A 72,089-nucleotide genomic window follows, 5' to 3' on the forward strand; every position below is an offset into this window, starting at 1 on the left:
TCCCCATGAACTATTCGGATTAGATGTATAATTTCTGAAATCCATCCCTCTTCCATATTTATTTAAAAGAATTTTATCCCATAGAGAACCATTCTGTTTTTTCAATTTCCAAGCAAGTTTTATAAGAAAAGCATGATTTGTTAATAAAGTGTCCTTAATACCTAAACCTCCATACTTCCTTGGTTTAATTATAGATTTCCATACAACATGATGTTTACTCACCCTTCTTTGAGCCCTCTAAAGAAAATCTTTTTTAATCTCTATCAATTTCATCTTTAACTTCCTTTGCGATTTTAAAATTCTGAAAACAATAATTTGGAATTTATAAATACAAGTATACAGCAGAGATGTATTTATAAGGGAAAATTCCTGAACAATATCCTGAATTTTGGGGGTTGTGTTAAGTCAGTCTCTAAACTTCAAAAGGTGTCTCTAAAGTATCCTAAACTTTCAAATTGTGTCTAATAGATTTCTACTATTAATTAACCGTTAGTCAACACTGTTATGTGACAACAGCTATGCATTAAATAATTTTAAAATGACAAAACTACCCTTTATGATATCCTTCTGACCATTTTACCCATTTTGTTTGAGTGTTAAAAGAAGGAAAGGGAAAGAAGGGTTATGAAATCTATCCATAGGTCTAAACCGCCCCCACTTCGCAATGTGGCCTTGAGGGACATCACCCTAAGACGTGGCAAGGATCCCATAGCCTATCCATGCCGGGAGAGCCTAGTGCGCCAAATGTGACCAACTCTCCAAATTCCCCTCGAGAGGCCGTTAGACTAGGCAGAACGATGAGTTGGTCGCCAAGTTCCGACAATAGCACCGACACTCACCTAAGAGCTATCCCTCTGTCCTCCGGCCCAACAAACTCTAAACGGTCTTACCCAACAGAGCGAAATGGAGGTTTTACATATCCGGAGATCTAAACCGTCCTCGTTTCGCCCGGCTTATCTAGGCCTAAAGAACCCAATGTGCCACACGTGACCAAATCTCCAAATTCCCCCTAGTTACATTTGGCATAGGGGTGATTTGGGCACAAAACCCCAGCGGTAGAGTTGGCACTTGCCTAAGAGAAATCCCCAGGACCTTCGGCCCAGCAAACTTCGAATGGTCTTGTCTGACGAGGCCTATTTGTAGGTCTAAACCATGATCGCTTCGCACCGTGGCATTGAGGGATGTTGTGATGGTCCCATGGCTTATTCACGCTTGGAGAGCCCAATGCGCCACACGTGACCAAATTTCCAAATTCCCCTTGGGAGGCACTTGGCCCATACAGACGGGTGAGTTAGTTGCCAAACCCTGATGTAGCATCGGCACTTGACTAAGAGAAATCTCCAGGTCCTCGGCCCTACAAACTACGAATGGTTTTGTCCGACGGAGTGAAACCGAGGTTTTGTACAGACTTCCATTTTGCTCTGTCGAGTTTATCCTGTCTGATCTGCCCTTGCTTTGTGTCGTGACATCGGATGACATCACCCTACGACTTGGCATTGGTATTACGACCTATCCCCACTTAGAGAGCCTAGCACGCCACATACTCCCAAGAGTCACCTAGACCGAGTGGAGGGGTGAGTTGATCGCCAAACCCTAATTGGGAGCGAGGTCATTCATTTAGTTCATATGCCCATGCCAACCGTTACTAGATTATTCAAATGGTCTTGCTCGACATCACTCTTAGACAGGGGAACATGACCCATCCATCGAGTAATAGATATATAAATGTCTTATGTAATAACACGATTACTCCGTATAAGAAGGAAGGGCCGATATTAGTGTGTCATTAAAGAAACGGAAATGGAATGACCACTTAGAACCACACTAGCAAAACAACCCTATTAATGGCAAAATGCTTGCACATTAATTAAAAAAAACAATACACTTACACCCCCCAACAAACCACAAAATAAAATCAAACATAACGTCACTTAATCCAACAAAAGGGGGAGGGGGAGGAGCACAACAATCAATCGTAGATTGAATCAAACTAGTCTACAACTACGATTAAAACACATATGAAAGGAGAACAAGCAATAAAAAAATAATATGTTGTCAAACTATAGACACCCTTCAACAGCCAACTCCTGTGTTTATCTCACACTCAATCTACCTCCAAAAATCATCTACTGCACGTTGCAGGTTTCATACGTGGTCCAAAATATCACTGTTACTATCTAGGGATGTAATTTCCTACAAGTATTCATAAGGAACTGTCCACTCAAAGAATTTGCATCCTCCGTGGCTACTAAACTGGTTGGTAGTTACTTCGTTTTCATTAATTGTATTGTCCTACAAGTGTGTAATTACAAGTAAGTTGCAATGAAACTGACTAATGGGACTTTTTAAAACAATGCCATTCCATTGAAAAATTACCTCAAATTTCCCGTGACAGCTACAGAATAACTTTTGCAGGTTATGACGCATTGTAGATATATGAATAATACACTTTCGCAGTAGCAATATTTCGTTTTATACCTCAAATGGGAAGGAGAGGGATTCCCTCCACTCCATTGATTGTTCATATCTAGTGTTGTTCAATGAAATATCCATATCAGAATATCTGCTTCTCAACAACGAAGTGCCAAAACCACCAAAAAAAAATTGCAATTGCGATGTGGAAAAACCACAATGCAAAAATAATTAAAACAAAAAATATTTCTTTTCCCCTCTTAGAGAATTCTTTTGTCTATAATTGGTCATGCCCACCTCAATCTGCCAGCCATTGTTGTCACACCCATTTGATATTGCAAAACTATACATTATTAATTTTCCTGATCACCAAGAATTTAAATTTTTTCCTCGACAGGAAAATAAGAATGAACAAGAACAAAGTAAACAAGAACTTGATTCAAATAATGAATTCACCTCTTTAGGAGTAGTAGTGGATAAAGGTCATAGATAGATGTAAAACACAATTTTCAGACAAAAACAATAATGAAATTAACAACCAGAAAATTGGGGCTGTAATATTCATCCGATGTGGTTGAACACAATAACATTTGATAATTGACTAGGCATTAATATCCTGTCTTCCAGAATCCAGAAAATTGGCATTTGGCATTTGTATTTCTTCACATCAGATAATTAAGACTGCAGACCATCAGATAAGTGGACTAAGGTCACAAAGTTGCAATGACCAAACCAGCATTCCGGCAAAGGGGATGGCGAGAGAATGACAGCTTGAAGCGGGAGCACTGTTGGGGCGCAATGGACACCTTGGCATAGGGCAAAGACGATATGCGAGTTTGAGGAAAAACCTATACCTCTCCAGCGCGCTGTATCACCAACAACTACACACCGCAGGGAGCTACAAAACTAACAGGGTCAACTTATTCATCATCGAGCAAAAGATGATGCTGAGATTAATATACATGTATAAAATACTAAATAGGTTGCGACAGGGATTTAATAGGAGGGGTAAGAGGAGGGGGCTGTAATTTTCAGCTTTCTGAGTTAGAGTGCATTTATTGTTTTTCATTCATATTTGAAGAATCGATTTTTGGGTGATGGCCAATTTTTTGTACTAAGTATCTCGTCATTTGGTTTGCTTCCAAGTGGCCGATGACTCAGAGGCCGAAGTGGATCTACCTAGGTGCCGAGCTGCCTGTGAGGTGTTGGGCTGACCAGGTGGTGAGCTGCCTTTGAGGCGCCGGGCTGCTTGTGAGGTGAGCAGACTGTGAGTTGCTGAGCTGACCAGGTGGTGAGTTGCCTGTGAGGCGCCGGGCTAACCAGGTGCAGGGTTGCCTGTGAAGAGCCGAGCTGACCAGGTGGCAAGCTGAATTGATGAGCTTCATTGCTCTTTAGAGACCTGCAAGGAACTAAATGTCAGATGACCCGGGGTGGCTAACCCGGGGAGGTCGCTCCGATGCTTAAGTCAGTACTCTCATAGTAGACTACGTGGTAAAAATCACAAAGTCTGAGAGCTAGGACTTGCTTACTTGCTTGCTTGCCCCCTTTGCTACTGGGATTGGTGCCTTTATATAGGCCTTGCTCACGTACCGCCCCTGAGATCTCCAGGAGGTCGTGCCTAACTGGTCCGATATCCTCGGAGGTAACTGCCATGCACGTTGACTATATTTCGGAATGAGGGCCAACCTCCAAGGATCGTGGGGTATGCATGCCGAATTTGTTGGCGAGCACGTCTCGTAGGTCACCAGGTTGGCGCCTGTGCTAGGCCGCCAGGCCGCCAGGCTGCGCCAAGCCGGGCTTGGGCCATGTGTTGGGCTAGGCCGCCAGGTTGGACACCATCAACTTGGAAAGTTGTTGCCTGAGTGGTTACGGGTGTCACCTAGTTGTTATGAGGTGCCATGTGTCACAATGTCATTGGAGGGCCAAATCCACCCTCATCATTTGCCCCCCACTCCCGAGCTGAAAGTAACTCGGCGAAGGGAGTTGATTTCTCCTTTTGGCCCAGAATGAATAATTCGATGAGCTCGTAAACATCGATTCAATTCCTTAGGCTCTGGGAGCGACTCGCAGTCCACTCCTTGATTTTGCCCATGCCAAAGAGGCGACTGGGACTTATGTAGTGAGGAGGTCTTCACTGGTTCGGTATTTTGGCCCTTAGGCTCTGGGAGCGACTCGTAGTCCACTCTCCTTGATCTTGCCCAAGACGAAGAGGCGACAAGGTCTTATGTGGTATTTTAGCCCTTAGGCTGTGGGAGCGACTCATAGTCCACTCTCCTTGATCTTGCCCATGCCAAAGAGGTGATTGGGTCTTGTATGCCCATGCCTAGGAGGGGACTAGGACTTGTATGCCCATGCCGAGGAGGCGACTGGGACTTATCGTAGTGCTGAGGTCTTTTATTAGTTTGCCAGTTCGCACCTAGGCCAGGCCGCCAGGTCGCGCCAGGGCTAGGCCACCAGGTCACGCCTATGCCAGGTCACGCCAGGTCAGCTCCTTAGAGCTATGGCTGTGCTACATCAGCCTCGTTAGTGACGTCGGTTACCCACTCCTACATGAAGCTACTAGGAACTCGACCTATGGGGGCAGCACTACTGACTTTAGGTCACCAGCTCGCACGGGAGCCTTAGAAGGCTCGACCAACAGGGCCGTCCATGCCTTCTGTTGGCTGCCTACTCCCACGGAAGCCATGAAGAGCTCATCTTTGTAGATGGTACCTCACGAAGAGGATTGATGAGGCTTTATCCGAGTTGAAATAAAGTTGGTAGACCTGTTTAGTCTGTTAGCCATCAACTTCCTGCATAGTCTTTGAGTTCATAAAAAATGAAAACTAGAAAGCGAGAGGTTTAGTTTCTAAAAAGTGAGGACTTAGGTCTCTAGAATAAGAGGACTTAGCCTTTTAGAGGTTGAGAACTTAGCTTTTTGTAGTGATTCCCACAGATGGTGCCAATTGAAGAATCAATTTTTTGTCATGTATCAATCTTTTGGCTAAGTACCTCGTCATTTGGTCTACTTCCAAGTGGCTGATGACTCAGAGGCCGAAGTGGAGCTGCCTAGGTGTCGAGTTGCCTGTGAGGTGCTGGGCTAACCAGGTGGCGAGTTGCCTGTGAGGTGTCGGGCTAACCAGGTGTAGGGTTGCCTGTGAGGTGCCGAGCTGACCAGGTGGTGAGCTGCCTGGTGGTGAGCTGAATTGATGAGCTTCATTGCTCTTTAGAGACCTGCAATGAACCAAATGTCAGAGGACTCAGGGTGGCTAACCCGGTGAGGTCGCTCTAATGCTTAAGTCAGTACTCTCATAGTAAACCGCGAACTAAAAATCACAAAGTCTGAGAAATAGGACATGCTTACTTGCTTGCTTGCCCCCTTTGCTACTGGGGTTGGTGCATTTATATAGGCCTTGCTCACGTACCACCCCCGAGATCTCAGGGAGGTCGTGTCTAACTGGTCCGAGATCCTCGGAGGTAACTGCCATGCATGTTGACCATCTTCCGGAACGAGGGCCAACCTCCAAGGATCGTGGGGTATGCATGCAGAATTTGTTGGCGAGCACATCTCGCAGGTCGCTAGGTTGGCGCCTGTGCTAGGCTGCCAGGCCGTGCTTGGGCCATGTGCTAGGCCAGGCCACTAGATTGAACACCATCAAGTTGACAAGTTGTTGCCTGGGTGGTTCCGGGGGTCACCTAGTTGTTCTGAGGTGCCATGTGTCACAATGTCATAGGAGGGCCAAATCCACCCTCATCATTTGCCCCCCACTCCCGAGCTAAAAGTAACTCGACGAAGGGAGTAGATTTCTCCTTTTGGCCCGGAATGAATAATTCACTGAGCTCGTAAGCATCGATTCAATTCCTTAGGCTCTGGGAGTGACTCGCAGTCCGCTCCTTGATTTTGCCCATGCTGAAGAGGCGATTGAGACTTATGTGGTGAGGAGGTCTTTGCTACTTCGGTATTTTGGCCCTTAGGCTCTAGGAACGACTCGTAGTCCACTCTCCTTGGTCTTGCCCATGCCGAAGAGGCGACTGGGTCTTATGTGGTATTTGTTCACAGTTTTGCATGCCCTTAGCTTCAATCAGAATGATGTACATTATGAGTTTATTGTAAATGAATAAAAGTACATATTTGATTCATGTTCCCTTGGTGTGTTTTTGTGTAATACCCTTAAACTGGACACGTAATGAGACTCATGTTAGTTTAGAATGTTCACAGCCAGTGGGTTAGTCTGGGGAGACCTATCCTGATAAGGCTGACACTAATGTGCCACCAAGTCGGTTGGGGTGGCCTGTCTCAGCTGCCAGGGTGAGACCCTAGGCACATGCAGTGTAGGATCAATTGAATCTTTGAACTGGACCAGATTTCGAGTATTGCCCTGGACCTTGGAGATAAATGGGAAAAACTAGAAAGTTAGACCCGACCCCTAGACTCGATTATGATACTACACTAGGTGCCAAATTGGGCTGTCTTTGATTTACCAATCAGTGAGATCCTTAGTGGGGGTCAAAACCGGGGTATGTTGGGGCAGTTTGAGAATTCATTTAAGTGGGTGATCATAGTGACAGGATCAGCCCCTTTGTCGGACAAAGGTAATGATTGGGGATGCACTCTCTCTAATGGAAACCAAGACTGCAGGCAACCGATTTCAATCATTGAGATTTGTTTGCAAAATATATTTTATATGAGATATAAAAGTATATATATTATGGTTTCTAAAATGTTTGCAAAAGGTTTTAATTCCCAGGATCCATATGAGTAGAGAGTGCAACACTGTTCCTTGCAGCCGAGGGAGAGGTCCTCTCTTGTCGGGCACTGTATGATCATTATGGGCTAAGAGGTTAACTGTAAGACCATTGAGGATAAATACCTGATGGGCTAATCTTGCATCTGCCCACAGTCCCTAGGTGTTACAAGGTGGTTTGGCCCAGGGACCACTTAGGGTAAGTGTTGGGCCCATAGATCCCATTTGATGGGTTTTAGGGGTGCACTATCCATAACAGTGTATTGGACCAGGCCTTGTGACAAAGGCTGGGCTGAACCCATGTGGCTAATGTGTAGATCAATGCTTGGGTCTCATGCCATACAAGGAAGCCCAACTGGGTAGCAGATAGGAAGGCTAAGTGAGCACTTGACCTTAATGGGCCTAAAGCCCATTTCGAACTAGGTTATTTAATTAGTTAAATATGGGGCAAATTCTGTGATGGATTAGTAGATAGAATAGGGTCTTAACCTTATCCACTCAGAAAGTCCAGATCAGAATGTGATTTAGATCTGGAAACCTCTTAATGTGATTAGGAGAAGGCTGATCTAATTTGCAAATAAGATAAGGGTTTATCCTTATCACCTAAAGGGATGTCTGATCCAAATAAGATTTGGATCAGCAACTCCTAATTGGATTGGGAGCTGATCCTTTAGGGAAACAAATGAAGGAAGGGGCGGCAACTTTTAAAAGATTGATATTCACATCATCTTGAGTGATGAAATCACAAAAGAAAGAACCAAGCAACCCTGCAGAATTCTTTCCTGCCACCTACCTTGCCAGTTCGATCTCCAGTTCAGTGGGAGAAGTCAAGAATCATTCTTGATACCAATTCCTTGTGAAGGGACTGATAGGAAGCTGTGCTCATGTGCCATTCTGCTATTTCTTGCGAAGGAATAGGTTCTTGGAGAAGAACTCTGTTGATTCTGCTCCATCCTACACTGCGTCATCTTCAGTGGGAGCAGTCTTTGGATCCTTCCTTTGGCGTGAACACCTCCATTGGGAGATATTACTTTTCCGTATCAGGTATAATTCTCTCCTACTACTTTTGTTCAGATCTGGTTCAGTTTATGGTTCAAGATTGATCATTGAAAATATGATTTTCTAAATAGGGAATTCGATTCTTAGTTGAAAGGGAGAGAAAAATTTTTGAAATCCGCCCACCTTATTCCACAAGATTTGGTTATCCAAACGATGGATCTCTCATCCCTTTAGTGGTATCAGAGCCTTGGTTCAAATCTTGAACCAATTTGTTTCAGATCTGAACCTGCGCAAATGAGCAGAAGGTGTTCTACCCGATTTGCGCAGATAAAGGATTTTGGGAAATTGTCCCAAAATTTGTGGGCAAATAATCTGAAATTAATTTTTACATAAATCTGATTATTGTTTAGAATTGTTCTTTATGATTTTGTTGATTTATGGGTTGTTCGTACAAGAGGAGATCGAATTCTTGATTTGCGCAGGGAACCAGCTATTTTGCAGTTTATGGATTATTTTATTACATTTCTGTAAAATAATTTTTTTTAGACTGAATTTTTAGGCATTCGATCTGATGTAATTATTAATATAAATTAGGATTTCTATTTATTTTAATTTTGGATCGAAGATGGCAGCGCAGAGAAGGAGATCTCATAGAGAAGGAGATTTCGCAGATGGGAGAATTGCAATCTGCGATTTGCAGTTTATGAAACTGCAAACTGTGATCTAACCTTTGTTTTGTAGGAATGATTGTGAGAACAGCCCTGTTTGACTGATTCTTGTTTATCTCTTATCAGCATTTAATTTTAGATTATTTTCTTGAATTAAAGATTTAATTAAAGATCAAACCCTAGACCCATTTGAACCAAGATTGGTTCAAATTGTTTGGACCAAATCTAGGGTTTGATCAAGGCTGAATGTTAACCATATTTTTTCCCACAAATGGGCCTGAGGATTGATGATTAATTAAATGCTTAATTCGGCCCAACCTGTAGCCCAGTTTTAAGTTGTTAAAACTGCTAAAAACCCACTCTGTGGATAAAGCTATATGAGTCGAACGCATCAACCCTAATTCGGCCCATATACCTGGATAATATTAATGGTTAATATTATGGATTAGAAAATGGAATTCAAATGGGCTTTACAGATAATTAATTGATTGGATCAATTTATCCTTGCATGTGATGTATGGATGTGTGATGTGCTTTGTACATGGGCCATAAGTGCTTGGCCCATGCTGAATCGACAGTGGCTCTTGCGCACACCATGGCAAAATGCACATCATTGCCATGGTGTCCCTTTTGGTCATTGGATGACTTGCCTCAATGGTGGGCCCCACACCTCATGGAGAGGTTACGTACTGGACCCTAACCAATTTGGGCCCACCGAAATCTGGCTTTATGAAAGTTAGTGGGAGCCACTTTAGTTTGACTAGATTAAACTAGGGCGTAATTTACTGTTCCCTCCAGCTAATATGAGTGCATGTGATAGGGAGATTCATATGATGAACTCTCTAAAGGCCTTCCATCATTAGTATGAGGATGGGTCCTTCAGTAATGAGGAAATGCACCAGAAAATGAGCTATCCATTTGCTGTTGGGCTTGTCTGAGTGTTTCATAAGATGATAGAGGCGTCATAGACCGATGTGGGAGGGGCTTCACTAGAAAATGGGAACTCTCTCACAGTACCTTGGCGTTCACGAATATGATGGATAAGCATTCACTGGATAGAAAGGTTTACCTAAAAATGGCTCTGAACCTTGTCTGATAGAGGATAAAGGGAAAACTCATATGATGAGTGGATATGATCCTACACAGAAAGATGGTGGGGTTATGCAGCTGAAACAATTGGCTCCATGCACCCTATGTGATTTCCCACATTTTCTGAGACAACCGTAGTCTCCGTCACTGAGAAAGGAGGGAAATCTCAGAGATGAATAAATGGGAATGGAACATAGATTAAAATCCATATCTATGTAATGAACATGAATCAAATTAGGTTGTAGACTGATGTTTGCTCTTTTATCAGAAAATGGAAAACAAACAATTTGCAAAGCTGCTTGATGACAACAAGCTAAAGGCCCAAACTATGCCGACTGGTATAGGAACCTTATGTTGGTCTTAACCTCTAAAAAGTTGGATAAGGTAGCTAAGAATCCTGCCCCGGATCGTCCGGGAGATAGGGCTTCTAAGGCCCGAAGAAAAGAATACCAAGATTGGGAGGAGAAAAACTCCCTTGCCCCCTGCTATATCATTGCCTCTTTGGAACTTGCCAAGGACATATTGGAAAGTCTCAAGACGATGTACGAAGAGCAGAATTGTTCTACTTGGAAGAAGGTCTTGAAACAATTCATGATCGCGTAGATGTCCAAGGGCCAATAAGTTCACGACCATTATCTTCGGATGATGGGAAATATCAATGAACTGGAGGCTCTTGGATCCGGGCTAGATCTGGTAACACAGATCGATGCTATTCTTAACTCTTTGCCTCTATCCTTTAATCCATTCATCATGAATTACTACATGAACAAGCTGAACGTCAGCTTGCAGGAACTCAGCAATATGTTGCAGAGGGCCGAAGATTTGATTAAAAATGATGAGCCCATTACCATGCTTGTTGAAGCTGGGAAACCGGGCAAGAAAAGGAAGGCAAAGAGAAAGCCCTAGAAGAAGGCTGCCAAACCCAAGAAGTAGAAGAAAGACAAAGCATCGGATGTGTGTCACTTCTGCAAGAAGACCGGCCACTGGAAAAGGAACTGTCCTGCCTACCTGGAATCCAAGAAAGGCAATTTCGAAACTTGTGTTATATTGACTCCGGGGCTTCAACTCATGCATGTAACTCACTGCAGGGGTTCAAGGTAAGCAGAAGGCTAAGTGAAGGAGTTACACTCTACTTGGGGACTTCTACAACTATTGCAGCCACGGTCATAGGAACCGTGGAGTTAATTTTTAGAGAATGAATTATTATACTGAAAGATTGTCTCTATGTACAAAATTTAAGGAGAAATTTGATTTCTGTCTCAAAACTGTGTGCAGATGGTTATTCTGTCTTCTTTAGAATACGATTACTATTAAAAGAAATAACAGATTTATCGCATACGGGGAACTGGAGAACGGTCTCTATGTTCTACATCCTTCTCTAGAAACTAACATAACTAAAACTACGTCGGCTGAAATCCCCAAGAAAAGAGTACGTGATACAGGTAATCCCACGTGCCTGTGGCATTACCGACTTGGCCACATCGGTGTTGACCGAATCACAAGGTTGGTAAAGGATGGTCCTTTGGATTTTCTAACAGTAGAAGATCTTCCCACATGTGACCTTTGCCTACAAGGTAAGATGACCAAACGACCATTTAACGGTAAGCCTGAAAAAAGTACAGGTACACTTGACCTTATACATATTGATGTATGTGGTCCCCTGAGTGTTAGGATATGGAATCAACACATGCATTTCATCACCTTTACAGATGATTTTTCACGATATGGTTACGTGTACCTAATGAGACACAAGTCTGAATCTTTTGAAAAGTTCAAAGAGTTTAAACAAAAGGTCGAGAAACAATTAGGGAGAGAAATGAAAGCCCTTCGATCAGATCGAGGTGGTGAGTATCTCTCTGACGAATTCAGGGACTACTTAAAGGACAATGGGATAGTACCACAATTGGCTCCCCCTGCTACACCACAACTTAATGGTGTTTCAGAGAGGAGGAATAGGACCTTATTAGATATGGTCTGGTCACTTCTCATACACTCATAGTTACCCATATCTTTTTGGGGCTATGCATTAGAGACTGCGATTTATGTGCTAAATCGGGTTCCAACCAAATCAGTTCCGATCACTCCATATGAACTTTGGACCGGAAAGAAACCAAGTGTTAGACACTTGAAGATTTGGGGTTGTCCAGCACATGTTAAAAGAACGAGTGCAGACAAGTTGGAATCCAAGACCAGTCGTTGCCTATTCATAGGCTACCCAAAAGGCTCTATAGGTTACCTATTCTATGACCTGAGTGAACAGAAGGTGTTCTACAGCCAAAATGCACAATTCTTGGAAACCGATTACGTCCTGGACACCCATTGTTAGGAAATAGTTCTTAATGAGGAGAGCTCAGGAGTAGTGGGAGATGTCCCACAAGTTCCAGGTAGTGACCAACCTAGAAGATCCACTTGGGTATCCAGGCCACCAGTCCGTTATGGTTATGACCAAGATAGTTACCTGGTGGAAACCTTGACTAGTGAGGAGGATCCCGTGACTTATGCGGAAGCTATGTTGGACATAGATTCCCAGAAGTGGGTGGAGGCCATGAGAGCTGAGATGGACTCAATGGAAACCAATGGAGTCTAGACTCTAGTAGATCCGCCCTACAGGGTAAAAGCAATCGGTTGCAAATGGATTTACAAGAGGAAGAAGGGCCCCAATGGTATAGTTGAGACCTTCAAAGCTCGTCTGGTGGCGAAAGGGTACACTCAAAAAGAGGGCATCAATTATGAGAAAACCTTTTCGCCTGTGGCCATGCTTAAATCCATTAGGATCCTGCTAGCTGTAGCAGCATACCATTATGAGATTTGGCAAATGGATGTTAAAAATGCATTCCTGAATGGAGATCTTACTAAAGATATCTATATGCAGCAGCTGCAAGGCTTCATTGTTGTAGGTCAAGAACACTTGGTATGTAAACTTAATAGATCCATTTGTGGACTTAAGCAAGCTTCTAGAAGTTGGAACATCCGATTTGACTTTGCTGTCAAATCGTTTGACTTCAAGCAGAATCCGGATGAACCCTGTGTCTACAGGAAGTATAGTGGGGATAAGGTTACCTTCTTGGTTTTGTATGTAGATGACAGTCTACTCATTGGGAATGATGTAGGAATGTTAACTACGGTGAAAGTGTGGCTTTCATAGCAATTCTCCATGAAAGATCTTGGAGAAGCCTTCTATATACTAGGTCTTCAACTCTATAGAGATAGAGCGAAGCAGATAATAGGATTATCCCAATCTGCTTACATTGACAAAATAGTCAAAAGATACAGCATGGAGAACTCCAAGAAAGGAAATATTCCTTTCAAGCACGGAGTCACTCTCTCCAAGAAGATGTCTCCCAAGACCTCTGAGGAGATTGAGGGCATGAAGGACATTCCCTATGCCTCTGTCGTAGGAAGCATCATGTATGCCATACTGTGTACTCGTCTTGACATTGCTCAGGCAGTGAGTGTGGTAAGCAGATTCCAAGCCATTCCAGGGCAGGAGCACTGGACTGCTGTGAAAAATATACTTAAGTACCTTCGAAGGACAAAAGAGTTTTGTTTGTTATTCGATGGTAGCTCACTACAGATCCAAGGGTATACTGATGCCAATTTCCAATCGGATCCAGATGATAGAAAGTCTACATCTGGATATGTTTTCACGATAGGATCATGTGTTGTTTGTTGGAAAAGCAGCAAACAAGGGTCCACTGCAGACTCCACGATCGAGGCCGAGTACATTGCCACAAGCAAGGCTGCCAAAGAAGCCATGTGGATGAAGAAGTTCATTCACGAGTTGGGAGTAGTTCCATCTAGCACATCACTCATCCCGTTGTTATGTGACAACAATGGAGCCATTACTCAAACTAAGGAGCCATGAGCCCACTTGAAGTCAAAGCACATCGAGAGGAAGTACCACGTACTGTGGGAGATTGTTGGTAGAGGGGATGTCCTGATTCAGAAGGTAGCGTCAGCGGAAAATGTAACAGACCCATTGATGAAGCCACTATCATAGAAAGGGTTTGAGAAACACGTGGAAAGCATGGGACTCCGGCTTGTACCTGATTAGACCTAAGTGCAAGTGGGAGCTGTTGGACAGTTTTGTATGCCCTTAGCTTCAATCAGAATGATGTATATTATGAGTTTATTGTAAATGAATAAAAGTACATATTTGATTCATGTTCCCTTGGTGTGTTTCTGTGTAATACCCTTAAACTGGACACGTAATGAGACTCGTGTTAGTTTAGAATGTTCACAGCCAGTAGGTCGGTCTAGGGAGACCTATCCTGATAAGGCTAACACTGATGTGCCACCAAGTCGGTTGGGGTGGCCTGTCTCAGCTACCAGGGTGAGACCCTAGGCACATGCAATGTAGGATCAATTGAATCTTTGAACTGGACCAGATTTCCAGTATTGCCCTAAACCTTGGAGATAAATGGGCAAAACTGGAAAGTTACACCCGACCCTTAGACTCGATTATGATACTACACTAGGTGTCAGATTGGGCTGTCTTTGATTTATCAATCAGTGAGATCCTTAGCGGTGGTCAAAACCTGGGTATGTTGGGACGGTCTGAGAATTCATCTAAATGGGTGATCATAGTGAAAGGATCAGCCCCTTTGTCGGACAAAAGTAATGATCGGGGATGCACTCTCTCCGATGGAAACCAAGACTACCGGCAGCCTATTTCAATCGTTGAGATTTGTTTGCAAAATATATTTTATATGAGATATAAAAGTATATATATTATGCTTTCTAAAATGTTTGCAAAATGTTTTAATTCCCGGGATCCATATGAGTAGAGAGTGCAACACTGTTCCTTGCAGCCGAGGGAGAGGTCCTCTCTTGTCGAGCAGTGTATAATCATTATGGGCTAAGAGGTTAAGTGTAAGACCATTGAGAATAATACTTGATGGGCTAATCTTGCATCTGCCCACAGTCCTTGGGTGTTACAAGGTGGCTCGGCCCAGGGACCACTTAGGGTAAGTGTTGGGCGTATAGAGCCCATTTGATCAGTTTCAAGGGGTGCACTATCCAAAATAGTGTATTCGACCAGGCCTTGTGACAAAGGCTGGGCTGAACTCATGTGGCTGATGTGTAGATCAATGCTTGGGTCCCACGCCATACAAGGAAGCCCAACTGGGCAGCAGATAGGAAGGCTAAGTGAGCACTTCACCTTAATGGGCCTAAAGCCCATTTCGAACTGGGTTGTTTAATTAGTTAAATATGGAGCGAATTATGGGATGGATTAGCAAATAGGATAGGGTCTTAACCCTATCCACTCAGAAGGTCTAGATCTAAATGTGATTTAGATTATCAAATAAGATAAGGGTTTATCCTTATCACCTAAAGGGATGTCTGATCCAAATAAGATTTGGATCAGCAACTCCTAATTGGATTGGGAGCTGATCCATTAGGGAAACAAAAGAAGGAAGGGGCGGCAACTTTTAAAAGACAGATATTCACATCCTCTTGAGTGCTGAAATCACAGAAGAAAGAACCAAGCAACCCTACAGAATTCTTTCTTGCCGCCTCCTTGTTCTTGCCGCCTACCTTGCCAGTTCGATCTCCAGTTCAGTGGGAGAAGTCAAGAATCATTCTTGATATCAGTTCCTTGTGAAGGGACTGATAGGAAGCTGTCCTCACGTGCCATCCTGCTATTTCTTGCGAAGGAATAGTTTCTTGGAGAAGAACTCTGTTGATTCTGCTCCATCCTACACTGCGCCATCTTCAGTGGGAGCAGTCTTTGGATCCTTCCTTGGACGTGAACACCTCCATTGGGAGATATTACTTCTCCGTATCAGGTATAATTCTCTCCTACTACTTTTGTTCAAATTTGGTTCAGTTTATGGTTCAAGATTGACCCTTGAAAATATGATTTTCTAAATAGGGAATTCGATTCCCAGTTGAAAGGGAGAGAAAAATTTTTGAAATTCGCCCACCTTATTCCACAAGATTTGGGCATCCAAACGATGGATCTCTCATCCCTTCAGTATTTTAGCCCTTAGGCTATGGGAGCGACTCGTGGTCCACTCTCCTTGATCTTGTCCATGCCGAAGAAGCGACTGGGTCTTGTATGCCCATGCCTAGGAGGCGACTGTGACTTGTATGCCCATGCCGAGGAGGCGACTAGGACATATCATAGTGTCGAAGTCTTTTATCAGTTCATCAATTTGCGCCTGGGCCAGGCCGCTAGGTCGGTGCCTGGGCCAGGCCGCCAAGTCATGCCTGTGCCTGGCCGCCAGGTCGCGCTAGGGCCAGGCTGTCGGGCTGCTCCTGTGCCAGGCCGCCGACTCGCACCTGGGCCAGGCCGCGCCAGGTCGGCTCCTTAGAGCTACGGCTGCGCTGCATCAGCCTCATTAGTGACGTCGGTTTCCCACTCCTACAAGAAGCTACTAGGAGCTCAACCTACAGGGGTAGCACTACTGACTTTAGGTCACTAGCTCGCATGGGAGCCTTGGAAGGCTCGACCAGCAGGGGCGTCCATGCAGTCTGTTGGTCGCCTACTCCCGCGGAAGCCATGAAAAGCTCATCTTTGTAGGTGGTACCTCGTGAAGAGGACTGGTGAGGCTTTATCCGAGTTGAAATAAAGTTGGTAGACCTGCTTAGTCTGTTAGCCATCAACTTCCTACATAGTCTTTGAGTTCATAAAAAATGAAAACTAGAAAGTGAGAGGTTTAGTTTCTAAAACGTGGGGACTTAGCTTTCTAGAATAAGAGGACTTAGCCTTTTAGAGGATGAGAACTTAGCTTTTTGTAGTGATTCCCACAGACGGTGCCAACTGAAGAATCGATTTTTGGTCATGTATCAATCTTTTGGCTAAGTACCTCGTCATTTGGTCTGCTTCCAAGTGGCTGATGACTCAGAGGCCGAAGTAGAGCTGCCTAGGTGCCGAGCTGCTTAGGTTTCGAGTGGCCTATGAGGTGCCGGGCTGACTAGGTGGCGAGCTGCCTGTGAGGCGCTAGGCTAACCAGGTGCAGGGCTGCCTGTGAGGTGCCGAGCTGACTAGGTGGCGAGCTGCCTGGTGGTGAGCTGAATTGATGAGCTTCGTTGCTCTTTAGAAACCTGCAAGGAACCAAATGTCAGAGGACCCGGGGTGGGTATCCTGACAAAGTTGCTCCAATGCTTAAGTTTGTACTCTCATAGTACATTGCGCACTAAAAATCACAAATTCTGAGAGCTAGGACTTGCTTATTTGCACCCTTTGCTACTGGGGTTGGTGCGTTTATATAGGCCTTGCTCACATACCGCCCCCGAGATCTCTGGGAGGTCGTGTCTAACTGGTTTGAGATCCTTGGAGGTAACTGCCATGAACTTTGACCATCTTCTGGAACGAGGGCCAACCTCCAAGGATTGTGGGGTATGCATGTTGAATTTGTCGACGAGCACGTCTCGTATGTCGCTAGGTTGGCGCCTATGCCAGATCCCCAGGCCGCGCCTGAGCCAGGCCGCCATGCCGCACCAGGCCATGCCTAGGCCAGGCCGCCAGGTTGGACACCATCAACTTGACAAATTGGTACCTGAGTTATTTCGGATGTCACATAATTGTTCTGAGGTGTCATATGTGACAGTATTCCTATTAATGGGATACATCAATGAATCAGAGTTCACATTTGCCGCAAAGACACATAATATGGACATTTCAGTGTATATCTTTTGTATGATTAGAGAGAATATCTTTCGTATTTGTCATTTGACAATACACGATTAAGATGTACTGTATGACGTTTTTGGGGTGCATGTTGTCGGTGCTGATGTAACTTCAAAAAATCAAAGGTCTGCGTTGCGAGCTTATCTATTTTTTTTTGTTTTTTTTTTACTGAACACGATTGCAAACAATTACTCCAAAACCGAGATCATATTTTGAACACGTCATTGCATTTTTCCGGTAATGTGACCACCACTACTCTGAAAATTTGTCAGCTGTACTACTACAGCACTTCTACAGCCAGCTGTAATTCGGTTATTTATCTTTTATAAATCTCCACTTGTATATTAAATAAAGATAGTTGTTGTTTTTCTCCCTACAACGAAATATGATATTTTAGCTTCAAAAAATTATCTGTAAATTTTAAACACACCATTATTTTAATTAAACACACGTGACATGATGAACTTACAATTTATCTATAATTTTTGAGGACTTTAGCATGGATTTTTATGTCGGTTTTATTAATTTTTGCCTTAATTTAGCTTAATGCTAAGAATAAGTTCAGGGATAATTAATCCAAGAAAAGGAAAGAAAAAGGCAAGAAAAGAAGGTTCAAAAAGACCAATTTCAGTCCAGCCCGGTCGTGAAAGCAAGAGAGAGCACTTCGGCCCAAGAAGAGCAAGTGAATTTCTTGAGAAAACCCAAGAAAAGAAAGCCTAGCTATGAGTAGAATTCGACCTAGCAAGGAAAGCCCATTCTCAGCCCAAAAGAGCAGCTCAATGTATAGCTATCATGTGCTAAGAGAGAGCCTAAGTGCAGCCCAAATAGCAGCCCTTAGGAGACTTTCAAGAGAGCTCTAGAAAGTTCAAGAAAGGGGTGTAATACACCCCATTCTAGAGGCTTCAAGAAGGGGCAAGAGCCCCCTTGAAAAACTATATAAGGAGGCCTCTAGGAGGGGGGAGAGGTGTTCAATTGCTTGAGAGGAAGGCTCTCCCACTCTTAGAGGTTCGGCCACCTTGAGAGAAGAGAAGAGAAGGAGGCTAGGCGCAAGGAAGAAGAAGAAGAAGGGCTGAAGGAAGTTCAAGACAAGTAAGCTAGAAGAGAAGGTGAATTCGAATTGAGGATTTGTGATTCAAAGATCTTTTGTAATAAATCAATTGTAGTTTCATTCTCTTTTGATTCGAATTCAGTTTCTTTGTTATATTTTCTTTCTTTTTTCTCCTTTTTTCCATTCTTCCTTGATGTATTTCAGCTTGTAAAATTTCAGTTCAGCAATCTAATTCTTTTTTATTCATTCAAATGGTCATGAATTGTACTTGAATTTTCTTGAATAAGGGTGTTATTGTAGATTAATTCGGCCAACTAACCTTCAAAACTCAGATCTGAATTCTCAGATCTGAGATTGCAAGATCTGAATTGCTTGAAAGAGAATTCAGATCTGCAATTTTCAGATTGGCCGAATTAATCTACAGCTTGGAATTCCTAGAGTGCTTGAGAGAGACTCTAAGAATTCAGATCTACTATTCAAGAACTGAATTGAGTGCAAGGTTAGAGATAATTTGCACAATTCAGTTGGTGATCAATTCAGATTTGAATTGATGCCTTAGAATTGTTTGAAGAAATGCATGCATGGGGATTAGATTCTTGCTAGAGATAGAAGAACCGTCACTCATGCATAGGATGAACATGCGCTTGAGAGAGGCTGTTCATGACCTTGGGGTTTCACCAACCCAAGGCTCAATCATGATTTATTCGAATGATCCAAATTGATAGATTGCTGAATTCTGAGATTGACATTTACTGCTTACTCTTCTAACCTGATTTGAAGGCAATTGGGCCAATGATTTAGATAGATTTTAATTTAGTATTTTTTTAGCTTTCATTAAAGTTTTGATTTATTTGTTGATCAGATAAGAAGTGCTCAATTTAGTATTGGTAATTGTTTCCTAAATCCTCGTGGGAACGATACTTCACTCACTACTTTATTACTTGAACGGCTAGTGCACTTGCTAGTGTCACAATGAGCCACAGATCAAGTTTTTGGCGCCATTGCCGGGGATTTAAGGAAGCAATATTAGGAAACATTGGGCATTCTTAATCTGGTCTCAGTCATCATTGCATTCATAGATGGTTTTAATTGCTTCATTTTATATTTTAGCTTTGAATGCAACAGTTGTACTGATTTAATTTGTTTCTTCTTTCTTCAGTAGATTACTTCATTTCCTTGTTTCACATTCATTTTAATAAAGGTAGATTTGATTTCCTTTCAATCTTGGTGTTGTTACCTTCAAAAAAAAAAAAAGAGAAGAAAAATTCATAACAACATAAGTGTTGCAGATCTGAGTTGCATTCGGCACTCAGATCAGCAGAACTCAGACCTGCAGCACTCTGCCAAAAAGACTTAGTTAGTTTGTGTTTCGGCCTTTTATTTTTTCTTTCTTTACAAAAAGGAAAAAAAATTATAGAGTGAAAAGGAGAAAAAAAAAAAGAGATCATATGAACAAAAAGAGGGGCAATTGAGAATTTAGATCCGCACTCAGATCTGAGTTCAGATCTGAATTCTGCTACAGCAGATTTGCAACAGTTCAGATCTGAGTTCCTCTTAACACATATCTGAACTGATGCAAATTTGAGGTGAATTGGGTGTCATAACCACCCCAATTTACCCTAGGACACTTCTGCTACTCCTCAAAGGCAATTTGGTAGCAATGACTGGAGGTAAGGCAATTGAGAATTCAGATCCAAACTCAGACTTGAGTTCAGATCTGAATTCTGCTGTTAGAGATCTGCTCAGTTTAGATCTGAATTCCTCTGAACTCAGATCTGAACCGATGCAAGTTTGAGGTGAATTGGGTGCCATCACTACCCCAATCCACCCTATGATACATCCAACCTGCCTCAAGGGTGAATGGATAGCAAAGAATGAGAGAAATTCAAATCTGAAATGCAGTTGATATGATGTGAGGACTGAACTGATACAGAGCATACTATGAATTCTGGGTGGACTGAATTCTTGGCTTTACCCACTTGTACCCAATCTAAATTTGCTGAGGATGTGTGTTTGGATTGAATAATTGTGATGCCTCAAATATTCAATGAAAGCAGCAGTGCATTCCACTAGCATTCAGAGCTGTAGCATGGCTGCTACAGTACAGCAATTAGCTTGAAACTCCACTGCTGATCTAGTTAGCTCTCTTTCCCATTGATGATCTACTTCATATTTGATTACTGATTTAGTGTAGTTAGTAGATGTAGTTCTTCAGATCTACACACACTCACATCAAATTTTTAGCTCTGCATACATTGCTGATTTTTAATTCTACATCTTAGAATTCAGTAGTTTTCATTACTGATGAAGCTGGTCTTCTTTCCTAATGCTGAATTGCTTCATCTTTGGTTCCTGTTTTAGTTTAGGTAGTTTAGTTGATTGCTGGTTTTGTTTATCAAAAAAAAAAAAAAAAGGGAGATTTTGTTCAGTAGTATAGTTGCATTACTGCTTTGTGTTCTATTTCATTTCAAAAGAAAAGAAAAAGAAAATCAGATCCCAGTAGCCACACCATGGTGAATAAAGGTCTGATTTCAGATCTTTTTACTACTGATTGATTTCAGTTTTGTGCAGATCTGTATACAGCATGTTTCATTGCTGATATCAGTGGGTTATCCTGCTGAATTGCTCAGTTTTAGTATGGCTACTCCATCTGGTGTTTGGTGATGCATAGCTCATCAAAACAGTGGGCTCAGATCTGATATTTAGTAGCCTTCCAATATGGAAATTAGACCTGAGCACAACTGTACTGTTATTAGCAGCTGCTATTATATTTATTGTTGTTCTCAGTGGCTTCTGAGATTTCAGAGCTGATCTCAATTTTGTGTAGAACTGATGTCTGAATTGCTATCAATCCTTTGTACATTGATTTCAGTTTAGTGTATTGACCTTCAGTAGCACAGAAGAGCCTTTTAATATGAAACTCAGACCTGAACACAATCACTGCTGATCCGCATTTGGCTGTCCTCAGTAGCTGCTAAGATTTCAGAACTGTATATTACTGTTCTCAGTAGCTACTGAGATTTCAGCTCTCACCAGTTTAGATCTGTGTAATTAAATCCCGTCCTTGATTTCAGCAATATAAAGAAGAGGAATTTGTAAACTGTTGTTCTACTCAGAGATTACTGAATTCAAACCTGTTTGTAAATTGCTACTGAATTTTGTATATTGAATAAGATGTTGATCTGCTTTTAGTTAGCTGCATTTATTTATTTTAGGATGTAGGTTTGTATATTCCAATACTTCACTTTACATTTTCAGTTGTAATAGGATTAGTTATTTATTTTCTTTTGTGAATATTGGCCTTTTTATTGCTTTGACCTTTACAGTTTATGACAAGCAGACCTGAACTGGAAGAGATCCTTTACGACCCAGAGATTGAATGGACTCTCCGTGTCCGTTTGAGAGCTGCTAGGCAAGTCAGACAAGAAGCACAAGAAATGGCTGAACAAAGAACTATGATGGATTATGCCAAGCCCACCCTCATCGGGACTGTCTCCAGCATTATCAGGCCAACTATTGCTGCCAATAACTTCGAAATTAAACCGGCCATAATCCAAATGATACAAAATACGGTTCAGTTTTGTGGTATGGCCCATGAGGATCCGAATGCCCATATTGCTAACTTCTTGGAAATCTGTGACACCTTCAAACACAATGGGGTAAGTGATGATGCCATCCGACTGAGGTTATTCCCATTTTCTTTGAAGGATAAAGCCAAAGCTTGGTTGAACTCATTACCAGCAGGATCTATAGCCACATGGGACGAAATGGCCAGCCGTTTTCTCTCTAAATATTTTCCCCCTTCTAAAACTGCTAAAATGAGGAATGACATCACTACTTTTTTCCAGCAAGAGGGGGAATCTCTCTATGAGTCCTGGGAACGTTACAAGGAGCTACTAAGGAGGGTTCCTCACCATGGCCTTCCGATTTGGCTACAGGTGCAAACATTTTATAATGGTCTGACCGATTCAAACAAGACCATCTTAGATGCAGCAGCTGGGGGCTCCATAAACAATAAGACTCCCGAGGTTGCCCATGCACTCATCGAGGAGATGGTAGCCAATAACTACCAATGGCATTCAGAAAGGACACCAGTTAGAAAGCAGCATGGCCTTCATAATGTGGATACATACACAACTCTCTCTGCACAAATAGGAGCACTTAGCAAAAAAATTTGATGAGATGCAGATGGCAGCTATGCATGTACAGTATGATAAGTGTGGGGGAGGCCATGATAGCACTGAATTCCAAGTTGGCAGTCAGTCTTTTCAGTCCACAGAACAAGTAGACTTTGTTGGCAATTTTACAAGACAGCCAAGAAATCAGTACCATCATGCCCATAACCCCGGATGGAGAGGCCACCTGAATTAGCATGCACCTAAGCCTTTCCACCAAAACTTCTATCAGCCGGAACCGAAATCTAACTTGGAGGAGCTGATGACCAAGTTCATAGCTAGTGCGGAAAATAGATTTCAGAATAACGAAACATCGATAAGGAACTTGGAAACTCAGGTTGGGCAGCTGGCACAGATGATTTCAGAAAGGGCTCCGGGTACCTTACCTAGTAACACCATGGTAAACCCAAGGGAACAAGAGACTGTTGGGAGAATTCCCAATTCAGATACTTAGTCATAAACTGTCTTACTTGCTTTTGTTTTTATTTTTTTTCATAGCATTTAAGCTTAGTTAGTTTTTCTTAGAATTTAATTGAATAAAGATACTGATCTCCTCTTCTACTTTGCAAGTGATTTCTAGCAGAAGAAGTTTTCCACCGACAACATATTGCAGAATTTAAGAATGATCTTCAGGGAAGTCCTCTAAATACCTCCTATTACTTGATGATGCTCTTGCTAGTTTTATTGTTACTGCCTAACACTACGAACATTGAGGACAATGTTCATCTTAAGTGTGGGGGAGTGAGCCCGAGGCTAGGGTATGGGGGCTGAAACCATGCACCCCAACACACATATGCAGGCAATGACATAACCAAAAAAAATTGGAACCCCTCAAATTCATTACTATTTATTTGATGATTTTTTTTAAGAAGGAATTCAATGAGTTGAGGGAGACTGATGTACTTGTTAAGTTTTTATTCTTGTGAATGACCCAATTTGATATATGCATGAGAAAAGGGGAGCTGAATATGCTTTTCAGCATGACTAGCCCTAACTATCTTCATGTGTATGGAAGCCCTTGATTTCATGATTAATGGTCAAGAGAGCTAGTGCACATCTGAAGTGCTGATTCTTGAGGTTCAATAATTGCAAAGAAGGACAAAAGCCCAAATTGACTCCGCTATTCTGAGCTGAATAGTAAAACTAGCAGCTTAGAACATGAGTCTTATTTACCTACCTCAAGCAAATGACCAGTGTGAGATGGAGCATAAGATGCACTCACACCAAAAAAAAAAAAAAAAAAAAAAAAAGAGAGAGAAAAGTGTGAGATGGAGCATAAAATGCACTCACACCAAAAAAAAAAAAAAAGGGTGAGATGGAGCATAAGATGCACTCACCCCTAGAATTAAGAAATTGTGGTGATAGCTGAGGTTCAAAGGGGCACTCTAAAGTTGAACTCTCATTAAGATTTAGTTACAGATGTAAAACTTAGTGAAATTTGATTATTAACATTGACAATTAAGGAGGTGATTTATATATGAATTAGGAGTGAAGGGTAGACTATGATAAAATTCATATTCTCCTTTCCTTGGATCTTATACATATCTTAAATAGTAATTTACAAGAATAAGAGTTGAGCACTTACAAAAGTCCCCCGACTACTCAATGAATTTCTATCTTAAAAAGTTCACCAGGTAAATGGTAAGAACAGAAGGGGGGAATGTTCAGTTTATGGCTGATGTCCTTGCTTGAGGACAAGCAAAAGCTTAAGTGTGGGGGTATTTGATGAACTTACAATTTATCTATAATTTTTGAGGACTTTAGCATGGATTTTTATGCCGGTTTTATTAATTTTTGCCTTAATTTAGCTTAATGCTAAGAATAAGTTCAGGGATAATTAATCCAAGAAAAGGAAATAAAAAGGCAAGAAAAGAAGGTTCAAAAAGACCAATTTCAGTCCAGCCCGGTCGTGGAAGCAAGAGAGAGCACTTCGGCCCAAGAAGAGCAAGTGAATTTCTTGAGAAAACCCAAGAAAAGAAAGCCTAGTTATGAGTAGAATTCGACCCAGCAAGGAAAGCCCATTCTCAGCCCAAAAGAGCAGCTCAATGTATAGCTATCATGTGCTAAGAGAGAGCCTAAGTGTAGCCCAAATAGCAGCCCTTAGGAGACTTTCAAGAGAGCTCTAGAAAGTTCAAGAAAGGGGTGTAATACACCCCATTCTAGAGGCTTCAAGAAGGGGCAAGAGCCCCCTTGAAAAACTATATAAGGAGGCCTCTAGGAGGGGGGAGAGGTGTTCAATTGCTTGAGAGGAAGGCTCTCCCACTCTTAGAGGTTCGGCCACCTTGAGAGAAGAGAAGAGAAGGAGGCTAGGCGCAAGGAAGAAGAAGAAGAAGGGCTGAAGGAAGTTCAAGACAAGTAAGCTAGAAGAGAAGGTGAGTTCGAATTGAGGGTTTGTGATTCAAAGATCTTTTGTAATAAATCAATTGTAGTTTCATTCTCTTTTGATTCGAATTCAGTTTCTTTGTTATATTTTCTTTCTTCTTTCTCCTTTTTTCCATTCTTCCTTGATGTATTTCAGCTTGTAAAATTTCAGTTCAGCAATCTAATTCTTTTTTATTCATTCAAATGGTCATGAATTGTACTTGAAGTTTCTTGAATAAGGGTGTTATTGTAGATTAATTCGGCCAACTAACCTTCAAAACTCATATCTAAATTCTCAGATCTGAGATTGCAAGATCTGAATTGCTTGAAAGAGAATTTAGATCTGCAATTTTCAGATTGGCCAAATTAATCTACAGCTTGGAATTCCTAGAGTGCTTGAGAGAGACTCTAAGAATTCAGATCTACTATTCAAGAACTGAATTGAGTGCAAGGTTAGAGATAATTTGCACAATTCAGTTGGTGATCAATTCAGATTTGAATTGATGCCTTAGAAGTGTTTGAAGAAATGCATGCATGGGGATTAGATTCTTGCTAGAGATTGAAGAACCGTCACTCATACATAGGATGAACATGCGCTTGAGAGAGGTTGTTCATGACCTTGGGGTTTCACCAACCCAAGGCTCAATCATGATTTATTCGAATGATCCAAATTGATAGATTGCTGAATTCTGAGATTGACATTTACTGCTTACTCTTCTAACCTGATTTGAAGGCAATTGGGCCAATGATTTAGATAGATTTTAATTTAGGATTTTTTTAGCTTTCATTAAAGTTTTGATTTATTTGTTGATCAGATAAGAAGTGCTCAATTTAGTATTGGTAATTGTTTCCTAAATCCTCATGGGAACGATACTTCACTCACTACTTTATTACTTGAACGGCTAATGCACTTGCTAGTGTCACAATGAGCCACACATCATGACATTTTTTTTTTTTTGAGAAAATTGCATTGGATGTATCCCTACTTCTATTTGAGAGCATAACCGATACCTAGTAAATGCCAGCTCGAAATTGATGCTGATTCATAGGCGGGTATGAATGCATACCACAAATCGAATGGTTGCTCAGTTGGTACCTTAGCTGGGTAATACAGATATGCGCGCGGAATCTAATCCCGCTATTACCATTACCTTGTAGAATTGTTATTGTGTTGCGTTAAATAAAAGAAACAAAAAATCTCCACTATTCAATTATCTTGTCCCTTTTGTATATAAAGAACTGAGGTCCCGGAGATTTCTGTTCCTCCATCTCGTCTTCCTGTTTCTCAGCTCTTCGCGTAACAAAACCAAAAACCATGGCCGCCGAGGAGGCAGCAGCGGGGGTTCATGTGCTCATGGTCGCTTTTTCCTCTCAAGGACACATCAACCCGATGCTCAGGTTAGGGAAACGTCTTGCTTCTAAAGGTCTTCACGTCACACTCGCCAGCACTGAGATTGCACGCCACCGTATGCTCAAAGCCATCGCCAATAATTCTACCACCGCCACTAGTAATAACAACAACGTTGAAGCCACTGACGGCACCACCACAATCCGACTCGAGTTTTTCTCCGATGGGTTTAGCCTCGACTACGACCGTGGGAAAGATGTCGACCACTACATGGATTGCCTTGCAAAGTTCGGCCCTGAAAATCTCTCCAACCTCATTGACAATCTTTCCAGCACAAATGGTCAGAAATTTTCCTGTGTCATTAACAATCCTTTTGTACCTTGGGTTGCCGACGTCGCGGCTCGTCACAATATCCCCTGTGCCATGTTCTGGATTCAGCCTATCTCCCTTTACGCCATTTATTACCGTTTCTACAACGAAATGAATCCCTTCCCCACGTTAACCAACCCAGACATGAGTGTACGCTTACCTGGACTTCCATCTTTGCAAACAGAAGACTTGCCGTCGTTCGTTCTACCATCAAATCCTTTTGGTAGCTTCCCCAAGATGTTCCGCGAGCTGTTCCGGAATTTGAAGAAGGTGAAGTGGGTGCTGAGTAATTCCTTCTACGAGCTAGAGAAGGATGTGATCGAATCCATGAAGGAGCTCTACCCGATTAGACCAATTGGCCCATTAGTACCGTCGGCCTTGCTGGGTGAAGGTGACGGAGAACAACGCGACATCGGCTTTGAGATGTGGGCAGCTGAAGAATTGTGCATCGAGTGGCTGGACAAGAAGCCGCCTTCCTCGGTTGTATACGTCTCGTTCGGCAGCATCGTGGTGCTATCGGCGAAGCAGATGGAGAACATCGCGATGGCTCTCAAGAAGAGCAACCGTCCATTCCTATGGGTGGTGAAGCAGCCAGAGTACGCGGTCTCTGATGGCACTGGACAGTTACCACCTGGGTTCTTAGAAGAGACAGAAGGGAGAGGGCTGGTGGTGTCATGGAGCCCTCAGACGAGAGTGCTGGCTCACCCAGCTGTCGCCTGCTTTATAAGTCACTGTGGATGGAATTCGATGTTAGAAACGGTGGTGGCTGGGGTGCCGGTGATCGCTCTCCCACAGTGGACGGACCAGCCGACCAATGCCAAGCTCATGGCGGACGTCGTTCAAATGGGTTTGAGGCTGAGACCGGACCAAGATGGAGTCGTTAGTAAGGAAGAAGTAGAGATGTGTATAGAGGAAATTACCAGTGGACCCAGGTCAGAGGAATTGAAGAAGAAGGCCGCACAATGGAAGGAAGAGGCTAGGAAGGCGGTGGCGCAGGGTGGATCGTCAGATCGGAACATACAACTTTTTGTCGATGAGATAATAGGGAAGTACAGTACCTCCTCGCCCACTGAAGGTGATATAAAAACAGAGGAGGATGTGATGCAGTGTGTGGAAGAAAAATAAAATCATATGACCAGTTAGTGGATTTATAATTAGCTTAGTTTTTCATTAAAACCAATATTACCTCCCTTTTGCAGTTTTGCAGTTAAAAGGAGACACGTTTTTCATTTAACTAAATGTTAAATGTAGCATTAGTTTTTCATTTAATGTTTTAATAATTAATTTTTGTTCATGTTATATATAGTCTCAATTCTTAAGTCAAAGACATGAAGTTTTTTTCTCAAAAGGTTTTTTTATCAAAGTTGAAAGAGTTTATCTCTTGGATGAATGAATCCCCTCTTCTTAGGTGAATGAGTTTCCAATCCTTAAGTCGTATCTGATCCCATTCAGCTTCCATATCTTCATATACTTATGCACCACTTCTGCTGAGTCGAAGTGACTTGATGTTCAAACTTGTTGCTTTCTTCAAACCTTTTATTAGTGCCTTCCGATCCATTCAACTTGGGCTGCAGATGTGGCATGAATTCTTCGACTTTCTGCAAAAATAACTATAGATAGGTCCTTGGATAATAATAATATTATGAATCCAATTGCAGCTCTCTGTAATTGACACGTAAACTCCGTACAAAGCAGATATTGTCTTTTCGGGAGTTTGCCTTAGTGTTGGCTTTGGAGGGGCTTATACGAATTATAATAATGAAAGACAGCTTTTTCAATTAGCCGGGATGGGTAAAGGGGAGATTGGCCGACCAGAAATTTTGCAATGTACGGTTGTTGTGTATACTTAAGAAGGGATTTTAATTTAAATTGAACCCAATTAGACACTAAACTGGTAGAGCTACTAGTTTAGTACCATAGCATATGGGTTTTATTCCTACTTGTGCTATGAGCCAAATTGGTCATGTTGTTTTAAGAATACCAATTTAGTGGGACTTTAGCTCGACCCAGTTGACTGAAGATGATGAATATTCCAGTTCCCTTCATTGGCTATTCAATTTCAAGCAGCCTAATTTGAAATTTCAGTTTCTAGCTAGTTAATTTGATGTCGTGTTGGTTTGAATCAAGCATACCGTATATGTTTCCACTCTCCGGTGGTAAAACAAACTGGATTTCCTGCCCACACTCTACACCTATATTGTATTACAGCCACAAATGGCCATGTAAGATGTAAACTTTTAAAAACCAATCCAGAATCAAAACTATTCTAGCCACCGGTTTCGAGATTGAAATAAAAATGGCCAATAAACATAAAATGGGTAAACGGTTTGACTGCTTTAATAATGGATTGCTGATCAAATTAATAGTTTTCGGTCAAGAACCGGGTAAAGGACAGAATGAAACCGATTGAATCATTCACTGACAAAGATGTATGACTGCAGTGAATAGAGTGCTGGTAGAGAATGTGAATAGAAAATCCGAGTTGGTGGTAAAAATCGGAAAAAGAGACAAACTGTTAACGTCTTTCTACTTTTTATGAAACAAAACAACCTGTAGGGCTGTCAATATGGATTTATTCACAAGGTCGAAACCCATCCGGCATCTCATACCATTAAGAACCGAGACTGATATATAAGATAACAATATTATATATATATATATATAGAAATTAATTTTATATATGTATAATTAATAAATTCAATATTTTATATTATATGAGTCAATCATATAAGTTAAAATGTAATTAATTATTAGATAATATTCGAATTAATTTGAAATTTGAATAATTGAATCGGTTTTGGATGCATTTGGGTCCAATCCAAATCGGTCGACCCGATTATATCCCTTTCAAAGTATCGGGTAGACGAGTACGTAATGAAAGTCGACTCGATTTATGACCCACAAAGACACCATCGACACTATCGAAGTAGAGATTACGTTTTGAAATTTGAATATCCATAGACATTGACATAATCATTGATAGCGTATATTAAATAATAATTTAGGGTTTTTTATTGTTCAGTCCACCCTACCGTATATGTGGGATGAATCCTGGCCGTAGATCAATGTCAAATTCAAAACAGGATGCGGTATATAGCGAGGTTATTAATATATTAGAAGGGGGGTTGTAATTTCATATTTTTGAGGTGGATTACAGTCTACTTATAACCCCAGGTTGAAATGTTTCAAAATAATATTTTCTTTAGAAGTGACTTTTACATAACCCAAGGTTAAATCAGTATACAAAAAATTTATGGAAAAGTACGGACAGGCTCAATGCAAATTTTTTATTTTCACTGGAGAGCTATAAACATTCAAAAGGTCAAAAACCCACACCCTATGTATCTATATCTGCCCATGACACCTACCCCAAATGTACTTTAAGCCTAAAAATTTTGACCCTAGACTGAATGTAATTCTCCCAAAAATTTATACTTGATAATTCAACCAAATAAGATTATGGTGTGATAAAGTCTAATCACCTATGTGGCAGTAATGTGGCTGAAAAAAATAGGCATCTAACCTAATGATACCAAAACACTACCTAATTCAGCATAAGAAAGATTTAGTATCAAGCATATGGATATTTTGAACCATGTATTCGTCTAGGTTCTCTTTCTCTCACACACTCGTCTTAACATTTTAATTTGGCCTAATTCTATATCTTAGTTGAGCTAACCAGGTGGTGTGACATGTTGACACCATAAGGAATCCAAAAGTTATTTCTTAAGTATTAAATCCACATCCCCAAAATATTTTAATTTGGCCTACATTGATTTTTTTTACACCACTAATAACCCTCTCTCCAAAATACCAATTGAGGGGATGGATGGTTGGGTTATAACTCATATTTATACATGTTAAAATTATTATAGGCTGTTCATCAAATTGCATTCAATCCAAACCAGGCTTGGATTGGTAAATAGGTAATTCTTCAACTTGCACCCCCAATCCAAACCATCGGCCAGTTTCCACCCCTAGAAAAAGTGTTTAAAAAGGTCATTATCCAATGTTGATCTAGCTATATGGTATGTCTAACGGATATAACATCTTAAAAATTATTAAATGTATTAAATTATTGTTATTATTTAAAATAAAATTACTATCTAATAATTCATTAAAAACAGAAAAATATTAAATTAAAAAAATATTAGATCTATGAGAATGAAAAATAATTTGTAGTTCATAATTCTATGACAAGTCATATGTAATTCACAAATTTTAATTACTAAAATAATTATTTGTGTTTTACTATTTTTATTTCTGTAAATACCAAAAGATAAAAATTATTTTTGACACAAAGTGTTGATAAATCTGAGTTCATTTTAGGATGAAACGTGTGGAGGAATGTTAGGATGAAAAGAGAGTATTTGAAAGGTCAAAAATGAATACAGTGCAAAATGAATAATTATATCCCATGAATAAAGTTTTTTTTTTTTTCCTTAAGAAAAATGTCGCTACAGCCATGCCATTATACAGACAGGACAAACAAACTTCATTATAAAAGACTAAAAGAGTTAGAAAATTAAAGGCTGTGGATGAAAACAAAATCCATGAAGTTTGACATGTATGGTACAGAGAGTTGCCGCTAAAAGTGTTATTTTATTTCTTGAATCTAATAAATCTAGTAACTGAAATTAGAGTAGTTTTCAACCACATGCGTTGAACATCATAATAAAGATAATGTTTCTCTATCCCCGTACGTAGTTGGGCCGACTTATATATCACCCTTTTTTTGTCCTTATACATAGTTGGGCCGACTTATTCCTGGTTATGACTTGTGAAGGATGACAATTTCCTCATCCCATTATTCTGATCCGATGGGATTGATGATGGATATTGATGAGAGGTGATTAGGCCAGATCTAATAAACAAGTGATATATAGACGTTATCTGCTAGCAGGATGACAATTCAGCAAGGACAACTTTGTCAGTAGTTCGGGAGCTTAGGTGTTTGGGTACCTCGGTATCAAAGCCACTTTAGCACCCGAGTACCGAAGTGACATGTAATCGATTCCAGAAACTTCTCAATAGACTTTGAATCTCCCGGGATCATGTCGTGTAATAGCAAGCCTTATCCTCTCCTCGCCTGGATCAAAAGTTAACGATAGGCTTCCAGAAGCAGAATGGATCCCACCTACGTGGGCCAAGGATCCCGGAGCTGTTTCGTGAGACCCACGGTAGCTCAACTATATAAAGGCATTGACCCCCAAGACACAGGTGCACGCGATTAAGTGCATTCTAGCTCTCCTATTTCTCAACTCTTAGCTCGCATATCATAGTTACTAACTTAAGCATTGGAGCGACCTCGTCGGGTTACCCCCCCCCCCCCCGGTTTCTCTAATACCTTTCTTTACAGTTCAAGCGACCTACTTGGCGACAAACGTCTGAGCTGCCCTACAGCTAGGAGCATCTAGATCGCACACCATCAATTGACACCGTCTATGGGAATACGATCAAAAGGTCATTTCAATCTTAGTCTCAGTCTCAATCTCACTCTCAACCGCATCTTCCAGCAATATCGGAAAAGGGCCTCGACATGAATGTCACCGGGGGCAAGAGCAACAAACAACCATTCCCCAAGGTTCCTCGGTGACCATCGGTTAGTTCACTATCCCTCTGACAGCTTTGGGGGTCCCATCACTATCTGTGACCACCACATTCTTGGAGCCCTCCGTGATCCCCCTGGGGTTGGGCATTCCCAATTTAATGACCTCATTCAGAGCATCCGAATAATGCAGATCCAGATGCAACAGATTCACCAGTTCCAGCAATTCCAGCAATATTATTTCTACCAGCAATAGTTCCCATCGTTGCAACCAAACCAGCCAATGGATCAATATCAAGGACAGACCTAGAACTAGAACCAGCGCCGAGCCCATCAGAGCATCCGTCAATCTTCCCCACGGGGCGAGAGAACCTCATAGGTACCGGTCCCTCCCAGGGGACGAACCCCACCTCAGGGCAGAGTAGATGAATGGTGTACTCCCCCAGTCTCTCAAAGGGGGAACCAAAAGGACAGACCTGAGATCAGCCAGCCTGAGAGGAATAGTCGGCAACTTCTGTAGTAGGAGAATGTAGACCCATCAGCACCCCACAACAGCTAACACTGGTCTCACGACAAAGAAGAAGTGGCAAGAAGGACCCCTGATCCACCTCACCCCATCATTCGGAGCAAAATAGAGATACCTTACAACACCGAAGCCAGCATTACAAATGCAGGGCTAGCAAAGAAGCAGAAGCGGTGACATCGCAAGACTCACCTTCCTCAGCCAGGAAAAACCTGCCAACGAAGCCCAACCAACTGGTAGAGCAAAGCAGAGAAAGAGAAGAGGTAAGCTTGGTGGCTATGAGATCAGCGCTTGCTTTGTTGAGTCGGTCATCCCCCTGTCACCTGAGCTCCTAGCAGCCCTAATGCCAAAGGATTTTAAAGTACCACCATTGGACAAGTACAACGGGTCTTTCGACCCCAATGATCATGTGGATGCCTTCCAGTCCCAGATACATCTTGTTGGTGCCGACGAAGCTCGTATGTGCGTGGCTTTCTCCACCACATTCTGAGACTTAGTTCGGACCTGGTACAAGAACCTTGCGCCAGGCTCCATCAAAAGCTGGGCGTAGTTCACGAACATGTTCACAGCCCACTTCATCATTAGTAAGAAGTGCCCAAAGCCAAAGGAGAGCCTTCTGAACATGGTGTAGAGGGAATGAGAATCAATTCAAATCTATATCAAGCACTTTAATGAGACCTATTTATAGATACCAGACCTTGATCTAGTGGTACGCCTTACCGCAGCTCAGTAAACAAGCCAAAGAACATCAAGGAGATCAACCAGAAGACAGAAAACCAGCAAGACAAAAAAAGGAAGAGAGAAGAAGATGGAACAAGCAACAGTAAGCAAAAAAGGAAAAAGACCAAGTCCCCGAGGATAAGAAGCAAATTGCTGCACTCGAGGAGTAAGTCCCCCTCCCGAAGCTACAGGTCAGGTTGGCGTTCCAAGACCCCTCCTATAAAGAGAACTAACTACACTCCCCTTAACGCGATGCGAGGAGAGATCTTAATGGCTATCAAGGACTCCTCCATTGTCAGATGGCCACCTAGGCTACAGGGAGACCCAATGACCAGAAACCCATATGTCTATTTCCAATTTCATTGGGACCATGGCCACAGCATGGCGAATTGCAAAAACCTCCGCGACAAGATTGAGGAAATCATCTGTCGTGGGTATTTGAAAAACTATATTCTGTGCAAGGAGAAAGGGCAGGGGAACTGACAAGAAGATCGGAAGAAAGATGCCCTACAGACTAGTAGACAGAATGACCAGCCACCACAGTAGCTACTAGAAGAAAGATCGATCCGCTAGATGATCAACATGATCACAGGTGGATCCATTGTAGCGAGGTGCACAGTAGTAGTAGGGAAGACTTTGGTCCAAGAACTGGAGCACGAGGCAGAGAACCCACCAAAGTGACCTCGGATAGAAGAATCCATTTACTTCACTGAGGACGATGCTCGTGGGTTTTAGTACTCTCATGATGACACCCTTGTTGTAAAACTCATCATCAATGCTTTCGAAGTGAAGCGGATCTTGGTGGACTCAGGCAGTTCGGCCAACATCCTCTTCAAAGGGACCTTTGACAAGTTACAACTACAGCAAAGCAATTTGAAACCGGTGGATACCCCCTAATAGGGTTCAACGGAGAAGAAGTCAGGCCTATAGGTTGGCCCATCACACATGCTTTACGTGCAATAGTATCAACCTACTATCTAGTGGTGAAGTTTCTGACAAATTACCGAGTAGGGGTCATACGAGGCGATCAGCTCGATTACCGTAAGTGCTACGTGGTTGCCCTCAAGGGAAAAGCAAAGTTGGTGGAAGACGTCGAACTGGAGCAACCAGCGGACTACATCGAGGAGTGAGCTGCCCCGATGGAGGAGACAGTCCACATACCGATCTCTAAGACCGAGCCGACCAAGACTCTCCAGATCAGTGCCCCGATAAGCGAACCGCTTTGAACACAAATAGTAAGTGGAGGGTAGTCGATGAGGAGGTCAACTAGTGTCTGTGAACCCTTTAGTCAGGCCAGTTAGACAAAGAAAACGCAAACTCGCCCTAGAGTAGTGGAGGGTAGTCGATGAGGAGGTCGAGAAGATCCTCGCTGCAGACTTCACCAAGGAGGTTCATTACCCGAGCTGGGTCGCTAACCCCATGCTAGTGAAAGGGCCAGTGGCAAGTGGCGCATGTGTGTCGACTACACCAACCTGAACAGAGCCTACCCAAAGGATTGCTTCTCCCTTCCCAGAATAGACCGCTTGGTAGATGTGACCTTAGGGCATGAGTTGCTGAGTTTTATGGACGCTTACTCCGGCCACAACCAGATTACGATGGGCATAGCCGACTAGGATAAAACTGCTTTTGTAACTGAACTCGGGTTGTACTATTATAAAGTCATGCCCTTTGGTTTGAAAAATGCTGGAGCAACTTTCCAACGACTTGTAAACAAAATTTTTTAGCCTTTAATTGGCAATAAAGTGGAGTGTTACATTGATGACATGGTCGTGAAGACATTGTTTTCTAGATCTTTAATTGATGATTTAAATGTTGTTTTTCAAATTTTAACGAAGTATAATATGAATCTAAACCCAAATAAGTGTGTTTTCGGGGTCATGTCAAGCAAGTTCCTTGGTTACATAGTGAACCAACGTGGCATCGAAACTAATCCAGATAAAATGAAGTATATTTTAGATATGTGACCACCCCAAAAAAACAAGGAAGTCCAACGGCTAACTAGCCGAATAGCAACCCTAAACCAGTTTATGTCTAAATCGGCGGGTCAGTGCCTACCCTTTTTAAGGCAATAAAAAAGAATGAAAACTTTGAGTGGACCAAAGAGTGCTAGCTTGCGATTGATGAACTGAAAAGGTATCTAAGTACCACCCCGTTTTAACCCGACCTGAGGAAGGAGATGAATTGAAGTTGTACCTCTCCGCGAGTGACGAAGTGGTCAGCTCGGTACAGTAGACCGGGTCCAATGACCAATCTACTATGTAATTAAAGTTTTACAGGACGCGGAGACCAGGTATCCCGACATCGAGAAGCTAGCGTATGCATTAGTAGTTGCAACTAAAAAACTACGCATGTACTTCCAAGCACACACCATAATCGTCCTCACCAATAGACCTCTAAGGCATATTCTGCTTAAGCCTAAGTTGTCAGGGATATTGACGAAGTGGTCTATCGAGCTAAGCAAGTACGACATCCGGTTCGAGCCACGACCAGCAACCAAAGCTCAAGTCTTGGTGGATTTCGTTGTAGAGTGTACGTTCAACACGTCAGCCCCTAAATTGACTGAGCTTGCTAACATGTCAAAGGTGTCAACCAGTGCGACACCGATCCCGATCGGGGTAAGATCGACCTGGGACGAGGAGACCTGGATCCTCCACATGGATGGCGCATCTAACATGTGAGGAAGTGGTGCTGAACTAATACTATACAGCCCAAGCGAGGTGAAGCTGGAGTACGCTCTCCGATTCAGATTTGAGGTATCGAACAACGAGGTAGAGTACGAGGCACTAATTGTTGGGCTCAACTTAGCGAAAGGGATGGGTGTTAAACACATTGTAGTATGCAGTGACTTGCAGCAAGTAGTAAACCAAGTCAATGGTAATTATGATGTTCGTAGTGCAACTATGGCAGCCTACTTAGCTATAGTCAAAGAAATCCTACTAGGCTTTCACATCTATTTCATCAGGCAGATATCGAGGTCCGAGAACACTGAGGCCAAATTGTGTATATAGAGGATTTGCCTCAGCCCAGCATTCTCGGGGGGTAGAAGAGGTCGCTCTTGTGTTTCAAGCGGAATCGAACTGGATTGACCCATTTGTCGATTAGCAAGTACTAGCGACAACACCATGCAAAATGTGTATATAGAGAATTTACTTCGAAGCATTCTTGGGGAGGTAGAAGAGGTCGTTCATGTGTTTCAAGCGGAATCAAGCTAGATTGACCTGCTCGTCGAGTATCTACTCCATGGGACCCTACCTGCAGAACGCAATGTAGCTCGGAGGGTGGAGCATCAATCAGCTTGCTACATCCTTATAGACAGACGACTATATAGGAGGTCCTTCATGCTCCCCTACCTATGTTGCTTGCGACCCTCAAAAGTTGAGCTCGTACTTCATGACATCCATGAAAGGTTATGCGGAGGACACTTGGGGGACAGAGCACTCACCAAAAAAGCACTAAGGCAGGGCTACTATTGACCCACTATGAAGGCAGATGCACTCAAGTTTGTCAATAAATGTGACAGATGTTAGAGGCATGCCAACATCCTCCATCAGCTTGTCGTCGATCTGAAGTACCTGACTAGCCCATGGCCCTTCGTGTAGTGGGGAATCGACATCCTTGGTCCATTTCCGCTGGCAACCGGGCAGAGGAAGTTCCTGGTCGTGGCAGTGGACTACTTCATGAAGTGGGTGCAGGCAGAACCATTGGTAAGCTTCACAACTCGGAATGTGCAAAATTTCTTTTGGAAAAACATCGTGTGCCATTTCAGACTATCCAAAGTTTTGATATCGGATAACAGGAAGCAATTCGAGGACATCAAATTCCAGAACTGGTGTATCGAGATGGGGGATTCAGCAAAATTTCACTTTAGTAGCACACCTGCAAGCAAACGGACAAGCGAAGTGACGAATAGGGCTATTCTTTGTGGTCTGAAAGCTCGCCTTGCACTAGTTAAAGGGTTGTGGGTGGGCGAGCTGCCTAGTGTCCTTTGGGTCTACTGGACTACCATCAAGACTGCAAGGTGAAACCCCCTTCAACCTCATGTATGGAATGGAAGTTGTGATTCTAGCAAAGATTAAAGTACCGACGTTGCGACTCGAAGCATACGATGAAGAGGTGAATGATGACGAACTCCTGACCAATTTAGACATGGTTGAAGAGGTACACGACCTAGCCTACATTTGAACTACGACTTACCAACAGCGAGTAGCTCGGTATTAGAATGCCCGGGCCAGGAAGCGACTATTCTGAGTCGGCGACCTAGTCCTCCGTAAGGTAGTGGTACCTTAACTCGACGTGGGTAAGCTTAGTCCGAACTGGGAAGGTCCATACTGGTTGAGACGGGTGCTTAGAGAAGGGACCTACGAGCTCGAGACCATGGAAGGAAAATAGGTACCTCGATCTTGGAATGTTGACAACCTGAGGAGATACTATCTATGAAACTCCAATGCAACTAAAAAAACTACTAAGTCCACAAAGATCATTGAGCTGATCCAAAGGACGACGAACTAGAGAGAGGACCCTAAGTCAATCCCCAAAGCCTAAGGGTTATGGTGCCGAGCTAACAAAAAATCTCAACACAATATAAGACCTAGTTGTCTCTTCGGCATGGGCAGAGAAGTCATAGTCGCCTCTTCGGCATAAGCAGTCTAAGTCCTAGTCTCTTCTTCGGCATAGGCAGTATAAGACCTAGTCGCTTCGGCATAGGCAACCAAAAACCCCAGTCGCTTTGGCATGGGTAAGTCAAAAGTGGCTTGTGCACAGACAGGTCGGGCATATACCTTACAGTGTCTGTTCACCCCAGCATACATGACATCGGGTTATTCCTACTCGGGTCTAGCTCATCATCTCGCAGGAGTAATCTACACTTAGAAAAATTTTGTGCACAAGAGTTGTTGAACTATTGTATTTTATTAATGAGACACTTCGAGTACATGGAAAAAAAAAGAGAGAGACTACAACTATTTAACCTAGCTTGGAGGGTTGGGACATCAAGTATTTACGGGGGTCCAAGAAAAGAGGCAAATAGATGTCAATCGATATGGGGCTCCTCGTCCCCAACAGCAATATCAACAGGAAGGTCAGTCTCCATGTGGTCCTCGGTGGCAGCATCTCCTTCTCCCTCCTCCACTGTCTCTTCCTCAAGGAGGTCGTTGCCACTCTCCTCTAAGGAGTCCAGGTCATTGGCAGCCTCCTTAGCCATCTCTTTGGTAACCCAGGATGTGGTGATAGCGCTAAGGTCGAGCTCGGGGAACTCCCATCGCGTCAGCCACCTACTGAGCTTGATGCCCTTTGTTAGACAGTTTTGTATGCCCTTAGCTTCAATCAAAATGATGTACTTTATGAGTTCATTGTAAATGAATAAAAGAGCATATTTGATTCATGTTCCCTTGGTATGTTTCTGTGTATTACCCTTAAACTGGACACTTAATGAGACTCGTGTTAGTTTAGAATGTTCACAGCCAGTGGATCGGTTTGGGGAGACCTATCCTGACAAGGCTGACACTGTGGTGCCACCAAGTCGGTTGGGGTGGCTTGTCTCAGCTACCAGGGTGAGACCCTAGGCACATACAGTGTGGGATTAATTAAATCTTTGAACTGGACCAGATTTTCAGTATTGCCCTGCACCTTGGAGATTGATGGGCAAAACTAGAAAGATACACCCGATCCATAGACTCGATTATGATACTGCACTAGGTGTCGGATTGGGCTGTCTTTGATGTACCAATCAGTGAGATCCTTAGCGGGGGTCAAAACCTAGGTATGTTGGGATAGTCTGAGGATTCATCTGAGTGGGTGATCATAGTGACAGGATCAGCCCCTTTGTCAGACAAAGGTAATGATCGGGGATGCACTCTCACTGATGGAAACCAAGACTGCCGGCAGCCGATTTCATTCGTTGAGATTTGTTTTGCACAATATATTTTATATGAGATATAAAAGTATATATATTATGGTTTCAAAATGTTTGCAAAAAGGTTTTAATTCCCGGGATCCATACTTGAGAGAGTGCAGCACTGTTCCTTGCAGCCGAGGGAGAGGCCCTCTCTTGTCGGGCAGTGTATGATCATTATGGGCTGAGAGGTTAAGTGTCAGGCCATTGAGGATAATACCTAATTTGCTAATCTTGCATCTGCCCACAGTCCCTGGGTGTTACATGGTGGCTTGGCCCAGGGACCACTTAGGGCAAGTGTTGGGCCCATAGAGCCCATCTGATGGGTTTCAAGGGGTGCACTGTCCATAACAGTGTATTCGGCCAGGCCTTGTAACAAAGGCTGGGCTGAACCCATGTGGCTGATGTGTAGATCAATGTTTGGGTCCCACGCCATACAAGGAAGCCCAACTAGGCAGCAGTTTGGAAGGCTTAATGAATACATAACCCTAAATGGGCCTTAAGCCCATTTCAAACTGGGCTAATTTGATTAGTCTTTAAGGGGCGAATTCTGAGATAAGATCAGCTGATAGTATTGGGCCCACACCCTATTCACTCAGAGAGTCCAAGATCTAAATGAGATTTAGATTTGGAAACTTCTTAATTAGATTAGGAGATGGCTGATCTAATCTGTAGATTAGATAAGGATTATCCCTTATCTTAAAGGGACTTCTAATCCAGATATGATTTGGGTTAGCAACTCCTAATAGGATTAGGAGCTGATCCCTTTAAGTCTATAAAAGGAAGAGGGGGTGGCAACCTTTTAGACACAACATCCAACAGACACAAGTCTAGTCTTTAGAGCTGAGATCACAGAGGAGAGAATTCTGCACCCTACAAATTCTCTCTAGCCGCCTCCTTCCTACAGCCGCCGCCTATAGCAGTTCGATCTCCATTGCTTGGGAGAAATCAAGATTGGATCTTGATTCCAATCTTTTGGAGGAAAGGTTGGTAGGAGTTGTATTCACAAGCCGTCCAGGTGATTCTTGGTAAGAATCAAGTTCTTAGGAAGGACACTGCTGATTCTGCTCCACCTTACACTGCGCCATCTTCAGTGGGAGCAGATTTTGGTTTCTACCTTGGGCGTGAACACCTCAATTGAGAGATATTATTTCTCTGTATCAGGTATTATCTCTCTCTCCTCCTTTTGGTTCAGATCTGGTTTAGTTTATGGTTCAAGAATGATCATTGAAAATATGATTTTCTAAATAGGGAATTCGATTCCCAATTGAAGGGAAAAGAAAAACTTTTGAAATTCGCTCCCTTTATTCCCCAATCTTGGGCGTCCATGTGATGGATTTCCTATCCCTTCACCCTTGTGGTAGGTAGTCGTGCCGGTCTCGATCAATAGATTGTGTTGCTCCACCGAAGACTTGTACTCTTTGACATCCTTAACCTTGGCCTCTTCCAACTCTTCAGTGAAGATCTCAATGTGCTCCTTTATAAGCTCTTCAAGGTTTTCCTTTTCTCTCTGAAGGGCCTCCCTCTCCTCTTTGAGCTTCTTCTTCTCTTCCATCAGCAGCACGATCAGCTCCCTTTGAGCTCACGCATCCTTCTCTAGTTTATGGATTTCGACACGAGCTAAATCTAATTTGCGCTGAATGCTCTGGGAAGTCTCTTCAACTTGGAAGGCCCACTTCAGCTACACCTCAAACTAATAAGCAAGGGCATGGATCACGGAATTCACCTGCCAAAAAAAAAATCTAAGTATCGAGAAAGAGGCGTGAAGAAAATAGTCCAAGGTTTAAGTACGTACCACCATGTAGTGACTCGCTGCTCTAGCCTCGAGCTGAGCCACCGGCAGATCGGCCCAATGTACAACCTCATCGGAGAAGACCGCCTCCTTGCTCTTGAGGAGACTGAACCTTGGTGTCAGAATGCTCCAGGCTACCTAGAAGGTGTCATCCCTCAAAGGGGTGCCGCCTAAGTGCGTTGAGGCTTAGATGTCGGGGTCTCCTCGAGTAGGTGAGGTGGAGAAGCTCTGCCTTGGTCTTTCTCGACCAAGTTGATAACTGGTGGGTGCTTGGCCACTAGGGGATGCTTGGGAATCATGGTGTTGACGTTGGAAGTGGTGGTGGATTCGTGGAGACAAGCCTTTTTGGAGGCCCTCTTCTTTTTCCCCTTCTTCATGCTCCCAAAGAGCTTGGCGGCAGGAATATCAGCCATGGCTACTACAAAAGGAAATGAACAGGGTAAGTTGCAATATCAAGATAAAACAAGACGAAGAAGAAAATATATGTGCATACACCAAGGTAACAACCTACTCGGAGGACTCAGCCCAGTTTTTACGAGCTTCTCTTCGGACAAGAAGTCCTTCAGCTGCAGGTTAAGATCGACCCAAGAGCAGATAATCGCCTAAGTTTCACTATTTAGCTAAACCCCGTGTTCACTAATGGCTGTCCTCCACTCCGTCGAGAATGGCCAACCCCTGTCTATGGAGACTACGAAGTACCACCTTTTCCAAGCTAGCACTTTATTGGGGAAGCCATGCAAGACTTTGTAACCCAGTCGAGGAGAAATATAGTAGCTGCGCTTCTCATCCTTAAGGACACAGGCTGAGTTCTTCTTAATAGCACAGATCGAACTAAATATGTCGAGGTTAAGGGGTCTGTTGTACTCGTGGAAGAGGGAAATGATATTGACGATGGACCGGATGGAGTTCGGGTGGAACTAGTCTATAGTGACATTAAAAAAGTGAAGGACACCTACAATAAAGGGGTGAAGTGGAAAATGGAGTCCTGCTACAAGCTGTTCCTCGTAAACAGTGATCTCGTCTGACTCATGATCCTAGGGCTATTAACCCAAGGGAATGCTGCACATGTGGTTATCAGGGAACCGGTAGTGGGAAGCTAAGAATTGTAGCCTTTAGGTGGTCATAATGGAAGGGCCGAAGCTGTCTGGTTTCCAGCTGGGACGTGAGGTGGACGCTCCCTGTTTGGATACCTCACGATTTTAACCCAACGCATCTGCCCTATCTGAAATGAAATCCGGATCTTTGACTGAAGCACTTGTCCCAATGGCGAACCCATCACTCCCATCAAGGAGTCCATCTATACTATGACTAAACATAATAGACTAAGAAGGGAAAAAGACAACAGAGCAAGGGAAGACGAACTCACCGTGAAGATCGAGGAAAGTGGGATGACCTCAGACACGAGAATAATAAACACCGAGATGGGAGACTTCAACGTGACCTCAAGGAGCTCAATTATGTTGTTTATGGCGAGGAAAATGGGCTCTTAAGCCCCTATTTATAGCCACCATAATTGAGGTTCAACGGCCAAGATCTGCATGATCCAATGACTCCTATGAAAACTGATTGCACACCACTCGAGGTTGAAATCAGTTGAGCGCATGTTTTGACGTCCACAGAGCTTATAATCGGTGTGACATCCGCACATACCTGATCCGCAATCTGGGTCATTTCTTGTCGAGCCAAGCGGTCATACAAGTCCGACCGAAGATCCTCCCTTCGTACCATCTAGACATCATGCCAAATGAAGGGTTGCGAGATCCATCACATGGATGCCCAAAGATTGCGGAATAAGGGGCGAATTTAAAAAATTTTTCTCTCCCTTCAACTGGGAATCACATTCCCTATTTAGAAAATCATATTTACAAGGATAAATCTTGAACCTTAAACTGAACCAGATCTGAACCAAAAGAAATGGGAGAGAATGATACCTGATACAGAGAAGCAATATTTCCCAATGAAGGTGTTCACGCCCAAGGAAGGATCCAAAGGCTGCTCCCACTGAATATGGCGCAGTGCAGGATGGAGCAGAATCAGCAGTGTTCTTCCCCAAGAACTCTGTCCTTCGCAAGAAACAGCAGGATGGAACGTGAGCACAGCTCCCTTTTCAATCCTTTCTCAAAGAATTGATGTCAAGATCCAATCTTGACTTCTCCCACAACTGGAGATCGAATTGGCAAACAGGGCGACAAGAGCAGGGAGGCGGCAAGAGAGTATTCGCAGGGTGCAGAATTCTCTCTTCTTGATTTCAGCACTAAAGAGGATCTGATGTGTTTCTTGGTCTCTCTCAAGGCTGTCGCCCCCTCCTTCCTTTTGTTAACTTGAAAAGATCAGCTCCTAATCCCATTAGGAGGTGCTTATCCAAATCATATTTGGATCAGCCTTCTCTTCTAATGATAAGGATAAACCCTTATCTTATCTGCAGATTAGATTAGCTTTATCCTAATCTTATTAGGAGGTTTCTAGATCTGAATCACATTCAGATCTAGACTCTCTGAGTGGATAGGATTAAGACCCTATCCTAATTGCTAATCCATCTCAGAATTCACCCCTTTAATTAACTAAATTAATAGCCTAATTCGAAATGGGCTTTAGGCCCATTAAGCTTATGTGCTCACTTAACCTTCCTAACTGCTGCCCAGTTGGGATTCCTTGTATGGCATGGGACCCAAGCATTAATCTACACATCAGCCACATGGGTTCGGCCCAGCCTTTGTTACAAGGCCTGGTCGAATACACTGTTAAAGACAGTGCACCCCCTAAAATCCATCAAATGGGCTCTATGGGCCCAACACTTACCCTAAGTGGTCCCTGGGCCAAGCCACCTTGTAACACCCAGGGACTATGGGCAGATGCAAGATTAGCCCATCAGGTATTATCCTCAATGGTCTTACACTTAACCTCTCAGCCCATAATGATCTTACATTGCCCGACAAGAGAGGACCTCTCCCTCGGCTGCAAGGAACAGTGTTGCACTCTCCACTTATATGGATCCCGGGAATTAAAACCTTTTGCAAACATTTTAGAAACCATAATGTATATACTTTTATATCTCATATAAAATATACTTCGCAAAAACAAATTTCAACGGTTAAAATCGGTTGCCGGCAGTCTTGGTTTCCAACAGTGAGAGTGCATCCCCGATCATTACCTTTGTTCGACAAAGGGGCTGATCCTGTCACTATGATCACCCACTCAGATGAATTCTCGGATTGTCCCAACATACCCAGGTTTTGACCCCCGCTAAGGATCTCACTGATTGGTACATCAAAGACAACCCGATCCGACACCTAGTGCAGTATCATAATCGAGTCTAGGGGTCGGGTGTAACTTTCCAGTTTTTCCCATCAATCTCCAAGGTGCAGGGCAATACTGGAAATCTTGTCCAGTTCAAAGATTCAATTAATCCCACACTGTATGTGCCTAGGGTCTCACCCCGGTAGCTGAGATAAGCCACCCCAACTGACTTGGTGGCACCACAGTGTCAGCCTTGTCAGGATAGGTCTCCCCAGACCGACCCACTGGCTATGAACATTCAAAACTAACACGAGTCTCAATAAGTGTCCAGTTTAAGGGTAATACATAGAAACATACCAAGGGAACATGAATCAAATATGTACTTTTATTCATTTACAATAAACTCATAAAGTACATCAATTTTGATTGAAGCTAAGGGCATACAAAACTGTCTAACAGCTCCCATTTGCACTTAGGTCCAATCAGGTATTAGCTAGAGTCCCATGCTTTCCACGTGTTTCTCAAAAACTTTCTGTGATAGTGGCTTTGTCAATGGGTCTGCTACATTATCCGTTGACGATACCTTCTGAATCAGGACGTCCCCTCTACCAACAATCTCCCGCAGAACGTGGTACTTCCTCTCGATGTGCTTCGACTTCGAGTGGGCTCGTGGCTCCTTAGCTTGAGCAATGGCTCCATTGTTGTCACACAACAATGGGATGGGTGATGTGTCGGACGGAACTACTCCCAACTCATGAATGAACTTCTTTATCCATATGGCTTCTTTGGCAGCCTCACTTGCAGCAATGTACTCGGCCTTAGTCGTGGAGTTTGTAGTGGACCCCTATTTGCTGCTTTTCCAGCAAACAGCACACGATCCTATCATGAAAACATATCCAGATGTAGACTTTCTATCATCTGGGTCTGACTGGAAATCGGCATCTGTATACCCTTGGATCTGTAGTGAACTACAGTCAAATACTAAACAAAACTCTTTTGTCCTTCGAAGGTACTTAAGTATGTTTTTCACAACAGTCCAATGCTCCTGCCCTGGGTTGGCCTGAAATCTGCTTACTACACTCACTGCCTCAGCTATGTCAGGATGAGTGCACAGCATGGCATACATGATGCTCCCTACGGCAGAGGCATAGGGAACGTCTTTCATGCCATCAATCTCCTCAGAAGTCTTGGGAGACATCTTCTTGGAGAGAGTGACTCCGTGCCTAAAAGGAACATTTCCTTTCTTGGAGTTTTCCATGCTGTATCTTTTGACTATTTTGTCAATGTAGGCAGATTGGGATAATCCTATTATCCGCTTCGATCTATCTCTATAGAGTCGAAGACCCAGTATATAGGAGGCTTCTCCAAGATCTTTCATGGAGAATTGTTGTGATAACCATACTTTCACCGTAGTTAACATACCTACATCATTCCCAATGAGTAGAATGTCATCTACATACAGAACCAAGAAGGTAACCTTATCTCCACTATACTTCCTGTAGACACAGGGTTCATCCATATTCTGCTCGAAGTCAAACGATTTGACGGCAGAGTCAAAACGGATGTTCCAACTTCTAGAAGCTTGCTTAAGTCCATAAATGGATATATTAAGTTTACATACCATGTTTTCCTGACCTGCAGCAATGAAGCCTTGTGGCTGCTGCATATAGATATCTTCAGTAAGATCTCCATTCAGGAATGCAGTTTTGACATCCATTTGCCAAATCTCATAATCATGGTATGCTGCTACAGCTAGCAGGATCCTAATGGATTTAAGCATAGCCACAGGCGAAAAGGTTTCCTCATAATCGATACCCTTTCGCCACCAGACGAGCCTTGAAGGTCTCAACCTTACCATCGGGGCCCTTCTTCCTCTTGTAAATCCATTTGCAACTGATTGCTTTTACCCCGGAGGGCGGATCTACTAGAGTCCAGACTCCATTGGTCTCCATTGAGTCCATCTCTGCACTCATGGCCTCCACCCACTTCTGGGAATCTATGTCCAACATAGCTTCCATGTAAGTCACGGGATCCTCCTCACTAGTCAAGGTTTCCACCAGGTAACTATCCTGGTCATAACCATAACGGACTGGTGGCCTGGATACCCGAGTGGATCTTCTAGGTTGGTCACTACCTGGAACTTGTGGGACATCTCCCACTGCTCCTGAGCTCTCCTCATCAAGAACAACTTCCTGACGATGGGTGTCCAGGATATAGTCGGTTTCCAAGAATTGCGCATTACGACTGCAGAACACTTTCTGCTCACTTGGGTCATAGAATAGGTAACCTATAGAGCCTTTTGGGTAGCCTACAAATAGGCAACGGCTGGTCTTGGATTCCAACTTGTCTGCACTCGTTCTCTTAACGTGTGCTGGACAACCCCAAATCTTTAAGTGTCTGACACTTGGTTTCTTTCCGGTCCAAAGTTCATATGGAGTATTCGGAACCGATTTGGTTGGAACCCGATTCAGCACATAAATCACAGTCTCTAATGCGTAACCCCAAAAGGATGTGGGTAACTCTGAGTGTATGAGAAGCGACCGGACCATATCCAATAAGGTCCTATTCCTCCTCTCCGAAACACCCTTAAGTTGTGGTGTAGCAGGAGGAGCTAATTGTGATACTATCCCATTGTCCTTTAAGTAGTCCCTGAATTCGTCAGAGAGATACTCGCCACCTAGATCTGATCGAAGGGCCTTAATTTCTCTCCCTAACTATTTCTCGACCTCTTGTCTAAACTCTTTGAACTTTTCAAAGGATTCAGACTTGTGTCTCATTAGGTACACGTAACCGTATCGTGAAAAATCATCTGTGAAGGTGATGAAATACACGTGTTGATTTCGTGTCCTAACACTCAGGGGACCACATACATCAGTATGTATTAGGTCAAGTGTGCCCGTACATCTTTCAGGCTTACCGTTAAATGGTCATTTCGTCATCTTGCCTTGTAGGCAAGGCTCACAAGTGGGAAGATCTTTATAGTTAGAAAATCCAAACGACCATCATTTACCAACCTTGTGATTCGGTCAACACCGATGTGGCCAAGTCGATAATGCCACAGACACGTGGGATTAACTGTATCACGAGCTCTCTTCTTAGGGATTTCAGCCGACGTAGTTTCGGTTATGTTAGTTTCTAGAGAAGGATGTAGAACATAGAGACCGTTCTCCAGTTCCCCGTATGCGATGAATCTGTTGTTTTTTTTAACAGTAATCGTATTACTAAAGAAGACAGAATAACCATCTGCACACAGTTTTGAGACAGAAATCAAATTTCTCCTTAAATTTTGTACATAAAGACAGTCTTTCAGTACAATTATTCCTTCTCTAAAAATTAATTCCACGGTTCCTATGGCCATGGCTGCAACAGTTACAGTAGTCCCCAAGAAGAGTGTGACTTCTCCTTCACTCAGCCTTCTGCTTACCTTGAACCCCTGCAGTGAGTTACAAGCATGAGTCGAAGCCCCGGAGTCAATACACCAGGAAGCAGAAGCTACCAACAAATTGGTTTCTATAACACAAGTTTCGAAGTTACCTTTCTTTGATTCCAGGTAGGTAGGACAATTCCTTTTCCAGTGGCCGGTCTTCTTGCAGAAGTGATAGGCATCCGATGCTTTGTCTTTCTTCTACTTCTTGCTCTTAGTGGCTTTCTTCTGAGGCTTCTTTGCCTTCCTCTTTCTCTTGCCTGTCTTGCCAGCTTCAACAAGCATGGCTACAGGCTCATCCTTTCTAATCAGTTCCTCAGCTCTTTGCAACATATTGCTGAGCTCTTGTAAGCTGACATTCAGCTTGTTCATGTTATAGTTCATGATGAACGGATTAAAGGAAGGAGGCAAAGAGTTAAGGATAACATCTATCTGGGTAGCAAGGTCCAGCCCGGATCCAAGAGCCTCCAGTTCGTTGATGTATCCCATCATCCGAAGACAATGGTCGTGAACTTGTTGACCCTTGGACATTTGTGCGGTCATGAACTGTTTCAAGACCTTTTGTCGAGTAGAACGATTCTGCTCTTCATACATTGTCCTGAGACTATCCAATATGTCTTTAGCAAGTTCGATCTGATCGAACTGCCTCTGTATCAGGTTGTCTAAGGAGGCAATGATGTAACACCGGGCAAGGGAGTTTTTCTCCTCCCATTCTTGATAGTCTCTCCTTCGGGCCTCAGAAGCCCTATCACCCGGACGCTCCGAGGCAGGATTCTTTGCCACTTTGTCCAACTTTTCAGAAGCTAGGACCAGCATAAGGTTCCTGTACCAATCAGCATAGTGTGGGCCCTTCAACTTGTTGTCATCAAGTAGTTTTGCAAAAGATCCGTTTGCCATTTTCTGATAAAAGAGCAAATATCAGTCCACAACCTAATTTGATTCATGTTCATTTCATAGATGTGGATTTTAATCTATGATCCATTTCCATTTATTCGTCTCTGAGATTTCTCTCCTCTCTTAGTGACGGAGACTACGGGTTGTCTCTGGAAATGTGGGAAATCACATAGGGTGCATGGAGCCAACTGTTTCAGCTGCATAACCCCACCACCTTTCTGTGAAGGATCACATCCACTCATCATATGAGTTTTCCCTTTGGCCTCTGTCAGACAAGGTTTAGAGCCGTTTTTAGGTAAACCTTTCTGTCCAGTGAGTGCTTACCCATCATATTCGTGAACGCCAAGGTACCGTGAGAGAGTTCCCATTTTCTGGTGAAGCCCCTCCCACATCGGTCTATGACGCCCCTATCATCTTATGAAACACTCAGACAAGCCCAACAGCAAATGGATAGCCCATTTTCTGGTGCGTTTCCTCAGTACTGAAGGACCCATCCTCATGCTAATGATGGAAGGCCTTTAGAGAGTTCATCATATGAATCTCCTTATCACACGCACTCATATTAGTTGGAGGGAACAAAATTACGCCCTAGTTTGATTTAGGTCAAACCAAAGTGGCTCCCACTGACTTTCATAAATCTAGATTTTGGTGGGCCTTAAATCGGCTAGGGTTCTGCACGCAACCTCTTGATGAGGTGTGGGGCTCACCACTGAGGGAAGTCATCCAATGACTAAAAGGGACACCATGGCAATGATGTGCATTCAGCCATGGTGTGCGCAAGAGCCACTGTCGAATGAGCATGGGCCAAGTACTTATGGCCCATGTACGCAGCACATCACACATCCATACATCACATGCAGGGATAAATTGATACAACAATTAATTATCTGTAAGGCCCGTTGGAAGCCCGTTAAAATTCCATAATATTAACCATTAATATTATCTAGGTATATGGGCTGAATTAGGGTTACCTAGTTCGGTCCATATAGCTTTATCCTTTGAAATGGGCTTTTGCAGTTTTAATTATTTAAAACTGGGCCTTTACAGGCTGGGCCGAATTAACCATTTAATTAAATATCAATCCTTATGCCAATTAGTGGGAAATTAGGGCTGGCATTCAGCCTTGATTAAACCCTAGAATTGGTCCAAATAGTTTTGAACTAATCTTGGTTCGAATGGGTCTAGTGTTTGATTTTTAATTAAATCCTTAATTCAAGAAAATAATTTGAAATTAAATACTGATAAAAGGAAAAACAAGAATCAGTCAAACAGGGATGTTCGCACAATCCTTCCTGCAAAACAGAGGTTAGATCACAGAATGTAGTTTCACAAACTGCAAATCGCATATAGCATTTCTCTTATCTGCGAAATCTCCTTCTCTGCGCCGCCATCTTCGATCCAAAATAAAATAAATATAAATCCTATTTCTATTAATAATTACATCAGATCGAATACCTATACATTGAGTCTAGAAAATAAAAAAAATTATTTACAGACCCAAAATAAGTCAAGAACTGCAAAATCGCAGATTCCCTGTGCAAACCAAGAATTCGATCTCCTCTTGTACGAACAGCCCATAAATCAAGAAAATTATAAAGAATAATTCTAAATAATAATCAGATTTATTTAAAATTAATTTCAGATTATTTGCCCAACTGTTTTGGGAACAAATTTCCCAAAACCTAATCTGCGCAAATTGGGTAGAACGCCTTCTCCCTAATTACGCAGGTTCAGATCTGAAACAGAATGGTTCAAGATTTGAACCTGTGGCTCTGATACCACTGAAGGGTTGAGAGATCCATCACATGGATGCCCAAAGATTGCGGAATAAGGGGCGAATTTAAAAAATTTTTCTCTCCCTTCAACTGGGAATCACATTCCCAATTTAGAAAATCATATTTTCAAGGATAAATCTTGAACCTTAAACTGAACCAGATCTGAACCAAAAGGAATGGGAGAGAATGATACCAGATACGGAGAAACAATATCTCCCAACGAAGGTGTTCACGCCCAAGGAATGATCCAAAGACCACTCCCACTGAATATGGCGCAGTGCAGGATGGAGCAGAATCAACAGTGTTCTTCCCCAAGAACTCTGTCCTTCGCAAGAAACAGCAGGATGGAACGTGAGCACAGCTCCCTTTTCAATCATTTCTCAAAGAATTGATGTCAAGATCCAATCTTGACTTCTCCCACAGCTGGAGAACGAACTGGAAAACAGGGCGGCAAGAGCAGGGAGGCGGCAAGAGAGTATTCGCAGGGTGCAGAATTCTCTCTTCTTGATTTCAGCACTAAAGAGGATCTGATGTGTTTCTTGGTCTCTCTCAAGGCTGCCGCCCCCTCCTTCCTTTTGTTAACTTGAAAAGATCAGCTCCTAATCCCATTAGGAGGTGCTTATCCAAATCATATTTGGATCAGCCTTCTCTTCTAATGATAAGGATAAACCCTTATCTTATCTCCAAATTAGATTAGCTTTATCCTAATCTTATTAGGAGGTTTCTAGATCTGAATCACATTCAGATCTGGACTCTCTGAGTGGATAGGATTAAGACCCTATCCTAACTGCTAATCCATATCAGAATTCGCCCCTTTAATTAACTAAATTAATAGCCCAGTTCAAAATGGGCTTTAGGCCCATTAAGCTTATGTGCTCACTTAACCTTCCTAACTGCTGCCCAGTTGGGCTTCCTTGTATGGCGTGGGACCCAAGCATTGATCTACACATCAGCCACATGGGTTCGGCCCATCCTTTGTTACAAGGCCTGGTCGAATACACTGTTAAAGACAGTGCACCCCCTGAAACCCATCAAATGGGCTCTATGGGCCCAACACTTACCCTAAGTGATCCCTGGGCCAAGCCACCTTATAACACCCAGGGACTGTGGGCAGATGCAAGATTAGCCCATCAGGTATTATCCTCAATGGTCTTACACTTAACCTCTCAGCCCATAATGATCTTACACTGCCCGACAAGAGAGGACCTCTCCCTCGGCTGCAAGGAACAATGTTGCACTCTCCACTTATATGAATCCCGGGAATTAAAACCTTTTGCAAACATTTTAGAAACCATAATGTATATACTTTTATATCTCATATAAAATATACTTCGCAAAAACAAATTTCAATGGTTGAAATCGGCTGCCGGCAGTCTTGGTTTCCAACAGTGAGAGTGCATCCCTGATCATTACCTTTGTCTGACAAAGGAGCTGATCCTGTCACTATGATCACCCACTCAGATGAATTCTTGGATTGTCCCAACATACCCAGGTTTTGACCCCGCTAAGGATCTCATTGATTGGTACATCAAAGACAGTCCGATCCGACACCTAGTGCAGTATCATTGGAAATCTGTTCCAGTTCAAAGATTCAATTAATCCCACACTGTATGTGCCTAGGGTCTCACCCCGGTAGCTGAGACAAGCCACCCCAACCGACTTGGTGGCACCACAGTGTCAGCCTTGTCAGGATAGGTCTCCCCAGACCGACCCACTAGCTGTGAACATTCAAAACTAACACGAGTCTCAATAAGTGTTCAGTTTAAGGGTAATACATAGAAACATACCAAGGGAACATGAATCAAATATGTACTTTTATTCATTTACAATAAACTCATAAAGTACATCAATTTTGATTGAAGCTAAGGGCATACAAAACTGTCTAACAAGCGGTCATACAAGTCCGACCAAAGATCCTCCCTTCGTACCATCTAGACATCATGCCAAATCCACATGGGCTCGTCATGAACTCCCTGCGCCGGGTCATGACCCCTGGCATGAGGAGTGTGGGCAATTGATGAGGGCCTTATCAGTTTCAGGAGCCCGGGTGTTCGGGAACCTCGGTACCTAAGCCACTTTGGCACCCGAGTACCGGAGTGACACGTAATCGATTCTAGAAGCTTCTCAACGGACTCTAAATCTCCTTGGATCACACCGCATAACAGCAGGCCTAATCCTCTCCCTGCCCAGATCGGAAGGTAACGATAGACTTCACTCACTAGTACGTTACTCTCCTTCTAAAGCGGAATGGATCCCACCTACACGGGTCGAGGATCCCAGAGCCGTTTCGTGAAACCCACGACAACTCAACTATATAAGGGCATCGTCCCCCAAGACCTAGGTACGCGTGATTAAGTGCATTCTAGCTCTCCTATTTCTCAACTCTCAGCTCGCATATCATAGTTACTAACTTAAGCATCAGAGCGACCTCGCCAGGTTAGCCCCCCTTGGTTCTCTGATCCCTACCTTTCTTTGTAGTTCAAACGACCTACTTGGCGACAGACATCTGAGCTGCCCTACAGGTAGGAGTATCCAGACCACGCACCATGAGATATTGCTGACCCTTGGCCATAACGAGGATTAATAGTACTAATGTTCAATCGGGATGGGATGGGAATGGGGAGTGAATTCTTCATCCACCTTGATTTCAATTATTTAAATTAAATATATACATATATAATATTATTTATATTAAAATATATTTAAAATATTTTTATGTTTTAAAAATTCTTTATTTTAAGTAAGTCTATTTTTTAAAAATAAATTTAATTTAATAACTCAAGAATTTAAGTTCTCAAAATGGAATTTATCTCCATCGGTGATTGGGGATGGAAAATCATTTTTATCCTTAATGGGGATTGAGGTCGTAGATGGGGATTTATTTCAAAGTTAGAGTCGGAGAATATGGTCACCACCCCATTGCCTTTCCTAATGGTTGTTACAACAACCTATGATTCTAATTTCTAACATTGCAATTATTTTTTTTGCAAAATGTGAACCAGTGATAAAACTATACGTCAAAGCTGATATCTTTAATTTTGTTAATTAAAACCTTGATAGATAAGGACTTTTTGAATTTTATATTTAGGAATATATATGAACAGCCCATGAAAATTGGTGGATGAAATTTGATGGTGTAAGCATGCTTTTTTTTTGTGAGTAAATATGGTATATGATTGAAAAGTCTAACTTGAGAATGTTAGGATGGTCCACCTGAAAGACACTGATAAAAAAGATATTTAAAATAAATACATTTTTAGGTAAATCCTATGCTTGATGCCATGACTCGAATGTTATTGGATTTATATCTATACCATGTGAATATTAAATGACCAGGGTGCCAGCCATATTCTATATTATTTGACTTGCTGTATAATGTGTTTCAGAATCTATTCATATGCATGCAATAGGCGCCTTAGATTCTGCTAATATCATCAATGTCTATATTTGCATACAAACATAATATAGAGCCAAATAAAATGGAATGGTGAAACAAGTTTTATGTAACCAATTCTATATGTACGTGTGTATATGTAAATATGTATCATTTAAAATATTATTTGATCATAATATATGAATATTGTATGTATGGTTTAAAGTATTGATATATGTATCATTCGTGGGGATATGTGCGATGCCCAGGCTTTGTTAAAATAACTTGAGGCAAAAGGAGTTAGGAGTGCAGCTTGAGTAGGCTTAATCTGAGCTGGCCCAATTCAACCAAAGATTTTGCATAGGTTGGGCTTGAGTTTTCAACTTCAAGTTGGGCTTAGGCCAAAAAATTCAAGCCTAACCTAAATTCAATTTGGGCTTCGGTTGAGGCCTTGGGTAGCCTGAGCCCGATTTGACCAATTTGATCCCACCCAACATTTTGTGATGTACATATCTACATATTATCAATATATTCTACCTAGAAATTGGGCTACAAAGTTCAACACCTCTAATCTCAAGCCCAGCTCAAGATGTTGGACTAAATCTCGGGTTATGCCTAGGTTGGTAAGAGAAAAATTATTGATAATTTTCAATAATTACTGATAATTTACTAAGATATAAAAAAAATAGCATGACAATAATTACTGATAATTTACTAACTTAGGCCGGAGTTTACCAACCTAGGCCCAACCTAAGCTTAACCGAACATCTTGGGTTGGACTTGGGCTTGGGCATATTGAGCTTTATAGCCTAATTTCTAGGTAGAAAATATTGATAAAATTGGTTTGGGACGAGTTTAAACTACTCGAGGCCTCAACCCAAACGCAACCTAAGTTTAGGTCTGCCTTAAGTTTTTTGGTCTAGATTCATCTTGAAGTTCAAAAACTAAAGTCCAACTTGTGCAAAAGCTTGGGTTGAACTAGGTCGAGCTCAAATTAGGCCCAACTAACCCAAGGTGCACCCCTATCTCCTTTTGCCTCAAATTCTTTAAACAAAACTCGTGCATCGCAGGGTCCCCCTAGTAATTAATAGCACTAATTTTAATTTATAGTTACTAATAGTAATATTAATTACTAAGAATATAAATATTTTATGAATTTTTTTAATTATTCACAAAAATAGTTAATAATTATTTTTAACTTTTATAAGTCTTAATTTATAAAAGTATTGCTATATATATAGATAGATTACTATTATTAACAATATAATAGTTAATTTAATAATCAATTTAATTATTCATGAAAAAAATATTAATCTTTGATTTTTTATATTAATAAAAAAATAATTATTATTGGTAATTAATTAATTTGTTGGTAATATATCACTAATTAATTAATCATGAAATATTAATATATCACTAATATTAATTACTAAAAGCTGTAATATTTTTGGTATTAAATTTTAGAAAATTTTAATAAATCATGGATATAAATAATAGATTTTAAGTGAATTTTAGTATTTTCTAATAAATCCTGAAAATATTTAATTAATTTTTGTAAACTATTAGTAAATTGTCAACAATGTTAGTAATTAATCCCAAAAATATTATTAAAATAAAAATTATTAATTATTAAAAATAGTAATCTTTTTTTGGGAATTTTTAATTAACCATGAAAAGATTAATTTATTTTGGTATAAGTTATAATAAAGTAAAATGAAAATTTTAATTATAGACAATAGGTAATATACCATTCAAAGTAAATGGGTTGTAACTGGATAGAATTAATTAATGAAAACCAAACCATACCCAATCCAATAAACCACATCACTTTGGTTAAATGGATCCAATAGAGCGAGCGAGAGAGAGAGAGAGAGAGAGAGAGAGAGAGAGAGAGAGAGAGAGAGAGAGGTCTTAATTTGAAGTAGGGAAGTAGGTATTTGTTAATTAAAAAAAGTTGGTTATGAACAATATTTTAGGAATGATGAGATATTTTTTAAGAATTAGGACCTTTAGGAGAGTTTTAAGAACAATAAATTAGGATTGTGGAGAGGTTTTAGGAGAGAGGGAGAGAGATTTTAGGAATGTTTTTATTAAGTAGACATTTCAATGGGTTAGGAATGATCTTAGGGAGAGAGAGAGAGAAGTGAATTGTAGAGAGAGAGAGATTTTAGGTAAAATATATTGAGCTAGTTAATTAGAAAATGAAGATAGAGTGAGGGTAATGAAACAAGGAGAGGTATGGTAACGTTGCCCATCTTATATATATATACACTAGTAGGGACCCATGCGGAAAGATTGAATAATTTTCTTTATTATTAATCAATTGATAAATTAATAATAAAAAATAGCTATTAATTAACTAAAAGTATTCAAAGTTATTGTTAATATTTAAAATTTTATAAATTGTATTTTTTATTTAATGTTGATTTATAGAAAATAATTATTGTTAATTTAATATGAATAAATTTTTTAATAAATTTAATCTTATTAATCATTTATAGTAATGAAATGATAATAATTAGAAAAAAACTAACATTTTTATTAATTTCACTAATAATTAGCAATCATATATTAACAATCACTAATAATTAACATTAGAAAAAAGCTAACATTGTTAAATGTAGTTCTCAATTTTATAGGAATTAGTTAAAGCGTTTTCAATTTCTATAAAATGTTGTTAATTAATATGAATATAATAGTATTTACCCAAATTAGTTTAAAAAGTAGTGATAAGTTATATTAATAATAGTATTTATTAATTTTTGATAATTTATTAGCCGTATTTATTAAGTTTTGATAATAACACTATTTAATACTAATTGAATATAGGTTGGATTAAATATTAACTGTGTTTAACTATTTATTAATTGATATGAATATTTTAAACGAGAGAAAGTGGATATAGATTGGGGGAGAGATTTTAGGAATTGATTGGGGAGTGAGGTAAGATGATAAGGTTCTAATGGCTTAGAGGAAATACCTTAAGAAAGAGATTCTAGGAAAATTTTTAGATAGGTAATTGGGTTGAGAATGATGTCATGCCTTAATGGAAATGGTGGGAAGGAGAGAGGAGAGAGAATCAAGGAAAATGCAGGGTGGGGGCACTACTGGAAAAGCTTAAATACATACAAAATGCAAATGCAAATGCACTACAAATGCATTTGTCACCTTTTCTATAAATGCAAATGCAAATATGTACAGCGTAACTACATACAAAATAATACAAAATATACTACAAATTTGCATTTGTATTCTTTCCAACTCAAAGACCGAAGAGTCAGGTTGGCAGCGGCCAGCGAGTGAGTGCAAAGAAAACGAAGATGGTTCACGTCCTCATGGTCTCGTTCCCCGGCCAAGGGCATGTCAATCCCCTGCTAAGGTTAGCTAAGCTGCTGTCTTCAGAAGGTCTATTGGTCACCTTTTCTACCACTGAATCCATAGGCCACATGATGAAAAAAGCCACCAACATCCCAGGCACAAGTAGCGCAACACCCATAGGCCAAGGGCAGCTCAGATTCGAATTCTTCTCTGACGGATGGCCTGCTGATGACAACTCCAAACGCCAAGACATAGATGGCCTGCTGCATCAACTTGAGACCGTCGGGAAAGACTCCTTCACTTGTCTTGTAAAGAAACAAGCTGAAGAGGGTCGACCCGTTTCTTGTCTCATAAATAATGCTTTTGTACCGTGGGCGTTGGACGTGGCCACCGATTTCGGCATCCCATGTGCCGTTTTATGGGTTCAATCTTGTGCTGTCTTCTCTACTTATTACCATTATTTCCATCGTTTGGCTCGCTTCCCATCCGTAGATGAACCCCATCTTCCTGTCCATCTACCTGGGCTGCCAATTTTAAATTCCCATGAGGTACCCAGTTTCTTGCATCCCTCCACTATCTACCCCATGCTTGGGAACTTGATCCTGGGCCAGTTCCAGAACCTCTCGAAATCATTCTATGTGTTGGTCGATTCGTTCGAAGAGCTCGAACATGAAGTTATTGAAGCCATGCCTCATTTGTCTCTGCCGCCGTTAAGAACCATTGGTCCATTGTTTAAATCTATAAAAGGAAGCAGCAGTAACTCCTCCAACGGCGTTCGTGGCGACTTCTGGACTGCCGCAGAGGGCTGCATACAGTGGCTCGACTCTCAACCGCTGTCCTCGGTCGTGTACATCTCCTTCGGCAGCATCGCCTTTCTACCTAAGGACCAGATGGAGGAGATGGCCTGGGGGCTCTTGAAAACCGGGTTGCCCTTCTTATGGGTGGTGAAGCCACCAGCAAAAGAGATAGCCACCGACACAGGACTACCAGCTGGGTTCATGGATAAAGCTCAAGGTAAAGGGATGGTGGTAGAATGGTGTCCACAAGAACAAGTGCTCGCACATCCATCGGTTGCTTGTTTTGTGACCCACTGCGGGTGGAACTCGTCTATGGAGTGCCTGACCTCCGGTGTGCCTGTGGTCGCCTTCCCCCAATGGGGTGATCAGGTGACCAACGCAAAGTTCTTGGTTGACGTGTATGGAGTAGGATCGCTCATGGGACGGAGCGACAGAGACAGCCAATTGATTTCGAGGGAAACAGTGGAAAGATGCATTCTCGAAGTAGCGCGAGGGCCTAAGACAGAAGAGGCGAAGAAAAACGCCCTAAAATGGAAGAAGGCAGCAGAGAAAGCGGTGGCCGACGGTGGATCCTCCCACCGGAATATCCAAGCTTTTGTGGATGAAGTTCGACGTTTGGCATTGACTGTAACTTCCTTTGAAATAAATAATTAGCTTCAATTCTTCAGAAATCAGAAGCCATTTGTTAGTAGTCAGACGGAAGCTACTTGTTTGTGCTTCGTAAAATTATAATCCGACGGTCGTCACAGAAGCAGATGTGGACTCGTAGTCCAGCTTGTGTTAGCAGTGAGCTTTCATTCCTTGCATGCCCTCTAGATCCTCCTTTTACGTTCTTTAGATTGGAATCTTTTATTCGTTGTTTGTAGAAGGGTTTCTTGCAGATAAGGGCAACTTTTTGCCTGAATATTAATAAAAAGTAATATTTTTATAAAATAATTAAGATAACTTTTTCAGAAAAATATCACAAAAAGGGCAGGAATACTGTTCATCGTCTTCTCTGACTCTGTATTCAAGCGAAGAAATGTGTGCGATGGTTCCACTCTACTTTGCCATGTTGGTGGCGTATGGTTCGGTGAAGTGGTGGAAGATATTTACGCCGGAGGAATGCTCCGGCATCAATCGGTTCGTTGTCGTGTTTTCTGTTCCGGTGCTATCATTCCACTTCATATCTCAGAACAACCCATAACAGATGGACACCAAGTTCATACTGGATGATACTGTTTCTAAGATCTTGGTGCTTGTTTTGCTCTCCCTCTAGGCCATGGAGGATTAGATTGCTTAATCACTCTCTACGTACCAAGTCAGAAGCTCGGCCACATTCAGTAAACACTCAGCCCCACCTCGCGAGTTCAACCACAGCAACAATGAGTTTTCTGCAATGCCGATTTGGCATTCGGCTACCGGTCGGCAGCAAGCCCCCGGCTATCCGGGTATGCCGCATCATCCGACGCCTACTCCCTCTAGCCAACACCACGCACATCGAATTTCAATGTATTGGATACAACGACGGTGACAACATCAAATACACCGACGTGGATCAGATCTCCCGCAGGTGGGAGGGTTTTCTGGCAGACGTCACCAGCATTCTCCGGCATGAAAATGGTGTGGGAGTCACCGGGGAAGGGTCAAGTTGGTGTGGGAGTCTCCGGCATGAAAATGGTGTTGAACTCGGAGGTACGTGGTAGAGTAGGCAGCAATGCTTTCTTCTTAAGCCCAACTCGGTGGCCTGAATACTCTTCCCCGGTGGGTCCGGCCGACAGGGTGGCGTCATAGTAGTTGTAAGCTTGTAGCGCAGCCGAGTTGTAAGCTTGTAGCGCACCGTCCACAAACTCTCCCAACAGGGTGGGTCCGTCCACATGAAAATGGTGTCGTATGAATAGAGAGGCAGCTCACCGTCCACAAACTCTCCCAACTCGGTGGCCTGAATACTCTTCCCCGATCCCGATCCCGATCCCGATCCATACACTACTACCGGAATCTGGCGCAATGCTTTCTTCTTAAGCCCAATTGCAGCTAAACGTGCAACTGGGCAAAAGAATTGGGGTTTGGGGATAGTTTCCTTTCTTACGAACCGATTGATGCCGGAGCGTTGCTCCCGGGTAAACATCTTCCACCACTTCACCAAACTATACGCCACCCGTCAAAGTAAAGTGGAGCCATCGCACACATTTTTTCGCATGAATACAGAGGTAGAGAAGACGATGAACAATATTCTTACCCTTTTTTGGTATTTTTCTATAAAAATTATTTTATAAAAATATTATTTTTTATTGATATTCAAGAAAAAAAAATGCCCTTATCTGGAAGAAACCCTTTGTAGAATAATGCTACTTGCCAACATGTAACCCAAGTTACGCCCCTTAATCTAATTTTATGGCAGTCAACGAAAAGAGACATAAAACCTTGGTCAGGTATATAGATTTCGGATTTCCTCCACACACCCACCTAATGCTCCTACCAAGCGAAACCAAATTTACTCCTCACACCAACTTTACACAGCACATCGCAGTGGTGCATTGATATAACACCTCCGAATTACAATTACAAATTGAGATGGGTGTGAAGAGGAATCTGTGGTGAGGAAATCTGGATTCAGGTGCATGGGTTGATTTCTTATCGGTACTTTATTCGATGGTAGCAACTGATGCAATTAATAGTAAGTGCAAGTATATGTAGATGGAGAAAAAGCCACTTCGTTCTAAATTTATTATAATGCCAAAGGTACACAATGAGGGTTGATGAGGGCTAATGGCCCTCCAATAACCTCATGATGCATCTCATTCCAAAACAGTTGGATAACACCCAGATGTCATCTAAGTGATGATTTGGAATCTCAAATCATAGTTCGTCTTCTCTCCAATCTAGCGATCTGTTTTTAGTATTAACTTGAAGACCTCGACCACAACTTAGGTTGGCTTGCAGCACCTCGTCCAGGGCCCACCTGTAGCACCTCGTCACTAGCCGAAGTTACCTCGACACAAGACACGACCTCTCTCGAGGGCTTGCCGACCTAACTGAGGACCAGATGGTGACCTACAAGATGTTCTCGCCGGCAAATTCGGCATGCATACCCCAACACTCCCAGGTTTCCCTGAAGTTGGCCCACGTACAAAATGTTCTATAGGATGATCAACGTGCATAGTGGTTACCTTCGAGGATTTCGGACCGGTAAGGCACAACATCCCAGAAATCTCGGATGCGATGCGCGAAGCCTACACCAAACAATGCCTATATAAAGGAACCAACCATAATGACATAGGGTACGCGTGATTATTCTACTCACTAGCACTCAAGCTCTCAAGCATTCAACTCGCATTCATAGCATAAGTATTGACTTAAGCATCGGAGCGACCTTGTCGGGTTAGCTACCCCGGGTTCTCTGATCCACTACTTTTCAAATCGGTCCAGCTCGCTGCCCAATTGGAGTTCGGATCTCCCTCCAGCTAGAAATAGCCAGATCGTGCACCATCAATTGGCACTGTTTGTGGGAAATGCTACAAGAAGCTAAATTCTCACCTTCTAAAAAGTTAAGTCCTCATCTTCCAGAAAGCTAAGATCTCGCCTTTTAAAAATTCAAGTTTTTACTCTCTAATTTTCATTTTTTATGAACTAAAAAGCATTTTTGAGCAGCACCAGCATCCAGAACGAATATCAATTACTTGGGGGCAAGAACATCTATGATGAACCTTGAGAACTACCCTGTGACAATCAGACAAATTCAGGCCGAACCCAGCATTCCCAGTGCCCCAGATAAATATACCGCTACCACATGTGAACCCCCCTCTCCCCACGGTAGAGCTATCAGTAGTTCCCGTCGGGATTGAAGCATGGAAATTCTATGAGATGAAGCATGAATTTCTATATCTGAGCATGGGAGAAGCCCAATGTAGATAGCAACAAAATGACATAAACTCATCATCAATAGCAATCAGCCAAGATGAGGCCTCATCAGCCCCGTTTCGTGAGGTTGCCTCTACAAGTCAAGCTCTTCGTGACTCTCATAGGAGACAACGACCAACGGACTGCATGGACGCCCTTGCAAGTTGAGCTCCTAGTGGCTTCTTGTAGGAGTGGATGACCGGCATCACTATGAGGTTGATGCAGTGCAGCCGTGGCCTCGAACTGCCAACTCACGCCGACAACAACTTTATGTATCAACAACCCTCACAAGGGGGGAGCAGAACATGTACGTTCTGGTCTCGCAAGCACTCACCCATGAAGATAATCCCACCGGGTGACGTAGAAGCAGCCATATGAGAAGTTACTAAAGAATGACCACCCGCTTAGGTAAAGACGTCAGGCCGTACATCGGTTAAATAATATTATGGGGAGTGGACTATGAGTCACTCCCAGAGCCTAAGGGCCACGGTGCCAAACAAATAGTGACCTCGATGCTAAACATGAATAAGACCTAGTCGCCTCTTCGGCATGGACAACGTAAGACCCAGTCGCCTCTTCAGCACAGGCGAAATAAAAAAGCAGTTCACATTCAGCCCCATCGGTGTGTAGACAGGTCAGGTACATACCGTTTCGCCTCAGGCTCATCGGTGTGCAGAAGAAGAAAGAGAAAAAGAAAGACAAAAAAATAAGCAAAGGAAGCACAAGAAAGAGAAACAAAGGAAAGACTAGACCATAACAGACGCAAACTTGGTCGATCTCTTCACAGTAGACCTCCACTTCGGTTTCAGGCTCTGCATCGAATTTGCTATCTACTCTTTTGAGAATCAGCTTGAGGGATACTGCATCGAAGTCTACTTAGGTGGAGCAACCTGATAAAGGAGTCACACAGAACCCCGTCTTGAGGACGGCATGATGAGTTTTGCTCTTGAGGAACTTAGTCGGATTGCAGAACCCCTTGATGGTCGCATCCCTAATAAGGTAGATGCCCTTGGGGTACCTGTTCCACCTCTCCTCGAGCGGATGAATTTGCTCTTGTGCCCCAATAATCAAGACTGCGAGTTCCTACGTAAGGTTGCAAACACTTGGACTCTTCCTACCTGAGGAGCAAATTAGATTGAAGCCAACGGCTACGAGCTCATCAAATAACCTCATGACACATGGCATCCCGAAACAGTTGGCCTCAACTTGGGAGTGGGGGGCAATTGATGAGGGCGGATTTGGCCCTCCAATAACCTCATGACACATGGCATCCCGAAACAGTTGGACGACACTCAGATGCCACCTAAGCGATGATTTGGAGTCCTAGATCGTAGTTCATCTTTGCCCCAACCTGGTGACCGACCATTATCGCTGACTTGGCAACCTTGACCACAACTTAGGTCAGCTTGCAACACCTCGTCCAGGGCCAACCTGTAGCACCTCGTCACTAGCTGAAGTGACCTCGATGCGAGGCACGACCTCTTTCGAGGGCTTGCCGACCAAATTGAGGACCTGGCGGTGACCTGCGAGATGTGCTCGCCGATAAATTTGGCATGCATACCCCAACACTCCCAGGTTTATCTGAAGTTGGCCCACGTACCGAATGTTTCGGAGGATGGTCAACGTGCATAGCGGTTACCTCCAAGGATTTTGGACCGACAAGGCACGACCTCCTGAAAATCTCGGATGTGGTGTGTGAAGCCTACACCAAGCAATACCTATATAAAAGCATCAACCGCGATGACACAAGGTACGTGTGATTATTCTACTCACTAACAGTCAAGCTCTCAAGCATTTAGTTCACATTTATAGCATAAGTACTGACTTAAGCATCGAAACAACTTTATCGGATTAGTTACCTCGAATTCTCTGATCCACTGTTTTGCATATCATTCTAGCTCGCCACTTAATTGGAGTTCAAATCGCCTTCTAACCGTGTATTAGAAACATTTTGATGACAAGTATGGAAGATGTTGTTAATGCAGGCTTAGATGGCGGCTCCTGTGGGGTGCTGATGTGATCTCTCTGGATGATTGTGGTAGGGAACATGATATATATGGCGTTATACTCATGACAGTTGAGTTCACTTACCTATTTAGTATAGGTGAGTCAGGTTGGCCTGCCATGTGAGTCTGGATTCAATGGATCCTTAGATTCACAGGCGTGTGAACCCTATAGAGGTGTGCACGTCGATTCCTTTGAAGTAACCTCAATATAACAGGCATTTGCCGTTATCTTCTATCTGTTTGATTGAATCGGACATTAAAAGAGAAAAAAAAAAATGAAACTCATTTTAAAATTTTGAATTTCGTTCGAATTTCTCTCCCATCAGCTTTCGCCTTTCGTCGGAAAACCTTTAGTACAATTTCCAGTAGACTGGCGCACTCTATCGGCAGCCGGAAAACCTCTCATCCACAGACCGGTGCACTCCATCGGTTGCCAGACTGGCGCACTCCATCGGCAGCCGAAAAACTTTCAGAATATTCACTCCATCGGTAGTCGGACCGGCACTCGTCGAGAAAGGAGAAAGGCGGAAGGCGAAACCTCTTATCGCAATCGAAAAACCTTCAGTACGGTTTCAACAATTCCATACTGCTCGCTTCACTGCTTCGTCAGAACCAGATTAGCAGGAATTCACTAGCTACCAAAACGTTGGCCCTTCAACAGCAGCTACTTCTTTCGAGAGGCGGTGTTGGAATGGTGATATCGTTGTCGTTTGTTCCTGGCACTAGCTCTCAAAGTGGCGAGTCAGGGCTTCGCCCACTTCCTCTATGCCTAGCCAGCACTGATTCATCATATTCTAGGCTCCTCGTCGATCGATCCTGGGATGATGTCATCGATACATCCTTCAAATCTCCAAGCTCGGTGAGTCCCTTATTCGAAAAAAGAGAAAGCTAATTATTTTTACAACGGATTCGTCAGATCTCTGTCTCGCACTGCTCAGACAGCAAACCAGCAACATTTTCACAATCCACAACTGGGTACTCATTTCATCAATTATTTAATTAATTCTAGTTTCTAGGTTGTGTTAATGCTAGCACAGAATTTCAGTGCACCAGCGACGACGGGGATCAACCAGGCAGCACCAGTGGCGGGGGCAACAGGAGTAGTTTTTTTTTTTTTTTGCTGCTGATTGATTCCTCGCCGTCTAATGTTGTTTGCACAAAAAAAATCGTGGTAATTGGAAAATGGGAGGGAGGAGTTTTTTCATTTTTTGTCTTTTAGCATCCGGTTCAACCGGACGGGTAGAAGATAACGTTAAACGATTTTATGTTAAGGTTGATTCAAAGGAGTCGATGTGCACACCTCATATTGGAGGGCTCACGTGCCCTGTGAACCTAAAGGTCCACTGAATCCAGGCAGGACGGGTGCTAACTTGGGTCAACCCGAGTTAGCATTTTGCACAACCTGATTTCAAAGACATATAGGTAGGCATTTGGCACCGGAGTGTTTCACAAGCCTTCCGTAATATAAATTAATCATATGGTAATTAGCATTTCATTTTTAAAAAAAGCTTTATTGCAATGATTAGCTCTAAGATTTGGGAAATGTGGAACATTGAAATTTAAAAAATCTGACCTATTTTTGAAATGTCATATAAGTATATTATAATTATAAGTCAAAACACTTTGTATTTTACAAAAAATAAAACAAGTAAAACAAAACACTTGTGAAATGAAATGCACATAAAACATTACGTGCCAAACACCCACCAGCTAAAATGCGGTTGCCACTTGCCAGCCATTCGCTAATATTAAATTGGATCAGGAAATGTTCCATCTCTTAGAATTATCGAGATGTATTAACGCCATTCGCTGATTGGTTTGGTTACTTGCTAGTTTTTCTTCTACATTAACGAAAATCCAATTAGTCCGTCAGTTTTTTGCAATGTTCTGAACGAATCAATTAGTTAACCGCATTTTTTGATTTGGATTGCTTTTCCAGTTTTGGATGATCATTTCTAATAAAATTGTTAAGTAGATAATTTATTAATCTAATTAATTAATTTAATATTAATATAAAATCAATATATTAATTAACTAGTAATTGTGCATATGCTTTGTATGTGAAAATTTTTTATGATGATGATGATGATAGTAAATAATATATATGTTTCCAAAATTTTTTACAATTATTTTATATTTCTATCTATAAAAATCATTTTTATTTGTCACACTTATTTTTATTTAATATGATAAATATATGATATTCAAGATTTGCCCAAACATTTTCTACAAAAATTTTTATACTTTTAATACTTTTGTGTATTTTCATCTTTTTTAATTTGTATACTTTTAATACATTTGACCCAAAAGGTTGAATTGTGACTCACCACCAAACAAGAAAACAACTCCATTTTTTAGTTGGTTTTAGATTTGTATTTTATTTCCATCATCAATAAAAACAATTATTCTTTGTCACATGTTTTTATATTTTTTAGTTTTTATTATTTAATTATGACATCATGGGTGAAAATATTTGACTTGAAATGCTAAATTGTTAATCTACCACCAAATAGGAAAACAATTTCACTATTGGGTTAGTTTTATATTTTATATTTTATTTCCACCATTACTAAAAAGTTAAAAACATTTTTCTTTGTCTATTTAGTTTTTCATATGATTGATATAAAATATTGTAGATGTGTCCAAATGTTTTTTTATAAAATTTCTATATTTTCATATATATATATATATATATTTTAATTTTTATTATTTAATTATAAGATCAAGGTTGACATATAACTCGAAAGGTTGAATTGTTGACCCACCACCAGGAAAACAATTTCATGGTTAGGTTGGTTTTAAATTTTATATTTTATTTCCAACATCAATAAAATAAATATGATTTATCACACATATTTTTATTTGATATTATTAATATAAAATATTAGACAATTACATCTTTTACAAATTTCTGTATTATTAAATAATGCTTTTGTGATTTTTATCTTTTTAAATTTTTATTTAATTTTGATATCAATGGTTGGCATTTGACTTAAAATGTTGAAATTTTGACCCACCACCACAGGTTCATTTAAAATATTTATTTTCTTCCAGCATCAATAAGAATATTTATTATTTATCACACTTATTTTTCTTTAATATTATTAACATAAAACATTAGAGATGTGCCATTTTTTCTATATTTTTTGTATTTATTTCTGTTTTGGAAGTTTTTTTTTTTTTATTTCATTATGACATCCTAGATTTACCCATTTGAACCAAATGTTGAATTGATTACTTGCCACAAGGGTAGAAGAACGGTTTCATTTTTGGGTAAATTTTAAACGGCATGTACTTTATATCATTAAAAATTTTATGGAAATTGTCTAAAACTCACAATGAGTTTTCAGCATTTCTCTTAAACTCACCACAACTTTTCAAAATGTCTAAAACTCACCGTGTCACTAATTTTACGTTAAACAGACTAACGAGTGTTAATATATTACCATTTTAATCTTCATAGAAAATATAAAATATATACAAAATAAATTAATGGGTGTTAATATATTACCATTATAATATTTAGACATGAAAAAAGGAAAAAATTCAAAAATAAATATTTTCAAATATAAAATACATAAAAACATGGAGATTACAAAAATATAAAAAATTATAGAAATTGCAAACAAAATAAAAAAAAATTATTTTCAAATTATAGAAACTATAGACATTGAAAAACAAAATCAGAAAATAAAAATTATAGAAAAAACACCAAAAATTTATAGATTGTAGAAAATAGAAAAACGTAAAAAACAGAAATTATAAAAAAAAAACATTAGAAATTATAACAAAACAAAGAAAATTGAAAACTGAAAAGGACCATTTTTCCTCTAACTCACCATTCAAGGGTAATTTGGTCATGAAAATTATTATTTATGCTGACATGGACACTTCTGTTAAGAATCATTAACGATGCACTAACGGAAGGTGAGTTTTAGAAAATAAAAACTTATTAACATGGTGAGTTTTAGACATTTTGAAAAGTTGTGAGTTTAAGAGAAATATTGAAAACTCACAGTGAATTTTAGACAATTTCCCAAAATTTTAAAAGGCATGTACTTTATATCATTAAAAATTTTTGGGTAAATGTTGGATATGAGTTAATACCCTATATAAGACTTAATGAGAGGGAATTGAATGAGGATAAATGTAGTAGTTCAAATTACATTTTATACCCTCACGATTAGAGAGGAAAATTACAATAATAATGAGAGTTAATACCTTAAAAGTTCAACATTCCCATTCACACAATTAATAGTAGTATAGATGAAAAGATCCCCACAATGGCACATCTATTCTTCTTTGTCATCCATTGTGAATAAAATATGGAAAGGGATGGCAATTTCCCCCTACACTGGGGCCCCGCCTTGCCCCCCCTAAGTGGGGCAGGTTTTCCCCCGATATCAAACGGGGATGGGGAGAGGTGATGTGGAAATAAATTCATAACATCACCTCAGTTGCTTCTTAATTTCCATGGCATCTTCCATGCTAGCGTTTCATTTGGGGTCCATTTGATTTTTTGATTTTGAGAGAAGGGAAAGTTGGTCAATGGGATTTTGGTTCCCATTGACCAAGAAACCCATGTTCTTCTTGGACGCCCAAGTGGGTATAACTTTTCCTTTCCCATCAGGGGGGGGGGGTGGGAATGGTTTCAAAACTTGGATGGGACAAAATTGCCCTTTTTAATAATGATTTTTTTTATGATTAAAATGGTCATTATCTTATTTACCTAAGAAATAAAAGAACATAGGTAAATGCACTTACCCAATTAAGTAACTTGCAAAAAAGAAAATGGGCCTTGAGGTGTGAGCTACTTGATGCATGTTGAATCCTCCATTCCATATTGCTGATAAGTGAGAACCTGTGTCATCTCTCTAGCTTCCAACCAAAAAAATGGAAACCAATCTCTACTGGTAAAATTGAGGTACAATGAGAACCTTAATTACCACCTTCAATATATTGTCTTGGATCTCCTGGAGATATAAAAAGGGAATTATACCAACTTATTTACCATTATTGAAAACATTCAACAGACTAAAACTACAGAATCATAGTAGCTAATTTTTAAGAACTACAAGATTCTCCCTGTTACCTAAAATTAAACCTATCATGTTGTTGTACACAACTTCTTTTGCAGTTAATATTGGTTTGAAACCTATATGATCATCGTATTCAACATAAATCAATTCGGGCTTGAATTGCAATTCCTTCAAATTATGCTTCGCGCATCAATCAATTTTACCAAGTAGGGGTGCACGTTGGGCCAGATAAACAACGAACTGGGTCAAAATGCAATACCTTCATTAGATCCAACTGCAAGATATATATACAGGTTACAGAGATATGTCAAACTATACCTAGTACAAGATTAAGCTTATCTCCAAGAGGAGATAACAATAACAAATAATTAGCAACGTTATCTTATCCCATGCATGTTGGTCGTGCATCAGTTGCGTATGTCACTAACACACCCCCCTCAAGCAAGACGGGGTTGAGAGTCAAAGCTTGTCACAAAGAAATGAAAACCGGGATATATGGAGTGGTTTCGTGAAGATGTCAACAGTCTGATCTTTAGTGGAGATAAACCAAATGTCAAGCAACCGTCTTTGCACTTTCTCACAAACAAAGTGGAAGTCCAGTTCAATGTGCTTGTGCGAATATGTTGGATGGGGTTAGAGGCAAGGTAGGTTGCCCCTATGTTGTCGCACCACAATACAAGAGGAAAGGAGAGGGGAGGGCCAATTTCATGAAAGAGCATTTAGAGCCATGTGAGTTCATCTACAAGAATGGAAAGGGATCGATACTCGGCTTTTGTGCAAGACTGAGAGATAGTAGAGTGCTTCTTCGATGACCAAGAGATAAGATTGCTCCCGAGGAATACACAGAAACCACCATGGGAGCGTCTATCTTCATGACAGCCAGCCCAATCCAAATCATTGAAGCCATATAGTTGCATGGAGTATGACTTGGTGAATGTAATGCCAAGAGAAGTCGTATGTTTAACATAGGGTAAGGTACGCTTAACAGCTGCCCAGTGAGCATTAGAGAGATTGGCCACGAATTGAGAGACCTTATATTGACAGGGAAGGAGAGGTCTGGGTGCGCTATAGTGAGGTACTGAAGTGCCCCTACCACCTGTTTGTATAGAGAGGGATCAGCAAAGAGGTCAGTAGAGTTTGAGGCCAACTGAGTGTTGGTAGCCATGGGAGTTGAACAGGGCTTAGCACCCAGCATGTTGGTGCGTTTGAGATAAGTGAAGACCATCAGTATTGGGTAGACATTCAATCCCCAAGAAATAACTAAGAAAGCCAAGGTCCGAGAGATAAAAATTAGAGGAGAGATAAGAGATGATATCAGCCACCACATCAGATGTAGAACCGGTGATGATAATATCGTCAACGTATACCAAAACAAGTGCAACTGTAGAGTGAGTGTGAAGAATAAATAACGAGGCATCAGCTTGGATTCCATGAAGCCAAAAAGAACAAGACAATCCCACAGCCACTGAAAACAAGCACGTGGGGCCTATTTGAGGCCATAAATGGAATGATGTAACCTGCATACATGTGGAGTCGTGAAAGGTCAACAAAGCCCGGAGGTTGGACCATATAGACTTCTTCAGATATATTATCATAAAGGAATGCATTGTTAATGTCATGTTGGTGAATGGGCCAAGATTGTGAGACGCAAGCGAAAAAACGACCCGTACTATGGCTAGTTTAACAACCAGGCCGAAGGTCTCATCAAAATCAACACCTTCTTGCTAATGGAAGCCTTGGCAAATAGACGGGCCTTGAAGCATTCCCGTACTATGGCTAGTTTAACAACCAGGCCGAAGGTCTCATCAAAATCAACACCTTCTTGCTAATGGAAGCCTTGGCAAATAGACGGGCCTTGAAGCATTCCACTTAACCATTTGCAAGGAATAATATTGTGACTACGGGGAGGAGGAACCTGAAAGAATGGTAGGATCCATCTAATGGATGCCATAAAGGTTGTGGAATGGGTGGGCGTTTTCAAAAATTTCCTACCTTCTCCCAACTGGGAATCATATTTCCTAAATTTAAATTACAATATTCAAGGATCCTACTTGAACCATAATCAAACCAGATCTGTACCAAAAGATAAATGGGAGAATATACCTGATCCGGAGAAGCAGTATCTCCCAAAGTTGGTGTTCACACCCAAAGAATGCTCCAAGATCCGTTCCTGCTGAAGATGACACAGTTGTGAATGGAACGGAACCAGCAGAGTGCGTCTTACACACTGGATCCTTCACAAGAATCCTCTGGAAGTACTAAACACTGAATCATTTTCAGTCTTTCTTGCAAGACTGATGTCAAGAACAGATTTCTTGACTTTCTTTTCTGCAAAGATCTAATCTTGCAATGGCAGATGGCGGCGGCAGGAGGAGATCTCCAAAACGAAAAAGGCTGAACTGCTTTTTTTTTTTCTTTTTCTGGAGAGTATGAGATCTGATCTGAATTCGCAGGAACCTTTCTTGTGATTTTTTCTTGGTACTAAATCTCCTCCTTTCTTCTTGATTAAGAAACCTCCTTATTAGGAGTTATCCCAATCTAAATCAGTATTTGAATAGGGGATAATCTTAATCCTTTCTGCAGGTAGATTTAGCTTACTCCTGATCTTATCAGGAGGTTACCAGATTCAAATCTAATTTGAATTTGGTCTCTAAGAGTGGATAAGGCTAAATGCCCAATCCTTTTACTAACTTTAATCTCAAATTCGCCCCAAGGATGGGTGATCATATCAGCCCACCTGAAAATGGGCTTCTGGCCCATTAAATGTTCAGTGTCTAATTACTTTCCAATCTGCCGCCCAGTTGGGCTTCTTTGTATGGCGTGGGACCCAAGCATTGATCTACACACTAGCCACATGGGTTCGGCCCAGCCTCTAATACAAGGCCCAGCCGAATTCACTGAAAAACTCAATGAACCCCTTGAGTCCATCATATGGATCCTATGGGCCCAACACTTACATTAAGTGGTCCCTGGGCCAAGCCATCTTATAAAAACCCAGGGACTGTGGGCAGGTGCAAGATTAGCCCATCAGGTAATATCCTCAAT

At 41.7% G+C, this 72,089-nt stretch overlaps 2 protein-coding genes and 1 non-coding gene across 3 annotated transcripts; 2 read left to right on the forward strand and 1 right to left on the reverse strand.

The window, feature by feature from the left end:
• Positions 1–22,391: 22,391 nt before the first annotated feature.
• Positions 22,392–22,498, reverse strand: LOC148877293 (small nucleolar RNA R71). The gene has a single exon (XR_016106317.1). It is a non-coding gene; the product is annotated as a small nucleolar RNA R71 (small nucleolar RNA).
• Positions 22,499–26,294: 3,796 nt separating this feature from the next.
• On the forward strand, positions 26,295–28,178 carry LOC148877294 (UDP-glycosyltransferase 84B2-like). The gene has a single exon (XM_088965564.1). It carries the CDS (start codon positions 26,428–26,430, stop codon positions 27,952–27,954), a length of 1,527 nt encoding a protein of 508 aa, XP_088821690.1. The 5' UTR covers positions 26,295–26,427; the 3' UTR covers positions 27,955–28,178.
• A 29,024-nt stretch (positions 28,179–57,202) lies between these two features.
• LOC148877295 (gallate 1-beta-glucosyltransferase 84A24-like) lies at positions 57,203–59,053 on the forward strand. The gene has a single exon (XM_088946501.1). It carries the CDS (start codon positions 57,326–57,328, stop codon positions 58,772–58,774), a length of 1,449 nt encoding a protein of 482 aa, XP_088802627.1. The 5' UTR covers positions 57,203–57,325; the 3' UTR covers positions 58,775–59,053.
• Positions 59,054–72,089: the final 13,036 nt, after the last annotated feature.

Source organism: Nelumbo lutea, chromosome 1 (assembly GCF_056320005.1).
Source record: "Nelumbo lutea isolate HS-2025 chromosome 1, American lotus-T2T, whole genome shotgun sequence".
In the NCBI taxonomy this organism is placed as follows: Eukaryota; Viridiplantae; Streptophyta; class Magnoliopsida; order Proteales; family Nelumbonaceae; genus Nelumbo; species Nelumbo lutea.

What these genes read in the sequence shown, in the direction of transcription:
- LOC148877295 (XM_088946501.1), top strand. Translation starts at nt 57,326, where the DNA reads ATGGTTCACGTCCTCATGGTCTCGTTCCCCGGCCAAGGGCATGTCAAT.
- LOC148877294 (XM_088965564.1), top strand. Translation starts at nt 26,428, where the DNA reads ATGGCCGCCGAGGAGGCAGCAGCGGGGGTTCATGTGCTCATGGTCGCT.